The 72089-nt window shown below is 43.7% G+C and overlaps 1 protein-coding gene and 1 long non-coding RNA gene across 2 annotated transcripts; one reads left to right on the top strand and one right to left on the bottom strand.

The window, feature by feature from the left end:
* The first annotated feature begins 29310 nt into the window (after positions 1-29310).
* On the top strand, positions 29311-56224 carry LY86 (lymphocyte antigen 86). Its single transcript, XM_065669290.1, has 5 exons — positions 29311-29593; positions 44105-44191; positions 45648-45776; positions 52533-52585; positions 55484-56224. The coding sequence occupies exons 1-5, from the start codon at positions 29473-29475 to the stop codon at positions 55577-55579; spliced, it is 486 nt and encodes a 161-aa protein (XP_065525362.1). The 5' UTR covers positions 29311-29472; the 3' UTR covers positions 55580-56224.
* Positions 56225-69304: 13080 nt separating this feature from the next.
* On the bottom strand, positions 69305-70930 carry LOC136009257 (uncharacterized). The gene is made up of 3 exons (XR_010610441.1): positions 70886-70930; positions 70546-70622; positions 69305-69460 (listed from the first exon to the last, which is right to left on the bottom strand). It is a non-coding gene; the product is annotated as an uncharacterized LOC136009257 (long non-coding RNA).
* Positions 70931-72089: the final 1159 nt, after the last annotated feature.

Raw genomic sequence — 72089 nt, 5'->3', positions numbered from 1 at the left:
AACTCCCAGTTACATCCCAGGCATGACGTGCTGTGGTATGGAATACTTCTTTGGCTAGTTTGTGTCAGGTGTCCTGTCTCTTGTTTCCTCCCAGCTTCTCCTCCTCCCTGGCAGAGCATGAGGCTCAGAAAGTCCTTGGTCAGACTAAACATTTGAGCAGTAACTAAAAACAATCGGTGTTATCAGCGCTGCTCCCAGGACGAAAGTCAAAAACACAGCACTGCACCAGCTACTGAGAAGGAGAAAAAGTGACTGTTACTGCTGAACCCAGGACAATCATCCAACAGCATGAACTTATCCATACTTAGGGAAAAAAAATCATCACAGTAACAGCTCACAAACAGAGACAGGCAGCCAAAAGTTTCTCCCTGCATACCTGTTTCACGGGTTTATATCATTAATGATCTCTTCCTCTCATGGACCAAACACTGCACAAAGTGCCCACAGTGGCCTTCAGGTATATATTATTTACTGTGATCTCAGGAGGTCCACGCTAAAAACAGCACGGGAAAGCAGACTATATTTTATCCACCACATGACCTAGTTTCAGCAGCTCTGTCAAGCACTTCTGTCACCAGCAACAGGGCTGAATAATGTTCAGTGAAGTAGGTGATGAGTTACGTGAAACTAGCTTCCAGAGGAAATTAATTTCCACAGAGAGCTCTAGCTACTTGAACTTTGTTTTAAAAAGCTGTGTTTTATTGCCGTCAAAGTTAATGAAGAAAGGTAGCTGACAGACTGCTGCACAGTCTGTGTTATCTCACAGCCACCTTCCTTCCAGCAGCAGAAGCAGCAGCGGAATAGGAACATCCACTGAAATGAGCTTCCATGTGCACCGATTTTACTGTTTTTCTTGCAACTGCCACATCTACTGCCCTAATATTGCCATGAGAGATAATCAAACCGACTTTTAATACAATGCTGTGCATATGGCATCTCTGCCAAGACCATTCTCAAGCAGAAGAACAGATTGCAGAAAAGTACTGCATGCTCAGCCTTCTGCCTGGGAATGTAGGTAGGAGGTAACATAAAACTCCTACCACTCCTTATGAGCACACGATCTCCAAAAGAAGCTATTTTTCTGTTTTCATTTTGCCAGACTTACCATAGTGGATCTCCGTCCAGGGTTTCCAACTCTCTGCCCTGAGCTTGACCTAGTCATTGCATGCTGGAAGAAGATTCTGGAGGCCCTTGACCGAGACCTTAGTCCATGTATTAGTATAAAGGTAGTATTAAGTCCATCAGCCTGAAGAAAGTATCCTCCATATTACATCCACACTGCAAGGTTTACCCTAAAATTAAGGACAAACTACTTTGTGGAACCTACGTACGGTTCATTCACACTCAGGTAGGTTACTGCTTCTAGTAGTGCTTACCTCAAACATCTCACAACATCTGTTGTCTCTCATCATGTTCAAAAGTACGACTATCTACATTTCAAAGATACATGGGAAAACGTGGGAAAAATGCAAAAGAATCTTCTTCTGTGGAGCGGCTGCTATTCCACGCTGTTAATCTTAGCACAGAAAATCAGGCAACTTATCTCTGCTCAGGATCCTTTGCATGAATATTGCTGGAAAACACACTTTGATGTGATCAGATGCTTCATAGTAGTTCCTCACTGAGTATATCAGGAAACAGCAAATGGGTTGAAGCAAAGACTTCACAAGATGGTATTTCCTTGTGGTGTTCTCTATCGAGATTTAGAAGAAAAATGATGAAAAACTTGAAGGTTTTTTACTTTACATGTCTTTGAGGCCCCATGTGCTTGCCAAGAATGAGGTAAAAGTATGTGCAAACCGAAAAAAGAACTTTAGAAAGCAATGCTCAACAATACCAGAAACAGCTGTTTAGGCATATATCTTACCTGAGATACAGCCACAGGCAAGAACAAAAGGGATCTCCCATCTACCTTTCAGCTGCCCAGGGAATGCAGATAAAAGACTAACAGCTTCTTGGTCTCTACCTATCTCTACCTTACTCTCTCATGCAGTATTTTACATGTTTGGCTAGACACCATGGAAATATTCCACACACTTTGTTAGCTGAAAAGCTTCTCAATAGCATAGTCGTGGTGTTTCCTACAATGAAACTCAAATGTCCATCTGCTTTCCTTAACATTTCTAGATCTTCTGATCAGTATTAAACTCAGCCACATCTGATTCATAGGGGTATATACCCAGCCTTCTCACCAGTACTCACCAGTCATTAGCATACAAAATGAATGACTCAGTTCCTCATCAGACTGCTTCAGAAATAGAACATTTTTTTAAACAATTATGAATTCGGAGGAGATTTGTCTTCAGATTTTTTATGTTGATCAAACTCTTCTTTGCAATCACCAACATCACAATCTTACTTTTTAAAAATAGAAACATGAAAGTCATAAGAAATAGCATGGCTCCAGAAGTCCATGCTACACAAGCAAAATAAACGCATGAAGCTTGACAGCTTTTTTCCACTTGTTAACTTCACAAGCTTTGTAGACAATCTAGAACAACCTGTCAGGACCAGATATATAGGCAGCCCTTGGATTTCTGGAGGGAAAGGAGGCAGCAGGAAGGTGAGAGATCCCTGCCCTTGAGGGTAGGGAAAGCAGCAGGTAAGAGTGGAAATGCAACTCTTCACATGAGCACCCAGTGGAGGTGCAGAGAAGAAACTGTACTATTTGCAGCTATAGCATGAGGTCAGTAAGCAATACACTTGGTCAATTGCAAAAGCTTCAATTGCAATGAAATCAGAAGCAATAGCTGGAAGTCTCTAAGTTAAGGACAAAATTTTGATTGTTGTCTTTGAGTCTAGGAAGTGGAAATATGCACACAGAGAAGTCTTGATGTCCCACAAAACACACCAGATGCACAGGTAGTAAAACGCTACCACATGAAAACTAACTTCAGATCTTGGGAGACCTCTTGTACTATTCTTCCAAGAACACATTCATGCCAATCAATTTATTCCTGCTGTAAGCCATATTAGCTGCTAAAAAAGCCAGAGGGTAGGGGATACCAAAGCTTGTTTTATATAAGAAAAAAATCTTCTTTTCCACTCCCCTTCTAACTAGGAACATCTGACTAGTGTTGTCAAACTAGACTATATTTACTTCCAAGAAAAAGATCAAGTTGGATCTTCACTGGCAGCATAAATGGTCTCAGAAAAACGTGTGAGTTACAAAACCAAAGTAAAACCTGAAAAGACACAGAGGGTTAAAATCAAAATGTTTGTCACTTCAGCCTTCAAAGTTCTTCCTTTCCTTCTGCAGGTACCTCTCCATTCTCCCAGCATTTTACTACAATTGCTATTAAACTGGGATCTGTCCTTTTACATCTGATATGAGAAGAGGTGATATTCTCCAGGCCTAATGGGGAACACTGTAGTCCTGCTGCCTGCCTTGTTCACTATAGAACTGTGGTGGCAAAACAGCTAACAAGTGACAACGCAATTCCAGCTGGGCACTGTAATTGGGTGGGGTGCTAAGACAAAAATGCTAAAACAGCAGCTCAAAGTGGAGGAGTGAATGAAAACCCTGCTGCTATGCCAGATAGATCAGGGGGTCAGGAAGTGAAAGCCTGGTGCATGCAGGCATGTGCACAGGCACCAGAAATGAACATATGTCCTAAAACCAAATTCCCTCTCATCATTAAACTCGTCAAAAGTACTTGTGTTGTTGAATGATTATTTGCATAATCTTACCTGCACTTCTGTTCTGTGCATCAACTCTGGTCTGCACAGCAGGGGCAGGTTACTTAGATAAAAACCCTGACATTTTCCAACTCTTTTTAAGAGTCTGCATCCACACAGGGACCGTGACAGCTGCTGGACTGACAACCCTGAAGCAGCATGTAACTGCAGCTTGGAGCAGCTGCGGCACAGTGGTCAGTGCTGTGTGTCCCCTTTGGCATCAGCCCGATGCAAAGGGACCACAGCAGGGGGGAGTTGGACTTAGAGCCGGTGCCTTTTTAGCTTCTCTGCTGAAAGGTGACAAGTTTTCAGTGTTGATTAATTGTATGCAGGGTCTCCCCCCCAAGCAGGGGCAGGAGCCACCATCTCATGTCACCAGCTGGTAAGCAGGCACCACAGATTTGTACCAACAGTCAAGAAGTGCAAAGGCATATCCTGCTCTTCGCTGCATGGATAGAGAAGAGATCTGATCCGGAGAGCAGCCTCAGCCTGTCCCTTCAAACTAGGCAGTTCAGAGCCTCTTCTGACAAGACAAATGTTGCATTTGCATTTCGCTTTCCCACATCGGGTACTGGGAACATATCGCTGACAGCAATCATACAGGCTGTACATCACGCAGCGCTTCTGAGGTCTCCTTTTGTGTGTTCACAATAAAAATACCATGAAAATCCATTGGCACAGGTCATCCTTCAAGTCACAGTGTTTGCTAAGTGAAGAGAAACATATGCAAGGCCTAATGTTGTCTCATTCAGGGCAGCTCTGACTGCATGCTGGAAGCTTCCTCAGCACAGTAATTGCTAACACCCCAGGTTTTTTTACAAAGTGTTGAAACTGCAGTTTAAGTGAAACACATCTGCTAGTCAAGATATAAGCCATTTTTGAAAACACAGTGCATGTTACAGAGCCAGAATATACTGCCATTGTACCACTGCCCTTCTTTGTAAGGTGAGTAAAGGAAAGGGTCAGCCTTCGTGACAGAGCAAGTCAGCCATACAGCAAAATCTTCATTTACAATGTACCAGCTCCCTGCTGCTCACTCGGCCTCCCCCAGCCAGGGCCTCATCCTCAAACACCTCAATGTCTGAGAATCTGCATCCGTCCCCAAACCTCTCTGCATCTGAGGGCCTGGAGGATGCCAGCCCTGCCAGAGCTCCTGCCAGAGGTGCTGCCTGTCCCCCTAAAAGCAGGCACAGGAGCCACGCTTTTCTCCCTCACACAGAAGAAAGCTCCTGTGCTGTGCAGAAAAGCTGCCCTTCAATAATTTGCAATCCCCACGAAGCCCATAAGCAGCTTCCTGCTCACCTTTGCACTGGGTGCTATTAAAAATAGGCATGGACCATAATTTCTTTACAAATGCAAAGTCTTGATTCTCTCTGTCTTTTAATTTGCCTGCAACTCAGAAACCATCCCATCACTTTGAAAGCTAACAGAGAAACTGTGAAACAGTACAAATATCATACATCTCCAAATATCACCTGTGAGCAGCTAGTTGGAAAGGAATAGAGCAAATGAGATCTCCTGGGCCTGGGAACTTGTATCTGGAGAGCAAACCAAACAAGCTGCTTCCCAAAGGGCTCTTTGCATGCAAGTTTGAAAGGAAGAGGCTGAAAATCAGCACAGGCAAAGGAATCTTCTTTTTTCAGATTAGTCCTTCAGTTGTGGAAGAGTAAAGATACATTTTCGGAAGTACTGTTGTGGCTTAATCTTCCTAAATACCATTTCACAGGAGGCCAAGCATTTTTAAGAAGACTTCATAGACTGTTTATCTTAATATAATCCCCCACAAACATTTATAGGGAGAGTTTTATTTAATGCAGTCTGTGATCTATATAAACATCATTGGTATTAGGATAACCAGCCTCTGAACTGGACTGGAAGCCGTGTGGGAGCTTTATTTGGGATATTAAAGTAGCACAGTTCAATATATTATTTCATTTGCAGTAGACTGCTGGGAATTAGAGGTTAGTCATATGGGGATTTTAACTGTTGTGTAGTTACAAGAGGCTGACTCAATGGTTTTCCTGTTGTAAAATGTCATCCAACTGTCTTGCTACTTCTAATTAGAAGATTAAGAAGTTAAACACTTAAATCCCCAAAGAAAGGCTTGAATTTCTGTGGGACGGCAAGAGAAAAGCACAGAAGGAGAGCAGAAAGGTATCTGCAATTCACAGTTCCACACTTTTCTCACACGTAACTAGAAAAATTGCACTAGTGCTTCCAAATTTAATTTTCTCTCCATGACCCTCTGTCAGATTCAGTTTACAAGTCGATTTCCTATTATTAATTGTCAACCTTGAAAACTCCACTTGGGATCCACAAATTAAGTTGTGTCTCTTTATGCCTCCTAAATCACTATAATGAAGATTCTGCCCTTTGTAATTTACCTATTGGTGCTTTGGAGATGCAGACCAGCATCCATCTTACTCACCCCTGCAGTGCCTGTGCATGCTGGATCTTTTCTGAAGAAGCGCTGTATTTTCCATGTTGAGGAGACTAAGACAGACATTTCACAAGCAGCCTCACTTTTTTTCTCTGCTCTCTGCAAACAGCCTGTATATGTTGCATGCATAGTGCTGGGATGCTCAGAGAATCATGAAAGATAGGTCTTAAAATATTGGAAAAGATACACACAGTGAAGGATGAGATGTGATTATCCACTGCTTTGCCCTGATCTAAATGTTGACTATTGTAGTAAGCGGAACAGGCAGAGGATGAAAATGAAAGGATGGGGAAAACTTGACCACCACAGAAGCGTTTCAATATACCCTGCATTCACTAGGTTTTACTTCCTGTGCACGCAGGAATCCAGCTTTCTGTGATACCCAAACTCTTTTTCCACCAGTATCAGTAACTACTATTTGTTATTAGCAGAGAGCACTTGTCATATTAGAAGTCCATCTTTCTTAATATTCTAGACTTGGTATTGATTTCGTTTACACAAACATACTGTCTATTTAAGCTTGTACTTTTAGGAAAGTGATAGTGCTTTACTTTAGGAAGTGTCACTTGCTAGATTCACATATGGCAATTGCATGGTGAGTTGAAAAAGAAGCAATCAAGGGCTGTGTGTAGGAGTTCCTGATTTGTGCCTCAGAGTTACTGCTTCTCTGCCAGGTATAAAGGCAGAGACAGAACAAACTCTTCCAGCAAAAATAACACTATTTTTGACTGCTCGCACATAACCAAGATCATGGATCAGATTTCTTATGTCAGTCATGATACCTTATTAGCCAGCTCTAGAGTCTGTACTGAAAATCTGTATTTTACTGCCTGTGGTCCAATTTCTGCTAATCATTCAGATAGGCCGAAATTATCTAACTCCAGAACCTTTGTATTTACTGCCCCAAACACAAAATCAACTGAAAAATCCCTATATCAATCATAAACCTAAAATTTTCTCATACCAATACACAGGATGGAAAATTGCCAAGAAGTTTGTGATTTTCCCTCCATTTGTTCATTAAATTCTTGGGATGGTGAAGCCAGGAAGAAGAAAATCACCATGTAGCCATTAAACAAATGCCAAGGAAAACCACAACCTGTTGAGAAAAATTAGCTATATAAGACTTCAACAAATATTGAATGTGGTCCATTCTCTATGAAACCAAGACTCTCCTTGCACAAACACATTTTTCCTCAGCAGTTGCTTGAAAGACAGCCTTTTACAGGATGTTTAAACAGTTGCAGAACTGAAGCCTCATATATGTAATGAGAGGCCATATCTCATTTTTCTCTTGCCTTTTTTTAAAGGCGTCCAAAATAGCCACTGTAATTCAATAAGCAGAGCAATCCTGATGTAACTTTAATCTCAGGAATTCCCTAAGCTCCTGAATGTGGGATGCAGGGAAGGTATGTCAAGATAGGCATCTATCTCTGACACACCACAGCATTTTCTTACAGTCTTTTCAAACAAGTACAGTTGTGATGCTGCTCTCCCTCTGGGAGACTGAGTGAGCAAATACACCTCACAGCCAGTAGCATTTTGTGTATTTCTCCCTTGCTCTTCAAAGCTTCAGTTTAAGAACTTACCCTGTGTAAAATGGTAGTTTTACTGTCACAGGTAGAAACAGCTTAGTACCTTGAATAATCTAGTGGGTTACCCAGTGATGCCAGCAACTACTCCTAGAAGGACAAAGGATAATAATGTCTTATTCTCCTTTTGAGAGAAATAACCCATCCTTACTTTCCTGATTTCCAAATGCTAAACCCCTAAATCATTGCTGAACTACTGTCAAGGTGATTACCTTCATCCATGCCATCATTTTAACGCCTTTTAAACATTTAGTCTTGCTCACACTTTGTGGCAATGAGTTCCACTGCTTATCAAGCACTGTGGGGAGAGTTCTTCCTTGAAGATCTTTAAACCTGTTTCCCCAGTGAATTTCACCAGGGTTTACTGCATGATGGCAGCCCAGAGCAGTTCATTACTCACTTTCTCCATGCTGTTTACAACTGACCTCTATGGCACCCCTCAAATGGCTCCCCACAGTCACGTTTTTTTCCTTGACTGAAGAATGTGACTTAGTCTCATGATATATAAGCTACAGCATCTATCCTCCTCCTTGCCCTTTTCTGAACATTTTCAAGTCCTACTGCATCCTATTTGAGATGATCGGAACCGCATAGATTTATATAGGGACATAATGATATTATATCACCGTTCCTTTTCTGATCATGTCTAGCCTTCCACCATGAGGTCATGAGAGAACTGAAACAACAGCTGTCATAATGCAGAAGTAGTATCTTCAGTGCTCCAGCTGAAACAGCTTTGGTTACAATCGATCAGGCTGAAATGAATAAGAAGATGTCAACAATAAAAGCAAAAAAAAAAAAAAAAAAAAAAAAAAAAGAAATAAAATGAGGCAGTCAGGTTAGAATTTATTTTAAAAGAGGAGATAGTGAGATAATGAAAAATGTATGCAGGCTTTCCCAGCACAGTGTTTTGGAGGGGTGGAAAAAAAATCATATTTTATTTTCAAGCTGTGGTTTGAAAAAGTGTCACTGAGGAAACCGTACCAGAAATTTAGGATATGTCTATGCTGCACAATGCTAATTTACCCAGCTGAGTTCTGTGCTAATGCAGCTATATTGCTTACAGTACTTACTGCTAACTAGTTTAGAGCTCTCTTTGAAATCTCTTCACCAAATTGCACTGTGCAATGGAGAGATACTTTTTTTAGTCTTCAACACTGCAGGACACCTTGAAAAGGCAGGTATCACACTATCTCCTCTATATGAGCAGAACAGTGGCCGTGGTACCTTTGCAGACATAGAACGTTAAATATACCTCGCAAAAAGACCCCAGCCAGAACAACCTTATGCAGCTTAAATGAGCATAGATGGATATGCCTAGAGGTTTCAACAGAAGTGCTCTCAGGCATAAAATCACATCCAGGCATATGGGTGCTCTGCAGCAGCAGGGCCTAGAATTTGTAAACCCCTCATGCTAGAGAACTAGCTCTTCAGAACCTGTGTGTGATATTATGCTATTGGGTGACAATGCCAAACACAAATGGGTGTTGTACCTTGAACACAGCACTTACCACACACCTGAATGTGTCTTACTGTACACAGGCTTAAAACATAAAAGCTGGACTGTGTCTTGCTAGCTGTGTTAGCTCTGATCTAAGGCGAAAAGTTATTTCTGGCCATAACAACAGGGCAACATCAACCTGTGGACAGAGGGTTGGTGCTCTGTCCTTGGCTCTTGAGGGCCAAGGTCTTCCTCTGGAGAAGGGTCACACATCGTTACAGCCTTGCTGCTGCTTTTACCTAAAGCCTCTAGCTAGAAGAGATCCTGTGGGACATCCCCATCTGCCTTGTGCTGTCTGGTATGAGCCCCATTTGAGAGTACGCAATGACACAGCACTGAGCAGTGCCTGGAGAGGACGGATCTAAACATTTCTGAGTAGCTCTTCACTGAAACAGGCGCAGAATAATCACACTTCCTGGACATGGGGGTAGCTATCTTCACAAGCTGGTCTGGGAGAAACGAGTATTAAATTAACAGCTACCCATGACACACATAACTGACATGATGGCTGGTGTATTTTTGGCCTGATTCCTGTCTGTCAGCTCTCTTTAGTGAATTTTCTCCTTAGCTAATTTTAACCAAATTTGAAAGAAGGGCTGGAGTCTCACAGATAATTATGTTTTTATAAGTTTCAGGGATCTGGCAGCTGGAGAGGGAAGAAAGACCAAAATTAGTGCTTTCCATTAAGGGAAAGTAGGCAAAACTCAGCCACTATATATTTCAGCTAGCCTCAGACAGCCAAACCCATATGTATTCAGTGGCAGACTAGCATCACTGGTGTTTGCTCTTGCCAGAGCTGGTAGTTTCGCACCGGTGTACAGTTTAGGACACAAACTCACAGACATCCAGGTTAACTAGTTCTGCTATTATCATAACAGTTTCTATTATTTTGTTAAATTATTGGTAATAGCAGAGCATCCACTGAAATAAGGATGATCTGTGAAAGAGCGGTCAAAAATATCTATTTTATTGTAGAAAAAAAAGAGTAATGACGACATCTCAGCTGTGACTTTTACTCTCCTTGAGCAGTGTGTTTTTCAACTTTTAATCCCAATGTTATTAGAAAGTAAGATTGGGCAGTGAATTTTGTCATTATTAGAAACAGAATTCAAAGCATCTCAAGCCAATCTTTTGTTATGCGCCAAATTAAGGAAAATTGTGTTTTGCCTTTAAATTAAAAAGAAAAACAATTCTTCAGAAATAAAAATGTCACTGTTCAAGGAAGAGTAATAAAGTGTGAATGCTTCTCCTTCGGCTGACTGTCTTTGTAAATGAGCAAAAACACTGAAGTCAATAAATTGCCATTACCCAAGCTTCATAAATCCTCAGTGGCTGGATCTTACCACATAGTTTAAGTTATAAGACCTGAGAAGAGGCTAAGAAAGATTCATTTAGTGTATTTATAGGCAGAGACCTGGTTTCCAAACTTTATCAATTGTTACTTGCAGTGTCAACACAGAAAAACTTATTGTGGAAATTGCTGCTTCTAAAACACAGCTCTCTGCATGTGAAACCATAAATAAAGGCCTATCGCTACTCAGTAGAATGAAGGTTTTACCTGGTCATTATCAAGTGCAACTTTGCTGGCAGATTATCTGCAAAAGGTAATAAAAAAGGCAATACAAAACTGAGCCAAAAGTAGGGCCAGCATGGATACAAAGAGCAAATATCCCTGAAACTTGGAGCTCAGGGTAAAAAGTGGGAATGTTGTCAGAACAGGAGGAAAATATGACCATGTATGCACTAAGTTGCATGAACCTTACAGGGAGCTATCTGGGGATCAGTGACCGCAGATGGATCTCTCTCATGAGGATTCGGCCCCTGCATGGAACACCATGCAGAACTGTGAAGGATATGTAGCAGCACAGTTTGAAATGGAAAGATCAGAAAATCAGAAAAAATAAAGTCTACATTACAAAATTAAATGACTGCTGAAGAGTACTTTGTGCCTTGTGGAAAACAAGTCTAAGCTTGTCTGCAGTGTCCTGTGACTAGAGCATTGCGGGGGGGACATCTACATTTGAGTACAGCATCCTGGAAAAAATCTGGTAGTCTAGATCTTGTTAACTATCAATGGAATTTGGTACCTAAATTTGGATTTTGTGTCATTTACACACTTCTGATGATTTCTACTCCCTCTGAGTGAAGTAAACTCAGCGGGCTAGGGACTGTATTACATATTTATCTCTTTAGCTGATTCCAAAAAACAAACAATAGCTCTCCATCCATTTCTAGAACAAAAAGAGACCTCTATGGCAATGGACAAATGAAAGAAAGCCACCATGCCTGAGCTCAGATACAGACCAGAAAGGGACAAGGGCTGTAGGAAAGCTGTTAATTCAACTTTGCTTCTGCTATTAATAGGCTGGTGGAGGGCATCATTATCAAAAGGAAACGTGCATCAGTTCAACAAGCTGTTTCTTGTACTTGCCCAGTTAACAAGGAAGCTATTTGAGTACATCAGATTAAGATTACTATTATTTGCTGTCACGGGGAGTCCTTGAAAGCAACCTATGAGCTTAACAAAACATGGTATATGAAAGCATTCAGAGCACAGCTTTTACTGTTCTCATGCCTTTGAACAGCACTTGGTGACCTTGACTATTCTGAGCAGGGACACAGGAGGGCTGCATTAAGAAGGAATTATTAAATTTTTATTTTTTTATTATATTTTGTGGCATTGAATATCAAGATAGACACCAGAAATCCATCTGTCTAGCTGAAGCTGACCCAGAAAGGGTGCTTTATTAAGTTCAGGTCCATAGAAAAGGACGCAGGAAAATGTTTCTTGCTTCTTTATCCATCTTATAAAAAAAAAAAAACAAAACAAAACTAGGTGGTCTTTGTCAGGGTTTGGAGCAGATGCCTCAAAAAAACTTCTATAACTGCTGTTAGCTCAGACAGAGCTAGACACACTGTTCTTCTACACTCCCATCACACATCCATTCACTCATGAAAACTCATGAAAACAGCCCCAACACTGAGACCACAAAAAGTTTGCCAAGGAGAACTTTGCAAGTGCTTATGCAGTGTTCAGGAACTTTGCTGATCTCAAACCTGGCAGTTGTGTGGCTTCCTACAGAGCACAGGCCATAATCTTTCAACCAGAAACTCCTGGGTCAAACTCAGTATCTTGTGGCGGCTTTCTGCTGAACTGGCATATGCTGCAATGTTCCTGACTCACAGCAGCTTCTGAAAGAAGGTGCAAAATTAACATATCACAGGATGAGATCTCAAACAGAAATCTTGCAGTTTGGTACTTTACTGACCGTAACAAGAGAGTGCCCTTCAGCAATTGCTTCTCTCATTCACACCAGATTAACAAAAAACCCTCCATGTTCAGCTCTGGATTTTAAGGCCAGTGTGACTTTGCCCAGAACTACATGTGTTCCAGGGCTGAAGGCAAGGAGGGTGCCAGCACTTGGGATTGCATTGAAGCTCAGCTGCAACTTGAACTAGGGTACAGTCTTTCTGGCACCTCCAGTGCTACCGGATCCACTTTACAAAGGGAAAGCTGGAGGACATTTTAATGACTTCCTCAAGCTGTAGTCAGGTTGCTCACAGTTCTCTGCTGACAAGGCAACGTACTCCTTGGAACTAGGGCTTCATCTTACCGATGGCTTTTTACAGGAAATCTGCAAGAACCGACCTCTTTGAAAGAGTCTTAGCCCAAAGAGGTTGTGCAGTTTTTGCTCTTGGAGGCTTTAAGGATCTAACTAAGTAATCCTGAGTAACCTGGTCTAACCTCACTGCTTATCCTACTTTGAGCAAGAGACGGGACTCCAGATTTCACAAGATTAATTCCAACCTGAATTATCCTATGATCCTGTGAAAATGTGGAAGACTTGTGGATAAACAGTCTTCTATTTTTTTTCTCCGATGGAATAAGAGATGAGATTTTTTTCCAAAACTTAAAGAAAAATTTCTATTTCCCCTGTGTCCTGTTCAGATGCAGTGGTACAGACTAAACAGTATTTGGCCGACCCAAAGCATGGATCTGCATTTCAACCTTGAGACCGCAGCCAAGTTCTCTGTTTCATTTTAAGTGTTGACATAGTGGTTTTGCTCAGTCTGTTAAAGCGTGGTGTCCTGAAACTTTGTGGGGGGGGAGGTGGAAGAAGGGGAGAAAGAAGAGAGAGTTCAATGACATCTATTGGTGAAAAGAGAGAAGAACCCTCACCTCACAGGTCCCTGAGTAAGACTTGCCACAGTAAACAGCTTTCCATGAGAATCTGTTGGGGAGCACAGGAAATACCTGGAAAGCACTGGGCTGAAGTAGGCTTAATTCTCATGTGTATTTTCTACCATTTCAGGCTCTTTGTTAAAGCAGCTGTTTTCAACTGGAAATAGGTCTAATAGCCATTTTCACATACAGGAGAATTCAAATTTCAGGGTAGAGTGGCAGCCTACAAAGTTGTGGCAAAGCTGCACACGGAGCACAGAGATGCTTACTTGGAAGCCTTTCTAGTGCATTACAAAGGCAGTACAGATTGTGTAAGACACTTGCTCGAATTCTTGCACAAAATCATGGAACCACAGAATAATTTTAGGTACAAAAGGACCTCCAGAAGTTATCTGGTTCTATCTGCAAAGTTGAATACCTCCAAAGATGAGATCCCACAGTGTTTCTGGACAGCTTCCTCCAATGTTTGACTACCTTGTTTATAAAGATTTTCTTCCTTATATCTAGCTCAAATTTCTCATGCTGTCACTTTTGTTTGTTGCCTCTTGTCCTTCCTCTGCTTCTTCTTGTATGTCATACGATCCAGCCCCCTAACATGTCTTAGTAAACTCACTACAACTTGACAATATCCTTTATGTGCTAGAGACTCAGAACCGGGCACAGAACACCAGGCATGGCCACACAAGAAGTGCCACATAAAAGAAGATAACCACCTCCCTTGATCTGATGGACGAGATTCTGCTAACACAGCTCAGTCTGCAGCTGGTCTTCAGCATCACCAAACGCAGGGCTACCAGAGATGAAAGTAGCCAAGCAGTCTGTATGAGTTGCGAACAGGAAGAGAATCAGAGGGATTCCCCCCACCGTATTTCTCTGGGATTCTTACTAGCATTCCTGCCTGCCCAACCACTGCCTTGGAAACAGCCAAGAACAGTGGAAGGACTCAAGACAGTTTACACTAAGGTTTGAGATGTATTTTATAGCACTGGTTATTTTATTCTCTCCAGTCTTTCTTAAGAGATGGACAAGCAAACACATCAGCTGGCAGATGGACTGACAGAGCACACAGCATCCATGTCTAGTGAGAAAACTGAGTAATGGAGGACATGGACAGACACAGCATCTACTTTTTAAGTAAAAAAGTAATATCTCCCATATTTACTTTTTTGTGCAATATCTGGACTGACTTAGCTCATGGCTGAAGTACTGTAAAATCATAGTGTGAAAACCGGGAAATGTCAGCTGTGCTGCTGAGAAAACCTACCCTGAATCAAAATTTAGACACTCTGCCTCAAATAGCAATTTCCATTGTAATTGCCCTCCCTACACCAAGTTTCTTTAGCATGATATTACTTCTTTCTTCTCCAAGAGCATAATACAAGTTCATTCCCTTGCTTTCCACTTTGGAAACCAACGAAGTGTTATTAAAAATGACTATATTTATTCCTTCTTCAGGTAGAGTTTCTGTCACTTGTATTTGTAGTAAGTCATGTTTTGCCCTATGACTAGTCCTGTTTATTTCTGGGATGACAGAAGTGGCAAATTTTGGCCCATAATATCTGTGTGTATCAGAAAGAGAGAGTAGAAGAGAGACAGTGAGAAGTGATTAGAGTATCATGTATTCTCAGTAACCACCCACATACGCCTGCACCCCCACAGAAAAGAAGTATCACTCTACAAAAAGTTATTAATTATAAAGATCTACAGGTTTTGTAAGATCTGGCTACAGAATCGGCCCCATTATAAGCAGTCAAATCCAGTTATATTGTTTTTAAAATCTACTAAAAAGCCCAATAAAGGCTATGATGGAGTCCAGGATGCCCTCACATTTTTTTCCACACTGCCTGCTTTTATTTCATTTCATGAATATCGGCATCAAGTTCCCATACACTAACTTCCAGACTATATCCTCCTTTTACAAGCTGGCCAGCCCTTCAGTAGTTTACAGTGAGCACTCTCTACCACAGAGTTCCAGCCCAAAAAACCATGATGACCTGAGTGAGGTTTAAAGAAGAAAAAAACAAAGGACAAACAAAAAACCTTCCACAACCTACTCAGAAGTAGAGATGAAGCACAGAGGCGTTTAAAGCAGTCAGATATTAGTGAAGCAGACATATTAGTGAAGCTTCTGACAAAGATTTTTCCAGTCACAAAAAACTCCATGCCAGCCTAACCCTTCTTCTACAGCAATGTTCATTGTCCTCACTGAGTTTGGGCCCTTTCTGGGGGAAAAGCCAACCCCAGAAACCAAAGGACAGCTATGACATTGCACTTAGGATAACCAGACCTCTCCTGGTTGCTTTCCAAAACTACATCAAAACATGCAATAGGAGAAAACATAACATGTATATATATGTACACACACACACCCCCCAAGGCACAAACAGACTTGAGTATCACAGTGGTGGACCGTCTATACTATAGAGACTTGGCAGAAATTTACAAACAAAACAAAAAATGCCTCAGAGTAAAAACCCCACGGATCATTAAGATTAAAACTCATTCCAGGTAGTTTGGTGCTGAGGGCCAGCGCAGGTACGACGATTTCACAACAGACCCTCTTGAACAGCATAACTAGATTGTCAGCAGCACAGAACTCCTGCTTGGTCCCAAAACTCCTGCAGACTGGGGATCACTATGCAGAGTCCACATCTGCCCAGTTTCCAGATCCTGCCTCTGTTCTGCATGGTGCATGGCACGAGTTTCATTCAAAGCAGGGCACCCAACCAGGTTTGCAGGACCTTACCTAGAGCACAGCATGGGATGGCCTGTTGCATAAGCACATGCCATGCCAGACAAACTGCAGTATCAAGAGCTGTGTGAATCATGTAATACAGCCCAAGCTGAGATGGAAAAGTGAAAAGAAGAGGAGCCTATCTCATCTTCTCCTTCAGAAGAGTTGTGGAGCCTACTTCCAAACTGCTAACTTTTCTGCTCTGCATATCAAGATGACCCTCCTACACAGCTACCCAACTTGATACATTCACAGCTTCTCTCCTTTGCTCTCATCCTGAAGCACCAGACCACCTGCCAGCAGTGAATGGACAACAGTCACATTTTGCAGCCCATCACTCTGGTCGGAGCAGCAGACAGAAGCTTCTGAGCATGCAAGGAAACAGGTAACTTTCAGGTATGTGGCTTTCCTTCCCTTTTCTCTGTCTGACACAGATACAATAACATTTGCTACTGGCAGACCCCAAGAGCTTGACTCCAGCACTACCAAGGGAGAGGGCTGAAGAAAGTTACAGGACCTCTTTGGTTGGATTACTTTCCCACTAGTGAAACACAGTGTGCCCTAACGCTCTCAATAGCACTAGTTATCAGAGTGAGATGACGTTCACCATGAAAGCTGCACAGCCCAGAAAATCCAATGCAAACTGGTTTACAGGGGCACAAACACCACCCTAACAGGATAACACCTTCCCACTGGCTTTTCCCCTGTCAGCAGGTGAAGTGGGAGCCACTGCCATCAACACACCTGTGCCATCAGCTGGAACTTTCTGCTGCCACATCATTGCCATGGTACAGCAACATCCTCCCTCTCAGCTGGCAGCTCCTGGGTAAACTTCCTTTACAAACCCAGGCTGCCCGCCACAGTACTCTGTCCCAGCCTCTCTCTTGAATAATAAAATACCTAATGATGCTGATGCCTGAATTATCATTGGAATACAAGACAAACTTCTTGGGTCTCCCTCTGCAGAACTATTGCTCCAGGCTCTTTGGAGTCTCAAGGAGACATTAACACCAGCACACATCCCCTGCACACTGTGCCCTGCTTACACCAGGATGCTCTGCATCAAGATAAATCGGTCTCACCACCTACTCTGCTGCAAGTACTCACTCTCCCTGGCACTTAAGAGGGAGTCGCTGAGTCCAGCAGAGCCTCCCTCCAGGAGGTGTGGCACTGCAGGAAGGAAAGCGAGCCTGGCTATTGCTCTTAGAATGAATGAGGAAAGATGGCTGCTCTTGCTATTTATTTCATAGAAAGAGCCTCTCCCCCGAGCAGCGCTGATTCCAGGGATATCTAAGTAGAATCAAAGTGAATTAAATAGTATTACTGAATCAACACATATACGCATTCCTCTCCCTTTCACCAACTTAACCTCCTGAATGTCAGAAATTAGCACGTCTAATGAGAGATGCAGCAAGGAAACAATTTCAAGTTGAGTGCTCATGTACTGACTCACTGCCATGAAGCTCTACACTTGAACAGAATTCCTGGTGAATGATGATGAAATATTCATCAGCTCATATTTGTAAATGGCCCAGCAACATACTGAGTAAATGACCTCTGACGAAGTGCCTTGCATTAAAATGGAACAGCAGCCAGCAGAAGTGAGGGAGCTAGAAACTACGCATGTTTTGTCAGCACAGACAAGCAGCAAACACAAACAGAAAGATATCTAGCTGGACTCATCATCCTGACAGTGAGAAGTAAATGAGGAGCCAGCCTGTTCACTTCAGGGGGACCCACTGGCTGTGCTGCCTGTGATGGGAGCGAGTGGGGCAGCCTGGGCTGTTTTACTCACTGCCTTCTGTCACAATCAGAAAATGACCCAGGCAAGGCAGGAGGGTGAGCTGTTTTGCTCTCCCCACGTTGGCTCTGGTTGTTCTCACTAGTCACCCCCATCCCCTGCACCTATGCTGCAAAGCACCACACCACTTGCCCTTAACTGAGGGGCTTGGTCCCTGAGGTGGCAAACACAAGTCTGTGCCTTCCAGAGCAAATGGGGAGCCCTGCCCTCCCAACAGGCATCTGATGCTGGGTGGGCGCATCCCCACAGTGTGCATCTCTTGCCTTGCCTGCATGTTTTGATGTGAGCCCCTGCAGAGAGGGAGCCAGGTTTGCAAGGGGGACAGGCTGTGGGGATGGGTATAACCAAGCGCTGCTCTGTTTGCGGTGGTGTTACCCAGCGCTGCTGTAGAGAGCAGAAGGGTGTTTTCTGTCCTCCTTTCAGCTCTCATCATTATTCAGGACGTGTGATTTCCAGAGAGGTTGCCAGCACTGCACTGCACCGCTTGTGATGGTTAATCCTCGTACGGGAAAGCTCCACAATGGAAACTGTGAGGAGAATACGAAACAAATGAGGAAAACCTAGCAAGCTGTAGTCAGCCTCCACAAAGCGCACAGGAACCCGGGCCTGGCCTCCCCCAGACCTTTTCCAAGGCGCTTCCTTGAAATCGAGCTTAACACACCCACCTCTTGCTGCTCCGGGGCCTCACAGAGAGGTGAGCTCCCACCGCCAGAGCCAGGTGGGCGATGCAGACCTGCTTTTATCATTTATTGATTACTCAAACGCCCTGCGATACGGCACATCCACGGGCAGGTCCGCAGCTCTGCAGGCTAGCAGAGCCCACCGCGGCCAGGAACTTGAGCAAACAGCACCATCAGGTGGCTCGCCTGGAAATGAACGTGCGGAGCCACCCAGGACACCTCCAGCCGGACCCGGCCATCCCTCTGCTCTCCTCTTCCAACCTTACAAGCAGGGTGGGCCCGCAGCCGCTCCTGCGAAAATCCGAGTCCAAAACAGTAAAAGAAATCCTCAGTGGCAGCGAGGCACACCCAGGAAAAGCCTAAAGGGAAAGCTCCCGATGTGCTTCTTCCCCGCTGCTACGCAAGTCTTCAGTGTCTTGTCCGTGTATGTATCAGCTTTAACCAGGTAGTTTAACTGACTTACTAACAGGCTGCCTGCTCTGGCATCCAGAGAGCCTGTCTAAGCAGAGCACAAGTCTTCATTCCCTCCCTCAGCACCTTCAAATTTCGGGGGCACTGGCAAATTGATATTTTCGCCTTGAAAACTATTCTCCGTGTACAAACCCCCTTTCAGCCATTGCTGGCATCCATCTCTTCCTGCCTGTATAAAGAGGAGGGTGCCTTGTTCAGCTCAAGCAGGTGATATTTCACCAATGACTGCCTTTGAAATAACTTGGCTCCTTCAGCATCTTTGCTGCCTTCTTTTGCTGCTCGCATATTTGGTTAGTGCAAACTAGGAGCAGAAGTATTCCCATTAATGAGCCAGAGCCCCTTCCACTCCCTGAGAGTCACGTAGCACATACAGTCCCAACACACAAAGATAACAGACGAGAACTCAGCTCCCAGACTCCAGACCTCAGGTGTGTCACAACCTCTACGCTCATATTCCTGCCTGTCACCCTTACCTATCCTCATAAAGACAGGAAAGGACTGGATGAGACAATCAGAAGGAAAATAAAATACAGTTTCACCCACAGTGCTGCAGTGTCTACTATACCCATACTATTGGCATGACTACCAAGGGAGGGACCCATGGCAGCAGTCTCAATTACTTTTCTCTCGTTATAAAATCCTCATACCTGGATTTTAGAATACTTCCCTTAAGGGTGTTCTCCACTCCAGTGAATAATTAGGTATTTCTAACAGTCTCCTAGCAGACCATTTAAATAGAAATGCATACAAATAATTGTTTAGCTGCATGTTTATGTATATTTATTTGTTTATACACATATTTTTACTTACAGAAGTTGAATATTTATATGTCTGATATTTATGTAAGATACAGAAACAAATATGCAAATAAACACATATACAGTCATGTTCCCAAATTTAAAGGAAAACTATTCAAATGCGTGGTTACTCAGTTCCTTTAGGAAACACCACAACTCAGAGTTTCTGCCCACAGATCTGAGAGCAGCAACCCCAAAAATCAGGACCTTCCACAGTTATGTCTGTGCTTCTGCATATAGAAGGGTTGATTTACACATCTGATTTCAGGCCCCTCATTTTCAAAACTTTGTGGCCCAAACAAAGTCCTGTGTTTCCAGTTATACCACCCCAAGGGGCACTTCTGTACAAGGGGCATAATCCAGTCACCTTGAAGGGATGTTATAGCATTACAAGCTGTTGACAGCCCATCTCAAAAATCTCTGCCTTCTGCAATAAAGTGACCTCCCAATTCCCAGATATGCTCAATGCAATAACATTTCTGAACATCCCGCATAAAGATGATAACAGAGCGCCTAACACAAAACTAAAAAAGAAGAGGAAATGAGGTTATATTTCCCATCATGGCATCTGCATTAAGCTCAATAGCTGCTTGTTTCTACTATAATTATGCCAAAGTCATTTTGACTTTCTTTCTTTTTTTTTTTTATGCACCTTGCTCTGAAGCAGAGATATTTGGGGAAAAACAATGCACAAAACGGCACTTAAATGCACACGGCAACATCTCACCAGTTGCTACTAATGATGTCAGAGGAGGTCAGGTGGGCACAGAAGTATGAATTGTCACTACATTTGTACATTTCTGGGGCAAATAAACAGCACCCAGGAGAACTGAAGTCTTCCTAGGACAGAAGGAATACAGAAAACTAAGAAGAAGTAATGTCTTTTTTACTGCCACCTTCATTCTCCTTGATTTCAAGCCCTTCCTCAGCCCTTGCCTTTTATTCTTCTGTAAAAGAAGAACACAGTGCTAAGGAAAGTCAGCTTGCAGCAGCATTGGTTCATGGGAAAGCCTGCAGAAGACACCTCCAGGCACTTCTGTAAGTACATTTTTTCTACCCTGGGCTGTCAGTTGTGCTGCTCTATTCTAAGCATAGAGCCATGGAGAAAGATGCTTGGGGTGGATTTGTTGGCAGATCGGTAGGGACTCATGATATTCCTGCCAAATTCATTTTCTCATGTGACCTGAGCTTGACTTGGAACATGGATTTCCTACAGAGACAAGTTTGAGCAGTGCCAGGAATTTGAAGACCAGGTGGTCTGCAAAGCTTCTCCCCAGGCTCTGCGATCCTATTTCCTCACGTCATTCTTTCCAGCCAGCATGGAGCTCAGGCTGGGGTGCTCACAGCAAACTGAGTCCTCAAAACCAATGCGATTGCTCCTTCCCACCACCACCAATCCTCTGGAAGAGACTGCAGCAGAACTGGGAGGAAACATGAGCACGTTTCTGCTAGGAAGCAGATTCAGACAGGCTTTGACCAAGACTGCAAGTGAAACGTTTCTCTGCCAGAGGAAACTCAAAAAAAAAATCCCATTTTTTCATCTCAGCGACATCCAAATTGGGCTTAGCTAGTCCAAACTGTCACATCTTTGCTAACTCAGCCTGTATTTGCCTACCTGGAAGGGAAAGCTATCATGCAAAACCAGATATATCTGGCTTTTCTGAAGAGAGCTATTGATAGCCACATTGGTCTCTTGGGACAAGAAGGTCCATACATTAATTTTAGATCTCTGGCAATCTGCATATTAGAAGTACCTTGTGGCTCTGATCCATACTGACTTCTATTAAAGAAACAGAAGCTAGAATGAGCTGGAAGCTCTCCCAGATGATGCTCTCTGAATATCCATTGAGAAAAAGCAGCCTACCCTAGTATATCACTTGCCCCATCCCTAGAAATATGGACTATTACAGAAAGCAAGTTTGGCTTCCTGAAGAGGCACAATAGCATTGTTACCATTGTAATGTGATATCAGGCCAGGACCTGGACCAGTGATGATGCTTTTCTCTCTGTTTTGTCTCAGCAGCAACCAGGGGTATTGCACACATTACGTTTGTTTGCTTCTGGACATCTTCATCTTCTTGTGCCACTAAGGAAGAGTCCCTGCTGTCCCACCCTGGACACAGAGCAGGGAATAGCAGTCTCATCCTAAAATGGCTCCTGTCATTCTCTCTAGAAATGTTAGAGAAGTGGAAATGGCCCTCCACACATATAATCCCATATCTATAATTGCTGCCTTGTTGGCAAATTCCCATCACAGATTGCACTCAGCTCTATCCCACCCTCACATCAGATGCAATCCACACCAACCTGTGCCTGCTGGATTGCCTGGCTGATGAAGCAGGGTGGAGAACAGCTCACTGCACTGGCTGCCCTCAGGAGACTGAGCAGAGAACTCTGATTTCAGCAAGTCTGAGCCCCACACACCTCGACTGAAGCCCTCCCTCTAGCAGCTCTGTCCCCTGAGGAAAGCAGAGATGTAGCAGGTCCTTTCCCCCACCTAGAAAGGAGAAGCCTGTACCAAGCTCTACTCCCTCCTGTCAGGTTTGCTTCAGTTGTAGCAGCCAAGCTCTTCCCTGCACAATTACAAGAACACTCAACACGGAGGAAGCTATACCTTCCATCAAAGCAGCATTTCAAGCAACAGCACAAGCCACCAAGACACTGACCCTTCTGTGTTCTCATTGCTGGCATTGTGCTGATGACAAGGGGACTCCCAGAAACCCTGTGTGTCTACAGTCTAAAAGCAGTGGGATAAACTCAGGAATAGCTTCACTAGGAGCAACTGCAAACTCCCTTAGCAGATATGCTTCTGCTGGAAGAATGTAGCTGAGAGAACGTCAGTAGCAGTTATGAAATTCATTTGCATCAGACAACTTTCTAGCAGTAGGCTGACCAGTCTGAAATTCACTCCTAAAATCCATCAGAAACCAATTTAGTCCTCCTTCAGCTGTAGTTCCTTCACCTCCTTTTTCCCTTGCATCCAAACAAATCCAACCTCACCACCCAGTAGTCAGAAAGAAGTGGGCAAATACAGGTTAGGGAATGTTCAGGTACCAAAAGGGAGCAAACAGCAAAGACAGTTGATTAAATCCAAAATTCTTGTCTAATTTAAGCCCTACTTTCCTGCATGGAAGGGCCAAGCTGCTTGTTCACAATGTCTGCTGCTGGTAAGAGGCCTCTGCTTGGAGCTGCTCTCCCTTCTACAGCGTTCTCAGTTAACAGACACTTCTTTACATACCTGCCAGCATATGATAGTTATAACATTTTTAAAGATTTCATGTGTGGAAATCAACTGGATCATTTCAGGAGAGAAAGACTATCAGTGCTAGGTGATCCAATAGAACAAGGGCAGCTATTTCTGATGTTTTTTCCTGCTTGTGGGTTATTATTCAATCCAAAACCCTGCTAAATTGCCAAGTTTCCTAAAACAATACTTACACAACTATGAAATTTCACATCATTCCACTGTGTACATTTGGCTATAGATACTCTATATCAATTCCTGCCCTGTTGAGTCACCTGTAAATAGAATTTGTCTGTAGGGCCAGAAACTCTGTTCCTTACATCAAACATTAACTTCTTATTAAAGTCCTTTGCCGAGTCTGCTCCATGACAAGGTCCCAGGGGGTATTATGAAAAGGGAGCCAACACACCACTGAGCATTTCCCAGGCAGCAAACTGAGTTTATTCTACAGAGTCACTTCCTCATGAACGGACAGAAAACTCCGTTAGCTAGGATGGAGAAACACCCATTTTCACCAGTTACAAAAGCCAACACCATGCCTCAGTTTAACTGTCCTGATGTGCTGCTCCTTACTGCCTACCCAACACCAATCTGCATTGATCCAAAACTGCACACCCGCACTGCGATGTTGGCAAACAAATTCAGTCCATCCAGTAGGGAGACAGGGTTTTAATAGAGGCCATTGATCCACCGTGATCCTGATTTAAGACCGATTTAAACATATTGCCTGGTCAAAGAGCTGCTCACAAGCGCAGCCATGAAGTAACCCACGAGAGATTGATTCCTAATATAATGAAACCTGCCAAGTTCATGCTAAGCCAGAGGCTGTTTCCTTAGCTAATTAAAGGTTGCTTATCAAAGCAGTTCCTCACCGTACTGCTGCTGCTGCCATGCACTGAGAGGCCATCCACTGAAGGGACAGCACAGCAGCATGAAACACCCTTTCTCACCCCTTTGAAGCTTGAGGTTTCAAAGCTTCTCCCATTCTGAGCTTCATCTGAACAAAAGGAGGCAACCTCCATGGCACCTCAGTGGCTGTTAGCCCAGAAGTCAAGTCCCTGCTTTGAATTCCAGCCTCCCAAGAAGTAAAGAAGTCCCTCAACCTATCCAGGCTACTCTGGAAAGGGAACTTTCTGCTAGCTGCAGACCTTGCTCCTGGGGCTTGGAAAACTCCCCTGCTGGCATGCACATTCCCACCATGTTGTACCAGCACTTCCAAAGAAGCTTTGGACTCTGTGAAGTGGTATTTTCTGAGAAGAAGAGTGTTCACTAGAAAATTCCCACCCACCTCAAAACCTGTCTGCCACAGTAATAACTCTGCACAGATACTGAGATCAGTTGGTGAAACAGAGGAGGGGAAACGCAGAAGCAGAGGAATGCTTTTCTCTTTGAACCAAAGCTCAGTTTGTCACTTCCACCCCTACTATGATTTGAGAGACCACATGATTCTAAGGCCAGAAATTCTTTTCAGCCTTAGGCTCACATACATTTGCATCAAACATGCAATGCAGACCACAAATAAATGTGCACATGTATCATTTCCTCTGCTCTAAGTGGTGCTAAGTCTGCTTTCCTCCTTCCCATTCCCTTATTCAAAGGTGCACACTGCGGATCAGTCGACAAACGCAGCAACGCTTGTCCAAGAATAACATTCCAAACTCTCAGTCACTCACCCTGTACATGGACATATGTACATCACATCACAAGTACAGCTATCCTCTTTAGAGAGCATCAGAACAAACTTGTCCCACATTTTCTTCTTTCCACTCACTACTCCCTTTTCCTGAAATCTTTTATTTTAAAAAGAGCAATTCAAATTAGCAAGGTATCTAACATAGTAGTCTGCTACTATTTAAGGTGTCAGATTAAAACCTGACCTGTATTGGACCACGTAGGCTCATGCTACAAACAAACAGCACCAATGTTCCACAAGGAGCAGATTCTCCTGAGCAACAGTTCAACCCGACAGCTGCAAAGGGCTTGTGCTGAGACCATGCCTGGGCTCAGGAAAGCTCAGCTTTACAGGACTCGGAGAAAGCATGAAATAGCAAGTCCTGTTTGCACTAAATTTTGTCACTTTGCAGCAGCCTCAGCCTCAGCTCTTGGTTTGGTCCTGGAGTATTTGCAGGAACGAAGGTGAGTGCAGGAACTGGGTGCATTGGCAGCCAACTGGGCTGGTAGGTCCCAGAAACCTTCCACCCCATGGAAGAGAGAAGCCTCAGGGGCTCATAGCCCCCTGGTCTCTGCTCCTGCTTACACAGTACATGAGCCCCTCAAGCACGCTGCTGACAGCACAGCACTCCAAAACCCCCAAGCACCACGGAAATCTCATAAAACAAAACTCGTCTTCTCTCAGATGTGCTGGAAAGGGGTGGTGCCAACACATAAGCTTGCATTGCATTTCTAGGCCTTGTTGGTTTTAACTGAAATATTAAAAACACTATTAAAAGCACAGTAGGAAAAGTTGACTTTTCTGGAGAGTGAAGGTATCTCCTTTGAAAAGTCTCTCATCTGTCTGCTAAGAAATTTCCACTTACTGTCTTTCACTAGCAGGAGACCCTGTTGAGAAATATGAAGCAGAAAGCTTTTGTTCAGAGAGAATTGCACGAAAAAGGAAGAGAAATCAGTGAAGCTTTTAATGTGAAGCTTTCCCTGTGGAAACATTTCATTGTACGATACAGGTGTACCCAAAGACACCAAAGTCAAGAAAAAGAAGGTTTTGGCTTGAAAAAAGGAACTTGAACTTTGATTAGGACTCACCTTAAAATGGACTTGTGCAAAAGAGGGAAAAAAAAAACAACCCAACCCAAACCTTTAAATAAAAGAAACTTCTAAGAGAAACCCCATTGCTGAGATGAGATAAAGCACTATCCAGGTCTATGTTTGAAAAAGTTTTGCAAGACACAAGTACTTGGCTAGAAGCATTGGAAAAACAACATACCCTTAACTATTTTGGCAAAAATCATAGTGTAGGTGCAGTGGTATGAATTCAAGCGAGAGGCCCTGCTGGAACACTGAGCCTTGTGACTAGCTAAACCTCTGCAGGGAACCCAGGGAGTAATTAAAACAGTTCAAGAGCAGGGATGCTGTGAGCACAAAACATCTACTTGGGGATGGGGTGGTGGGTGTGTGTTATTTGCTGATACAGTTATTTCAGCAATCTTGTATCAGCCAACCCAAGATGTTACAGATATTGATGTACGATTTATCTCCTTACTAGTCTGCTATTTTCAATATTTCTTTCCAATTATATTACAGATATAATAATCTTCTTGATAAGGAACAAGAGGCTTTTCACTCTAATACTACAGAAGCATCCAAATTAAGGGAAGAATGCTCTGGATATACAAAGCCACTGCCCTTCCTTAAGTAAATAGCTTTTTACATAGGCATTTTTCAGCTGCTTATCTCCATGGTCAAAGCCTTCAATAAGACAGATAAAGAAACACTCTTGTTGGCCAGCTAAGCAACCTGCCAAAACAGAATTCCCACTGCCAGCACTGATACCACTTCGTTTAGATGTGGTTTCTCAGCCCACAGGCTTCGGCTGTTTGAAGGGAAAGCAGTACTCAGAACAGATGGAGTTGGTAATAAAGCTCTTTCTAGGAGATACAAGGATTACACAGGGAATGAAATGGTGAAACAGTGTCTGGAGTACATGTTGTAAACTTGAACCACTCAAAGTAAAATTCCCTTCCCACTGAGAACAACATGGTGCGACAAAGCGGAAGAGACAGCATGGCTTTCCAAAACATTAGCTGTCATGGCTGTTTCCCCTCAGAACACTGGCTACCTAAAAACTACTTGAGACACACGTTCCAGCCTCGCACTCACAAAAAAAATCTTATGACTTGTCATTTTGAATCAGTATCAGGAGCACTGCCAAAAAAACGGATAAAGTAGCTGTCTCAAAAGAGCAAGAGAATCTATGCACCAGAAGGGGAAACAGTGCAGGCACTTGCCTGTGTATAGCAGAGTTCCTGAGCTCATCATCTACAAAGTCATATTTGGTTTCCACTAGATCTACCCCAGCCATCCTGCTTCCAGTGAAGCAGGAGGTCTTGTGTTCCAGAAATCCAGAGCTGTTCCACTTTCCTAGGCTACTTGTGCTTAGACTGAAATCTCTGCAAGGCAAGGCCCAGACTACTGGATATCTGCAGAGCAGCTACCACAGAGCTTCTGCAAAGATGAAAACCAGCCTTGAGTCAGCACTTTGAAATCCATGAGCATCAGCTAACACTGTTCCAACAGGATGGGTAGGCAAAGGGAAGGGGAGGTAAAGAATAAGCCCAGGTAAACCTGGGTTTACCAGGTGTCCAGGTAAACCATTCCAGTCCAGACTAAGGCCTCATTTAACCCAGTAACCTGTTCCCAGCAGTGTGGACATGCAGAGAAGAGAAAGAGCAGGGCAAGCATGTTTGGTATTTCTCCCACTTGTTTTCCCAGCTTCCAATAATCTTCATCTCAGGAGAGCTCCTGAGTCTGATTTGACTTGTTTATTTAGTGATCCCCAGTGAGTGTCTCTTTGAAGTATTTGCGCTATCATTTTATTTACTTTGTTCATTGTTATTGAGCATTAAGCTGACGTTTTAAATGAAAGACCATGGTGATGTCATTCCTGAAAAAATCTGGAGGTTATGTTCCCACAGTCCTGATCTGAAGTACTTTGTATTTTGTAGTAAATTGCTTCATCAAATTTTCACTGTCTTTGTAGATCTTAGCAGGAAGGGACTTTCACTTTACATGATTACAGTTTCAATGCATTAAAGTAAAACTAGACTTGTCTCTCCTTATAATTGCCTTTGCAATTGTGCTTGTTTTCATCAACTATCATAGAATCATGGGTACAACCAAAGTCCAGTCAAATCAGATAGATCTGTAACCCAAATCTCTTCACCTGACTTGTACATGTTCCATGCCTAAGGACAGTTATATGCATTCTCACCCAGGCCCTGGACATATAATTTACTATTACGATAGTATCCAAACCACAAAGCAGGCCTGGGCCTCATTATTCTAAGTAAGGTCTCCTGAACTGCATTGAATTGGCTTTTAAATTTAATACATCATGGCTGAAAACTTGGCCCCTTCTTTACTCTATGGGAGTACCTTCATTCAGGCCAGGATTTTGCCTGAGGAACAGCTCTGCTGTTTAGCATTATTTTGTAACTGTCTTGTTGGGTGCTTTTCTGCTTGCTAAAGTATTTAAAGGCTTTCCTCTTTTCAGCTTTACTCAGTGGCAGAGGAAGTGATACTCACACCGTTCAGGTCAAGAAAGGCTGTGATGGCCAAAATGATCTTTTATCCAAATCTGTCATTGGCTCTGTTGGAGCCAATTTCTCCTTGCCTCCAACTCAGAGAAAACTATTGCAGATATTTGCTTTAGGGCTGAATTTAGCTTAAAGCTTTTTTCCACTTGGTGCTATGTCCAGAAAAGACCTTTTTGGCAACTGCAGTTTGAAATTCTGTTCCAACCCTGGGTCTTAAACTGAACTGAAGAAGTTTACTGGAGGTGAAGCAACCTTTCTTCCTTTCCTTACTGATCATCCCCTGCCATCTGCAATAGCCACTCACTGCTGCACAAAGCACAGCTTTGAAAAAGCTAGTGGAAATAAATGTACAGTGTCAATAGTGGGCAGTTAAATAACCAGGAAGACCGAAGGGAAAAAATTAAGTCCAGGTTTACATGATTGTACTGTTAAACAGAAATAACTGAACTAGATGAAAGCAAATGTGTTATTTAGCATAGTCAAGCAGAAAGGATTCATTCCTGAAAGTTTCAAGACTTGCTTTTTTTGGCGTCAGCTTTATCAGACACACCTCCATTCCCTCTAGTAGACACATTTGTTACTGAGAAGAGCATAGAAACTGAAGTGTCCATCTTGCAAAATTTGGTCTGACTTTGTGTGATTAAGATGGGGTGATTTGGATCGCAGTGTTTTGCAGCCAGAAGGGCAAATTAAGCCTGTCTGAAGCCTTGACCCAGACGCTTTGACTTCAAGAGAAGAACCTGGCAGCAAGAGAAAAACTAAACATTTTGCTGCATTGTTCCAGCAGGCACTGAGCAACGGCTATGCTGTGCAGTAAGTAGGTATGATTAGCTCATTTGTCATTAGTTTAAACTAACATGGAGCCGAAAGCGGAAGTCTAAGCACATGGAAATAGCACCTCCCAATTCTGATTAGCCTCTTGTTTATACCACGCTGTAGTACGGCTGCATTGACTCACTTAACCCTTCCACAGGCACGAATGTTGTAACTCCGGTCTCTCCTGGAGAAAGGAAGGAACACCTCCCTCCACAGAGGGTTAGCAAGAGACAGACAAGTAATCCTGCAAACTACCACCACCACCATGAAGATATCAAATGTTCTTGTTCTCATCTTAGTCCTGCTTTACATCAGTGCCAGCACAGAATGGCCTACGCACACAGTCTGCAAAGAGGACAACTTGGAAGTATATTACAAAAGCTGTGGTGAGATTTTTAAAATTTCCATTTTCCTTTTATCTGGGCAACAAAGTTGTTCTTATGCAGTGAGAGAGGCTTGTAATCCAGGCAGTGAATGGAAGGGTTGTGCTCCCAAATGAGCACTGGGTTTCACAGCTAGAATATTTTTAATCTTTCAAATACAGCTGGTTTGGTTGACACACACCCAAATCTAACTGCATTTATATAGGAGATAATAAAGAGAAAATAATGTAAACTAATTCAGAATAATAAACAGCTGTCAAAAATCCAGTTTGTGTGAAAGAGATGACTAGGATTTTGATCTCAAAGTTAGGTTAAATAAAAAGAGGAAGACCCTGGATCTTTTTCTTTTTGCCCCGGGATTAAACAGATTCTTCAATGCATTGATCTATTGATTTCCTAATGTGCAGCAAGGCTGTGCTCATATGCTTTCTGTCCTCCTACTTGGAGTGACAAGGGACCCAGCGTGACAGTGGGAGAGATTCATGTTCTCCACCATTGCCACCGTGCTTAGTGAGACTTCAGCAGCAGCACTTAACAGAGGCATTTCCCAGGGACCATAGGGTTTTGTTTGTTCTTTGAATCTGTAGAGAAGAAAAGGAGCAAGCAGCACTGGAATGACTGAAAATAAATTCACTGAATGGTGCTTGCTTTCCACCTCTTGCTTTGCTGGCCTTGTGCCTTTCCTATTGTGCTGATCTGCTTTACAACTGGGACAAAGGGAATTAGATTCACAGACGACTCATTCATTTTCTGCACGTGATCTGAAAAGCGATTCATAGCAATTGAGCACCCTAGAGTTTGTTTTTCCAATTCATCCTGATACAAAGGATTTCCCAGGGGGCTTTTTCTCGCTGGTAGATTTCATGCGGTTTTGCACACCCATTCAAATAAAGCCAGTGAGGGACAAGAGAAGCAAATAAATATTTGTAATGCTTTTCTTTACCGGCCTGCTCCCAGGAGACTAAAGTCAGGCTTCACGTATTATAAATAGGTATATTGCATTAGGAAATATTTAATTAGATATTGAATACAAGCTTCATTATTACCTTGATTTTAGTAAGAATTCATTGTATAAGTTAATTCTGTTCCCTCAACAGAAGGTCTCAGTTAACATGGGATGCCTTGACACAGGGGCACAAGCTACAGCTTGAGTCAATTCAAATGATGATGAAATTTATCTGCTGGGCACGTGTCAGTCAGCATTGCTTCTCACCATGCACACCAGTGATCTAGCTAACAAAATGCATTTGTTTAGAGCTTGTGTGTCACTTATTCTGGTTTGCCACATGCAGAAAGGTAAGAGGTACATTAGTTCAGGAGGAATTCACAGCTTGAGAAGCACAAGCCAGAGATTGTGCAGGTGAGGACCCAACAATGAAAGAAGATTTCTCTTCTCCCAGACATAGCTATGGGAGATAAGATTACACAGACATGGAAATAATGCAAGAATTAAATCCGATTCCTCACTCCCTTACAGCTCTGGCAGATTCAGTTGTGTTAACACTCCCAGCTGCTGTTAGTGTTCTTTCCTGCCTTTTTCTAGAGGCTACCACACCTGTAGCATCAGTCCAGGACGTACCATCTGCATCTCTGCTGATGCAGCTCATAGTCCGGTAGCTTCCAGAAAGCAGAAAAATACAAGGTGTTTTGGGCTGAGCCCAAAAACTCTACAGGTTGGAAGGACAAATCTGCATGCACTACCCTCATTCCCTTCAGAGAAGGCATTGCTCTTGTTGAGCCTCCTGGCAAGCTCACAATAGTGCCAAAGGTGCAGATCACCTTTTCAGGAGTGGGGAAGCTTTGTCCCCACTTCATTTCACTGTAAGCCACAAGTAGATGGGTAGAACATAGCTTCATTCTTCAGCTATGGGTAGGTGGTGTCCCACCTATTGTTCTTAATCCAGGAGAGGACAGACAGGCTAATGTCTAGGTTTAACAAGACCCAACAAACCTTCTCATGACAATTTTGCAATGTCAGCAAGCACAGAGTCAATGCCAGGCAACTGCCCATACTCTCTAGCTATTTCGGGGAAGACGGCTCCCCATTTGCCTCCAGGCTCAGAAATCCCCATGGTATTTCCTACTCACTGAAGATGCCAGAGGATGACATATTTTTTGGAGTACAAGTGGCCACAGTGAGGTATCTAGGATGCAATCTTGGGTAAAGGATTTCCTGTTGGATCCAAGAGGGTCAGGATTTCATCTCTGATAGGCTCTATAGTAACTCTATAGAGAGTTACTATAAACTGGTATCAGTGAACCAGGGTTGAATCAAGTAAAATTTAAGGAAGTTGAGAGAATTTTTGCCAAGTACTTGACAACTTTATTTCTGGAGCTGAATGCCCCCTATCAACAGATTAATAGATCAGTCTGAGCACTTAAAAAGGAGCTAAGTGTTCATTTTTACTTTGCAGTTTATCAGATCCTCTCCTATAATGCAGTAAAAATCTGACTAAAGCCAAAAATATGAGCCAATATAACTGTGATAAATGTACCAGAGAAGCTCAGGTGGATAACCGAAGAGAGACAGATAAAGCATATCAGGTACCTACCCAGCAGCAAGTCCCAATTCCCTGTTACAAGCACTTGCTCTAGCTGCATCCTGCCCCTATAGTGCGTAAGATACAGGCATGCATCAAGCCCCCAGCCTCAGTCCATGTTCTGGATCCTATAGATCCATCCCACCAAGACACGTCAGTCTAAGCATTCAGTAACTAGGACCCCAAAATATGCATCAAAAGAAAGGACTAAACAAGATGCTAGTAATCAATATAATGCACTTGTAAAAACCCCAAAGTAATCTGAAAGAAATCAGACAAAAATTCTCAGCAGCAAATCCATGGGGAGAAACTCAGGCTGAAAGAAGTTTGGTCTAAAAGTAAAGTAAATAGACACTATGCTGCCTCCTTTATACAACCACAGGAGACATAACACCGAGACAGTCCATAAATAGCAAGACATTTCCCATCAGCACCACTCTTCCTCCAAGGAAGAAGTGACAAAAATGAAGGAAGATCTCAAATGACCATAAATCACTTTAGAAACCTGGGCAGGGATCCCAAGATAAAAGCAACACAGGTTAACATCTCTGACTGAGAAGAGAGAACCGTAATTGGCAAGTCTATGCAGAGACATGAAAAGAACCTGCTACACAAATGACTGATTCCTATACCTTTTAATTTCACAGTGATTTTTTACAGTAATAACACTTTTGATCTTTCCAGCTACATTTTAAAAGGCAATTGTCTGAGAAGGGAAAGGCGGAAAGGCAGAGGCAGCAAAATGCCCCGAGCAGATTCCACTGTTATTTGAGTGTCAGGCATTCACCTCAAAGTGCAAAGTGCAATGCAGTCAGAGACTACAGATTATAACTCCTCTGTGTGTTTACCAGCACCTGCTTCTATTATTCTATCTGCTATTCACGTAAGCCTAATTGTCTTAATTAGCCATGAAAACATTCTTCCAATATAGTGTTCAAATAGGACCCTCTTCATAGGCTAAAGGAGGTGATTGCTGCTGCAGGCACATGGAAACTGTTTTCCAACTATTTTTACAGCTCTTTCTTGAAATGTTAGTTGGGCCTACATAAAATCAGCATTTCAGAATGTCTGTTTTTGTTTTGACCAGCAAACCCAAACCAGTATGCTTAGTGATTAATAAAGCTCTACTTTTAGGACCCCAGATTTCAGAGCTACCTGGTACCTGAAACTGTAGGTTTCTTGACAGTGCAGAAAAGGTTCCTGATACAGCAGAAGGTTCTTAAAAAGGGTCTGGAGAGCAGCGACCATTAAGGACTTTGTTTTCTGTGTATGAGAGTAAATAACAAGGAATTTTGGGGAGATCCTCAGAAGAATCAAAGTAGTAGTATTTGAAGATGACATCTTGAGAAATACTCATTGGGCTTTATAAAACACTGTTCAGACATTGGATTTTTTGCTATCAGACAAACATTTCGCAGTTCGTATCTGACTTTGATTGCTTTTTCTTCTTATTTCATCTGAAGCAAGGTTAACAGCCATTAGGTGAACTTTCAATCAATCTGTACAAATTTTAAACTCCAGAACCTAAATATGTAAACAGTGCAACCAGTTTCAAGTTTTGTATCTGCATAGCCACAGATTAAATGAAATAATAAAACAAGTTTCGGGATACGGGTAACCATTTGCTTTATTTAACATCTTCTGCTAGACAAAGAAGCAGGGCCCTCTGGTCATCTAGAGAATTATTTTTACTTGCCAATGTCTCCTCCTAAGCAGAGCAAAGAAAGACTGGTGGATAGGAGGATGACCATGAGCCAGCAATGTGCTCTTGTGGCCAAGAAGGCAAATGGCATCTTAGGGTGCATTAGAAAGGGAGTGGTTAGTGGGTCAAGAGAGGTTCTCCTTCCCCTCTACTCAGCCTTGGTGAGGCCGCATCTGGAATATTGCGTCCAGTTCTGGGCCCCTCTGTTCAAGAAGGACAGGGAATTGCTTGAAGGAGTCCAGCGCAGAGCCACAAAGATGATTAAGGGAGTGGAACATCTCCCTTATGAGGAGAGGCTGAGGGAGCTGGGTCTCTTTAGCTTGGAGAAGAGGAGACTGAGGGGTGACCTCATCAATGTTTACAAATATGTAAAGGGTAGGTGTCAGGATGATGGAGCTAGGCTTTTTTCAGTGATATCCAGTGATAGGACAAGGGGCAATGGGTGTAAACTGGAACATAGGAAGTTCCACGTTAACATCAGGAAGAACTTCTTTGCTGTAAGAGTGACAGAGCACTGGAACAGGTTGCCCAGGGGGGTTGTGGAGTCTCCTACACTGGAGATATTCAAGGCCCGCCTGGACAAGTTCCTGTGTGATGTACTGTAGGTTACCCTGCTCTTGCAGGGGGGTTGGACTAGATGATCTTTTTAGGTCCCTTCCAACCCTTGGGATTCTGTGATTCTGTGATTCTGTGACTGAACTTACATCCACTGGGCTCCATGGCTGCTTGCATAGCTCTATGTCACACTTCCAGCAGGGTAATTTCCTTAAAGCTCTTTTCTGCCCTGCATTGGAACAGTAGGAGAGCAGCACTGCCCACTTCAGTATCAGCTTGCACTGGATTGCATTTACAGATAGAGAAACTCTCATTTGTATGGCTTTTCTTTAAACTTGTGAGCATGGGTTTGGTTCTCCATTAAAATGGCACCTTAAAGTCAGCAGCGTTATTGTGGTACAGAACTTATTCTGGTCAGATACCACAGTATAGACACCTTCCTTTTAAACATTGCTTTGAGGGAACTGCTTGTGCTTGAAAAATGAAAGAAGAAAAAAGTAGAAACAGGTTAGATTGCAATTTTCTGATGATCTGTCTGTCCATGCTGAATAGCTGCAGTCTTACTGCCCCCCACACACACACTCAGCCCATCATATCCTTCTTCCTACATACTGAGAGATCAAATATTCTACTTATATCAAAATCCTCTTGCTCCTTTTCTAAAAAATAGACCTATAACACCCATCCCTGCTCAATCAGCAATACTAACTTGTAAACAGTCCCACTAAACTGGTATCATTGCAGCACGAATTTTACAGCAGATCACTTTGTTTTCTATGTCAACCAATATTATTAGGCCTTTTTCTCCCTCGCCACACGCTTATATCCTTTATTTAAAGGTTACAAGTAATCTAATAGCTTCAGCTGGCAAAGAAGAGTCTGCACAGAAAATCTCACCTCATGCTTCTTCAAGACAAATGTTCTTTAGACACTTGGTAAAAGAAGGTTCTTTTTCCATTATTCTTTGTGTTTTTGGCAGAAAGATTGAGCCAGATGCTTCTCTTGAACTTATTTATTTCCCTCAAGCAGTCTGTAGCAATTGCTTCTGCTTCTAAATTATTTAAAGCCACACGACATCAACTGCCATCTGATCTTTTGTTGCATAGATCACTAATGGGCAAACAATCAAAGAGCTTAAGAATTCCACTTGAAAACATTTTTTATGTTGTTTGCTTGCTCTGTCCAAGCCATCTTAGTGCCATAGCCTTGATGCAGTATTCATCTGCTATATCTCACTTACTCCAGGGGGAAGGCCAGATGTTGACATGCATATTTCTAGCACCAGATCCTAACAAACAGCAGCTATCATCAGAATGAAGGTAGCATAGATCTGAGTGCACATGCAAATCTTCTTCTAAAATTTTGGTCCCTCCATGAATTAAAACTACCTCATCTATTTCACTCTCTGATTCACTAGAGAGGATTAAAACCTTTTTTTTCCTATGTGACCTCCTATTGATGGTTCTGATTTTATTTTACCTCTTCTTTTAGAGAGGGAAGAGTATTTATTAAGCTTTAAAATGTAAATGGTAAGGAGGAGAAGGAGACAATTTCATACCTCCAAGGTAATCTGGCAAAAACATTAGGTTCAGCATCTACACTTTGAACCATTTAGCAAAATCAATATTAATGCTTTCACTGAGACTAGTGGTAGAGAGAATTAACCTCGGCTGAACTTTTCCCACCACGTTTTAAATTTTCCCATATAATTTACTTCTCAGAGGTTTTCTCATAGTGCCAATTTCTTCACCAAATCAATGAAGGTCCTGCATTGTGGACTGCAAAACGGGGTTGTTTATGTGTGGCAGCCCCTCCTGCTTATCTCCAGATGCTAAATCTAAACTAGAAGGCACATTTTCCACCCATGACTTCTGCCACATCTTCGGTTGTTGTGGCTACTAAGTCACCAAGGTATTACAAGCAGGAGGAGTAATGGCCCCTGCTTCTTCCCTCTACAAACAAATAGGAGAGGCACACCCAGAAAACTGTATATTGCATTACAGTCCAGAAGTACCGTGGGCAAGGCAGAACTGTCATTTGCTGCTGCATGCTGAATTTGAGTCTTTATGGAGGGAGCAGTCTAATATATATGAAACAGGTGAGTCATAGCTGTATTAACAGTTCGGTAAAAACTTGAGATTAGCTCCTGTATCTCATAACGTAGAAATTATCAAAAGGCACATTCATTGCATAAAGTCAGGAGCAAGAAAAAAACCACAATTGCCTGTAAGTATTCCAATGTAAAGCTTTCTGAGTAATCATATGAAACATTGCTAGATTTCCTTGACAATGCCACATCATATCATCTAGAGCTGTCATCAAGGCTTCAAAAATGGAACATACAATGCTTACATTTTACCAAAGAAAAGAGGCCTGTGTCATGTTTTCGCAGCAATATAACTTCCATCAGCAAAAATATCCCAAATAATTTAAGAATAATTAACATACCTCAGAAAAACGCAAGAACTACTTTAAAATTACTGTGTGTTGGTGTCACTGCACCGACTTCAAGGAGGCTTAGGCAGCCTAAAACTAGGGAGGAACAATGACCGTCAGGGACAAGACATTCAAATGCATGGTACAGAACCACCACATACCAAATCCAAAGCCTTTGATCTGTCCCAGATGCTACTTTTAGACTCAGGAGAACTTCGAGCTGCGAAAAGCCAGAACCTTGAAAGCTACCACAAATTAATCCAATGCACCAGGTTCCTCTTCAGCTGAAGATGGATGGCTCCTGTCAGATAATCCAGCTGTGATCGGGCAGACAGGAACCCAGCTAGTTTCCTGCGCAGAGCAAGCATGCCATTCCAACGACAGCACACTGCCATGCTCCTGCAGTGGATTTCAACCCATCCTGGGAAAATGGGAACATTTAGCCCATTTATATGCTGCTGCTGCTGTTCTGTATAATCAGTGGTAAAGCCTGCTATCCCAGAGCATGGCATGTGTCTAACAGCAGGGCAGTTTCTAGTAATGTTTGGTTCTATTTCTGACACAAGTGTACAAGTCTGTTATGAATCCCCAGTCATACTGGCAAGCACTGATATCCAAAATATCTATCTCAAGTAGAGCACTATAAAGAATTATTTTATTTTTTTTTTTTAACAAAAGGCAACAAAATCCCCACAACACATGGAGAGAAGAGACAGATCTGATTAAGAATACAGGCAGTTACTATATGCATCTTACTCATGTAGGGCATGGTGTTTACTTACCCACAGAACAGAAGAACAAAGACTTTCTATCTCTAATACGTTCCCTGCTGGGCCCAAATTAATGCAGGATTTTCTTGTTACACTGCTGTAGCTGAAGCCTGCCCTGCCTGCCTTTCTCTCTCAACCTAACTAGGACAAATCAGGATTATCAAATACAAATAGAGATCTGTATGTGCTATCTCTCAAAGCTGGCATCTTTCAGTTTTGTCTTCTCAAGCAGGCTCAGACAAAGATTTGTCATACCACACAAAGCACAGAAACCCCCCTTCCCAAATACCGCCACTGGCAAAAGCAATGAACCTTCAGACACTGGGCCTCCCCTTGAGCCCTAGCAAACAGCTCTAACAAGCCTGCTGCCAAGAAAGGTGGTTCATGCAGGAAAAGATAGGGGGACTGAGGTCAAGCCTTCTGCAAGGCTGCTTTGTGCATGCTGGTGGCACCCTCATCCCCAAACACAGCCCTCCACCTGCACAGACCCCCTCAGACCCACTGTCTTTACAGGGGCTTCCTCCAGCTCATCACAATGCACAGCTCCTTGTCCAGCCACCAGCAGCTCCAGGAAAATCTCTTCCTCTCTTCTCCATCTGCCACACCTCATGTCCTTTGCTCACAGGCTGAGCCCTCCATCACACATCTGCTCCTCACACACCTCACACGCTGTACTTACTACTGCAGCCAGTGCCCCAGCAACATGTTTGGAGAAGCTATCGGCCTTCTGAGCTAGTGAATATTTGCAAATTTGGCCACTGGTTATACTCAGCAATGACTTTTATTTGAAATAGCAAGAAGCAAAGTCTTCATCCTTTCTTTAAACTAATTCTGTAAGATGTTGGAATCTCCCTGCTCCAAAACTAGGGCCATAAAGACCAGCCAGCAATGCCCATGCCCTAGTCTGACCAAGCAGCATATAATTGCCCTTTGCATTACCAGTGTTCAGTATTCTTGAGAGTAGAGTAGAAATAATTTAAATATTGCACAAATACTTTTTTAAACCCTATTTTAAGTTTATTCTGATAGTGTTCTGGGTTTCTTTTAGCTTAGAGATGATACCGAGACCAAATTTTCAGGCTTCCCTCTACAGCCGTGTAAGTTTTATCAGAAAGGAAGCAGAGTTATTCACTCAATTGGACATCTCCAAAAGCTTCAGGTTTAAGCAGACCTCAGAGACCATAAGTTGATAGTACTGTTTTCAAAGGCGAATTCTCACAGTCTGTACCCCCAGGACATTAAGGATATGTGAACTCTAATCTTCCTATTCATCCACCTCCACACTGCCTAATCAAGCCAGAAAGGTACAGGAGATAAAAGATGTCATGACCCCTGCAAGGGAGGTCAGAGTGTCTGTCTAAACTAGGCAAAAGCCTGGAGCTGATCACATCTGAGGTGAGCATCCTAAGATAAAGCATCCTCATGATAAGCTAGAAACAGCCAACATGAGTCTTAAAATTTATTCTGCTTCCTTCTGAACAGAGGGTCACTCTGCTCTTCCCGGAGTGGCACATAGTGAATGCAGGCCCAAAGGGAAGTTCATTAAACTGAAGGTACTCAGTGAAATTTAGATGCACGACTGAAAACTGCTAATTCACCTGATGCTTCTTCCTCAGTGCCTTATAAGTAGATTCCAGTGTCAAATATAACCTTGAGCATTCAGGTTAATTTATTTAAACAGACATTAAAGGAAATTGTTAAGTGAATGCATAAAGTCTGAGATACCAAACAGTTCCTCATTCTTTCCCTCTCCTTTCATCACCTTGAATGTTATAAGGACTAATGATTTAATTTTATTAAGAGCTTTGAAGGTGAGAAGTGTTGGGTAATTACTAAATATGCTTCTTCCTTGTTCTAATTTCCAGCTTCTCTAGCACCAGTCTGTCCTTGTTTGACCCTAGCCAAGTGCAGCTATGTCATTACCTTCAATTCTATGGCTTATTTGCTCCCAAAAGTGTTATCTTGAAACACCCGAAGCTTACCAGTTTGGAGAGTCTTCTCACACTGCAGGACTAACAGATATGGACTCTTACAGGCAAAGCTTCCTTGCTTATTGCTCCTTTAACTCATACCACTGATTTTCATGCTCATATGGAAACAATGTGACTTTCAAGCAGATTCAGATGAGAGTAAAGCCAGTAGAGGATAGTTAACAAGGTGTGGGGAGGAAGGAAGAAGAATAAGAGATGGAGGCTGTTGTACACCAGACCAGCAAAATTCCTGTAACAGATGCTTCCCATCTGGCCGTGTAACGCCGTTTCTGTAATGCCCAGTTAGTCATGTAGCAGCTCAGGCTCTGAGGGACATATTCCCTGTGGGTTATCACGCTATCACTTCCAGCTACCTGCTTCATCTTCCTGCTGGACGTCACCTCCCAGAGCACAGAAGGCTGTGGGGTGTGAAAGCAGCCCCAGTTCACAGTCATGTGGCTTGGTGCACATCCATGTTCAGCAGGAGCATGAGCTGGTGCACCCATAACTGCAGTAACTGAGGCATCAATGTGTGTTCCCATCTGTTGTTCCTGTTACCAGGGTAATAATCTCCATCAAAGGTACAAGGCTTGAAGCCAGGAGGGTCACTTAGATACACCACTGTAAATGTGTTTGAGCTAAGATACCTATGAACCTTCTGCCAAGAGAAGGAAAAGAAACTCTAGGAAGAAATGTTCAGGAACTCGTTGGAGCTTTCAGGATGTACTACACACATCTGCTCAGTCTTCTAGAAAAGCCCAGCCAAATTCATTGCTGTGAGCACTCTGCAATAGTAAGCCAGGCTGAAGCCTTGTGCTATGGTGCAGCTACAGGTCATGTGCAAGGAAAACCACATACCAAGCCAACATAGCCATAAATCTTCATTAGGGTACTTGTGTAAGGTTGAAATGGGAGGTGGGATGCATGGGGTCAGCAGGCACTATGCCATGTAAGAGGTGATCAGTGGCAAGATACCAGGCATTGTCCCAGACTTATATCTCACAAAGCAGGTCTCTACTACAGAAGCCAGTCTTCAGTGGGAGCTGTACATTCAGTGCTAGACACAGTTGAAAGCTCGGCATCAGCCACAGCACCAAGTTCAAATAACAGGTCTAAGAGATCTGAAAGTTCACTGATGATTTACAAAAGCCTCTTTCTCAGAGCAGTTACCTGAAAGATTTAGAACCGGCTAGAGACAAACTTCAGACAAAATGCTGGTCCCAGGCACCTTCATGCTAGTTCCAACGCATGTTGCAGCCCCAGCCCTTCTCACTAGAAACACAAGGACAAAAAAAATGCCCTTTCTCCCCTCCCCCCAACCCCAATAAGCAGATTTTTCACTGATAAACCTCAGCGTGTTTGCAAAATTTCCAGCAACATTGTGAGTGTTGGTAATATATCAAAGCCGAACTGGAAAAGCAGAACTCTGCAACCAGTTGAAGAGTTTCTAGCTTTAATTATGGAAGAGGGAGCAGATTGAAGGGAGTGGGTGGAGGGAAGTCTGGGAACATACAGTACTGTGCACTATGAAACATTGCAGGGAAGTGGAAGGCTGAAGGGCAGCCCCACGTATTTTAGAGATTTAGCAGTAAATGTTATTGCTCTGCACATGTGAAAGACATAACATGTATTTTTTTTCCAGTCTAACCAGCTCAATTCAGATTGAGGCAAACAAAAAAGATAAGTATTAAACCTCCATAAGAGACACACAATGACTCACAGTTGTGTATCTGAGATGAAACAAAAATGGCAGTTGCCTCGAGTTGCCTTTGCCACATGAGGGACTCCTCAGCATTTAAAGCAAAAGATGGGTATGGCATACTACCTTAGTCCATGGCGCACAGCTGAATATACAGACACCTTCAATTATCAAATGGTTAAAAGAAAATCACTATTTTATTTAATTTCCTTTTAGCAGAAACCTTTCTGCCTACATTGCTCAGAATCCAGACCCCCTGGCACCATTGCTTTAGCAACACTGCCATCCTTTCAATTGATTTCAGCAGGAGGCCCCCACACACATCACAATATCTAAGATGTTGGATTGCAAAATCATAGCCTGAATTTCCACAGGGAGATGGTCAGAAAATTAACTGGTGTTCCTTTTGCCAGTGGAAAAGTTTACATTTCTCAGCAACAGAATTACAACACAAAATCCAAGTGCTCTAATTCACAAATTCTGCTGTAATTCCTCATGTGTGTGTTGCCTTGCTCTCTTCCTCTCTGGGGAAGAGACAACACTTCTCTGGACACACCAAAGTCCTATGCTGCATCACTAGCAGTAGAAAACACCCATGGCTACAATGCACCGTGAAATATGTCATCTGATAAAAGAGCTCAATCCATAGAAAAGAAACCCAAAACATATCATACACAAAAAACCCCAAACGCAACAGACAGGAGACATCCAAACTAAAACAACCCCGAGGTCAGGTTCATTGTAAGAAGCCCATGCTTTCCAGAGAAACTTGGTTTCATGAGCATCCCCTTTCCATCCAAACAGATATTGATGAGAATGAACTAAAAATTGAACTTCTAGCCCTAATACCATGATTTAATTTGTTGACTAAAGCACAGCCTAGTCTCTTCGAAAAGAGAAAAGCATTGTATATGATGCAGTGCCATTTGTGACCATAGCTCTCTTCGGAAATCACAGACCTGACCAGTTATTGACAACCAGCACTGTTTGTAGGCATCAAAGCCTAAATTGCTTAGAATCTGAGCGACTGCTTCCTGGAACTTATCATCATACCACACACAAAACAGAAACAAGAGGGGCTCTTGCAGAAGTCCAGAGGAAAGCAGAAACCAAGCCCTGCAAGGTGGTAGACACCAGAGGGGAAGCAGGCGTAACTGTCCGGGAGAAAAGAGAAGTTTGACATGCTTTCCATCTGGAGCAGGAAACTGCTCTCCTACCCGATTGCAACAGCTTCTGAAGCTGCAATAACAAAACGAGAACTGACAAGAATATGGAAATGGAGGAAAGACAACCCTCTGACTCTTGTCACACTTGAGCAGATAAACAACTGCAGGCACTAACTTTTTGTCCCAAACAGATCATGCAGATGCAGAGACTAGTGGTGTGAGGGTCAAAATCCATCAAGGGACACAGCTGTGGAAAACACAAGTGCTTTTTATCTCCCTCCTTTAAACAGTTATTTTAATTTAACAGACCTTAAGAGTCAGGAGATCCTTTTGGACCACACTGATAATCCATGTGCCTGCAGAGCCTGGCTTAAAGCCTCAGCTTCTCCCAGCACTTCCATTCATTTCATGCTCCCCTCTAAGTCACCCAGGATTGCTCTCTGCTAGCTGCTACAGCTGTGGGGCACTGCTGCAAAAACAGGATCAGACTACAGAGATGCTAGCTCAGCCCCAGTGTCACAGAGACACTCGTGACAAGTTTCACCACAGCAAAGAAAAATTCTCCCAACCTATTATTTTCTATTCAGTGAGAAGATTACCTCAAGCAACAATAACTTAAAACCAGAATTCGATTCCCAAGTCTGTGCAAACGGGGGAGACTACAGCTATTTCTGCACATGCCACAGTCTCTTCTCTGGTTTCCACAGAGAAGAAAGTTGGATGCACAGGCTGGCTGGAAAGCCACCACGAGGGACAAACCTATGCCTAATTTAAGCCGTAAGGCTCAGGATGATGTTTCCAAACTGGCAAAATCCTTCTCCTCCAACCATGGTTCTGGAACACTTTCACATGCCTTTGGTTGTGGGAGCAGAACTGTCAGTTGTCACTGCTGCCTGTCACCAGACAGTGACACCTTAGCAAGCCTCCAGGCATAGCATAGAGTCTCATGAAGGCTAGCAAGGAAAAAAGGTGGAAGCGAGGGGAAAGCAATTTTGTTTGTACAAGAGTTTTGGAAGTTGATGTGGATAAATGGATAGTGTAGGAATTAGTAAGAGCCACATTCATATCAGGCATGGGCTGCAGGGCTTCCCTTTGACTACAGTCTCTCAGAAAGGGAGAAGAAATGTAGACTATTTCCCGTGTTATAAATATCACATGATGGTGGACCCAGCATGAAAACTGCAGGATCTCAGTTACACATTTTATTTTCATCTTTGGACTTCACATCCCACTTCAGGATCCAGTTTTGCAATCAGCCTCACCAAGCCATCTTGTGATACTAATGAATTAAAAAACATCATCATGACCAACTGCTCATCAGTGCTGTGGAAGGAAGAGTGATCCACAGATCCCAGGAAGAGCAGCTGTGCGAAGACTTCACTGCTGAATGAGTACTAACTATCCACCACTGTGGAGAACTTGCTTTCCCTGAACTTGGCTCTTTTTCACCATGCAGTAGGTTTTAGCCATATATAGGCTATCATCTGAACATGCTTCAGATTGAAGTGGCAGGAAGGACAGAAGTAGTTATTAAGCAGAGGGTATGGGAGCTTTGAGCACATCTTGGAGATTTTTAAGGAATATGTAATCTGGTATTTACAACACTTCCATATTTTATTGCTGTCTTCTATACAGTCAGTATCTCATTAAAAATGCAACTTTCTGTCTCCAAACAGATCCCAACCAAGATTTTGCTTTCAGCATTGACCGTTGTTCTGATATCTCAACCCACACCTTTAACATCAGAGCTGCAATCTTGCTAAGTAAGTAAACTGGTATTTTCTTACACCATAAACATGTAGTCCATATGTGAGTGCTGGTATTAAGCAAGCAAGGGTGACAGCCTCCTATGAAATAGGAAAGGGCTTCATGTCTGAGAAACTTCAAAACCTGTGCAGGGGTACAGAAATGTCAGTTCTGGTATCAGCTTGGCCTCAGACTATGTATGTCACCCTAAGCAAGTCATATTAGCCCTCAGCCTGTGTTCCTCTCCTACCCTTTATTAGAACACATGGACACCCAAGGTGGGGGGTCTTCTAAAGCTTGTCTTCACAGCTAAATCTTCTGGGGAGAATCTTGCTGAATGAGACAGCTACAGCAGCCACAGTCTCATGTCAGCACCAGCAGGGCTCACTGAATTGTCAGGGCTGACCCTTGCAGGCAGGGACTGAAGGGACTCCCACAGAGCAAGGTGGAGACATCTCTGTGTCCCTCCTGGGCATGCAGAGAAGCATGCTAGGGGAGCGCTGGGGAAGCATTAGCCTGAGGCAACACAGTCATGCCATCAGCTCGGCACCTGTGCTAGCTGAAATTATACCCTTCAGCACTTGACTGATCAGCAGTAAAAGGTCAAAAGCAGAACTGCATTTGAGCTAATGGGCTGGGTGTGCAAGTTAATATTAGCCATAGCTTGCTCTGTGACCCTTGCACAGGAAAGCCACCTTTTTGCAACCCTTGGCCCCACCAAGAACCTCTACTACCAGAGCATAAATATGAGAGCACTGCTGTATGCTCCTAGTGCTGAAAGTAAGTTTACATGCCAAGTGTCTTTTAACACTTGGGAATGCTTCCTTGCATGCAAAAGATCTCCCTCCTATGAGACATGCTGCCCTTTTGCCTAGGAGCATCAGTTTTCAGGTGGCTGCAAAGTTAAGCAAGCCTGCAAAATCACATTACAGGCATTTGCAAATACTTTACCAACTCAGAGTACAGAATCTTCCTCTAAATCCAGTACCCTCACTGGCTGTATCTATGTTAGGAAGCCAGGCACAAGCAGGAGACCTCCCATCACTGCCAGGCTGCTATGCTGGTCCCTGACACAGGTTTGCCTCAAACACAGGTTTGAGCTATTTTCCCAGGCAGCAGGTACAGGCCACAGGCTGCTCTCAGGGGCCCATTGGACATGGTCCCTCTGCTGATTCGAGTAAGAAGTTTAGATGTGAAGACACTAGATTTATGATGCAAATTGGCCTCAAAGTTAGAGAAAAGTCATGGGTGTATTTATTTAACAATAAAGATATATGCTATTATGTCCCCTCATATACCTTAAGGGACTTACGGACCTGTTCCTGAAGCATGGATTTCTATGTATTAGGAGTTCTTAGTGAAGACATTGAATGGCTTAAACAGCAGGGGAAAATAATAGAATCTTTAAAAATAAAGTAATAAACTTGTTTACCCTTGCACTTTCTCCAAGCTCTCCTTCTGCTTTGTGTATAGGACACAGCATCAAGGAACTGTATGTCAAGCTTAACCTCATCATAAATGGGAAGACCGTCTTAACCTACTCCGAGACGCTTTGTGAGCCGGGTCTTTCCAAGCTTATTTTCTGTGGAAAGAAGAAAGGAGGTAATTTAGGTAGCACTAAGTGTTGGATGGCTACTGAATACTCCAAGCAGGATGCACCCGCTGTGCTGTTGAGCTCACCAATACATCGTAATGTTCTGTTTACTTCAACAGCATGTTAATGGATGACAGAAACACAGTAGGACAGAGACATTTTAATTTCAGAGCCTGTTTTTTTTTCCCTAACCTGCTTGCTTTTCTTTTAATCACAGAATATTGCGTGCACATGGGATTTCAAGTCCATAAAAAATAACTGTGGTAATGTGGCCCCATCCAACAGCACAGAGGTTCATAAGCCCTATTTATAGCCACATGGTTGTCATGTGAGCAAGAAGTATGACAAAAATAAAAGTCAGTTCTAGAAAATAAATGGCTGAGCAAACAAACAAGCCATTCTCAACATGTTCTTTACTATTAAGCAAGTAACACTTCCTGTCCTTAAAGGCAGTTCTTAACTCACTTTAGGAGAAATTATGCTTGAATAAGGATATTGGGATCAATATACTATTTTATACCATCTACGGTTTGCATCTTGTTTCTGCTCAACACATGCCTATGCAGCAGTCAGATGATTTCAGTTCATGCCAGTAAAACTGCCAACTGATGCAGACTTGCACTAGTTGGTTTACAGTGGCATTAGCTGCCCCCAGAAAGCAGGCATCTTTGGTCCCATGTGAGCCTGGGCACCTCAAGGTCCTGTCTGCCATGACACAGGTAGTGAAAAGGTAGTTATGGTATGTCTGGAAAAGCTATAGTCATCCCTCTGGACTGTAATATCCACGTATCTTAAATGGTTATTTTGAATTCCCTCTTACATCATGATCATCTCTTTAGGCTGATTTTAAAATAAAGAGGTAGAGCTTCCGGGAAGTTTCAGAGTTGTTAGAGCACCAGTTAGCTTCAGAAGCTCTGCTTTCCTTTCACTGACTTGCATCTCCGTCCTGATAATGCTGCAATAATTCATGTGCAAGGGCTACGAGTTTAAAGACCATGCACAGAACTGCTGCTAAGACAGCCCCTGGAAAATTACTAAGAAATTTCACAGAGCATAGAAATATCACAGAGAATAATAGAGAAATGCTGCATGAGCAACCAATTATGTAAATCCTGTAAGCCAGATAGACAAAAAATTAAATTCAGAGATTTCTTCAATTGTGTATTGAGTTACAAGAGGGAAAAAACCACCCACAGGCCTACTGAAAAACTGCCTTATTCTGGTGAAGTACTAAATAACATCCTTTAGAGAATACATTAAGGAGAAGTAGAGTCAGTCCTGAGCTGAGCACAAACTGATATTCACACATTAAGCCACAAAGCCAAAGCCTCCTGGGGTTTCCAAGTCCCTTAATCTTAAATTGACAAGTGATTGTTTCTACTAATTGAGGTACATTATGATATAAAGCCATAGTTGGTGGTTTAAATAATACTATATATCTTCATTTAGAAGCATGCCTCAGTGACTGCAAGGACCTCTGCCACACACTTTAATACATGACCTTTTGTTCAGTAGCTGTTTTTATTTAGCAATTAAGCCACAGCAGGAAAGAACTAAACTTTCTCAGACTAAGGTTCAAACTCAAAATGTGGTATTTTTTAGTTACATGACATTTGGTTCTAACCCATGTTTTCGGACACAGAAATCAGCTGAAGGCCAATATGAGGCAGTTCAGCACAGCCACACTTGATCATATTGGCACAGGTCTAAATATGACCTAATAGTTGTGCAGAAAGGACAATATTGTAAATGGCCAAGTATGCAGCATAGCAAAGCTACAGAGGAGCAGATAGCCTTTTCAACTGAAGCTTTTCATGCCGAGCCCCTTTTACCCTGTAATACAGGCAACATTTCCAACATCTGGTCAGACCTAACCCGAGTTTAAACATAGTTCCACACAGAATTTGCTTGCCTTCCACAAGGAGGCCACGTATTTCCTGTTCCTCCCCTTCCCAAAGTGAGACAGAACATAGCTCTGCTACAGGCTTTATTGGTGCACTCAGTTATGTGGACAAGCAGAGCAGAAGCTGGAAGGAAAAGAGACTTCTAAGAGCTGGATGTAAGAGTCTTTGGTGTTTGGGGTTGTTTTATTTTTCTTTGCTCTCCTATAGTCCTACACTTTTGCCATGACTGGAAATACTTCAGGAGACTTGAAATATCTGGAATTTTAACGTTCATCATAATCATGTAGTATTTACTATTTATGTTACACAAAATTCACATCTGGCACTCCTAAATAAGATTCCAAGATCTTTGAGCTATATGCCTGTTGTAAAGTTGTTAGCTCAAAGGTTGCAAGGAAATGGGCTGCTGCCCATTTTAGAGCAACAACAACAAAACTGCTAAGTTCTGAGGCATAACATGAACTCAGGTCTTTCTCTTTTTTTAATAGAAAGTTCTGGTTAATCCTCATTTCCTCCAAAGGAAAAGGTTACATAAGATTTAACAGATTTCCCAACACAATCACCGAAATCAGAGGAAAAAGACCTGGCAGGGTAATATTTAGCAATGTGCCAACCATAACTTGCAGGCTTATACAAAGCTTCCTGACAAAAAGATAGCTGCATCCTTTGCAAGTCTGCAAGTTTTCTCTCAGGCTCCACTGATAAAGGCACCACCAGAGCACTTGCACAATTCCTTGTGCACACTCCCAAACCATAGAGAAACACCCCCTGTGCTTGCCAACTCCATTCTTTGCATTATTGCCTCTTTTGGCAAGTACTACAGTGAGCAGGTTTCTAAACTAGCAGTTGTGAATAGAAGTAAAGAACATAACATGAATTACAGAACTGGGTATCACATTGAGAGTTTAGATACATATTTCTATGTGTACCGCCGCTACACCACAAAACCAGGTCTTTGGGCTGACATGCAATCCCTTTCATCTTGTTTTTTCCTCCTCAGTAAAAAGAGAGAGGATGTTTCACACCTGGCTATGTATTTATGCACATTTTTCTCACTCATCTATACAGATATAGCTGGCAGTTACTCGGATCATTCCTATATCCCTAAAACTCAAGAGAAGTTGTGTCAGTTGCATGGGTGCAAGATCGTGTCCTAGAACAACTCCAACATGGAGCATTTAAGTTCTAAAAAGATTTAAAACAGAAAAAGGAAGAGGTGGGTGCAGATGTACAGGGCCTTTATATAGTACAAGAGTGTGAGAACGTATAAAAATTTGCAGTGCAGGAAAGATTTGAGAAAGAGGAGTGAGAATTTCATTATAGGTGTTTTGTCAGGAATGAGAGGCATCTTCACGATAAATGATAACCAGTAACTTGAAGTAATCCTCAGGAAGTTTTTTTACACATTTGAAAGCTCTGCTTGAGACTGGAAACTACTAGAGGCCTGCTCACTGGCAAGGAAAGGGACTGAAGTTATTTTCGGTAGAAACAACAGGGAAAAGCTGTTACAATAAATACAACATCATCACCTTGAAACAGTGGTACACTAGAAATATTTTCCAGCGTGCTCTACAGAAATCAGCTTCAGTTAAGTCTCTAATAAAAAGGTCTGAAAATAGAAGGTGGATTGAAAGCCTATCACTGATGACAGCTTGCTTGACAGATATCATAACTTACCAACAGACTAATAAAGACATAGGAGAATTTTTAATTGGAAAAATGCACTCATGTTTTATGCCGTTCCCAATGTCTGTACATATTTTTGCAGCTACATCTGGGTTTGCTCTAAAAAGAAACCACAGAATTCTTTCAATGAGCTTGGCTCAGTGTTTGTGACAGTTACACTTACTGCAGCAGATGTGTTCATCCTCTTTCAATGGAGGATTATAAAAATGTATGACTATATGGAGAAAAATGTATATGAAAGATGCTGTGATAAACTACAGTCCTTAAAGCCTTGGAGGATGTTTACACTTCTGGAATTATAGCAGAAATCCTCATGTGAGAGGAACATTGAACAGGCTTTGAAAAGCCTGATGCAGCCAGCATAGGTACTGAGGAGGTCGCCATGGTCTGAAGTGAACATGAATAAGATTCAGCAGATCTATGCATCCATGTTGTTTCCTGGCAAGTCTCAAGTAGCTGAAAATGAAAACTGCCCTTGGTTTCCTCTCAGGACATACTTTCAAAACAGCATAGTCCTTCCCCTGCCCCCTTCATTGTTGAGGCAAGGTTGGAAAGTCTCTCTGAAGGTCATTTAGTCCAGCTCCCACCTACATCACCCAGGACCACCTACAGCTGGTTGCCCAGGACCATGTCCAGGTGGGGTTTTTGAATACATCCAAGGATGGACACTCCACATCATCTCTGAGCAACCTGTGCCAGAGCTCAGTTACTCTTACAGTAGGGTGAAACCTACTGAGCTTCAATTTGTGCCTACTCCTTCTTGTCCTGTCACTGGGCACCACTGGGAAGAGCCTGGCTCTGTCCTCTTTACATCCTCTCGTCAGGTGTTTGTACATACTGATGGGCTTTCCCTAATGCTTCTGTTCTTTATGCTAAGCAGTCCCAGCTCCCTCAGATTTTTCTCCTTGAAGAGATGTTGCAGTCACTAAAAGATAGTACAGCCCATGAGAGCAATTCCATTGATTAGTGAGCAAAGGCATAGCTACCACACATCAGGGAAATTATGGAAGACTTCTCAGAGAGGGCTGAAGCAGAGCCCCAAGACTGCATCTATCTAGCTCTGATGTAATTGTTATTTTGTCACAGCAAAGTAGGGGGGAAAAATAGCTTCTACCTACACTCAAGGAGAGAGATTAGCATTGCCATCATTTCAGAAGCAAATTTATGGCCTGACGACTCCTACTTCATTTTAAAATATAGGCTTTGCAGAGCTTGAATGCTGCATCTGTATGTTTCGATTCTGGATGGCTTTCTGACAGTGTAGGTGAGTCTAATGAGCCGCATGATCCAAGAGGAGTTTTCCCCACATCCCTGTGGAGAAGGACTTCATGGAAGGGTGACAGTTCACAGCCCAGGGTCCTCTCCACTCTCCTCTGCTGCCATGCAGGATTTGCTAGGCTTAGAGTTGATTGAAGGAGAAATAGTCAAAGAAGGCTCTCTACTGAAAGAGAGGATGCACTGCATGGTCCACATCACCCTGAGGAGGCAGCTCACAGTATGGCTTAGCACACATCAACACATACAGCTCAAGTCCCACGGAGGACACTCATCACACAGATCATGCAGTCTGCAATGCCTTTAACTCCCATTTAGACTCTATTAAAGTTGTGAGCTGAGAAGTGGGCTGCTCTGTGTTTTCAAAATTCTTGAGTCACTGCTCTCTGCAGTGAAGATGTGTCAGACTCCAGGGCTCTGCTTCATGCACAGAAGCAAGCAGCAATGGTGACTGCTCTTTGAAAAGACTTCTTGGCGGACAGGTGAAATAGCCAGGGACGCAGAGAGACATGAGTACTGCAGCAGAGCTGATCAGTTTGAGAGTTACAAACCAAAACATTCTATTCTCCATTTTGGCATTAGGTTTTTCAGGGCAACACTGAGAGAAGCTCTGCAACTTCTCCACCTCCCAGAATCATCAGAGTATTAAGTTTAATAAACTCACCATTAATGCAAAGGTGTAGAACGTTGGTGATGTCTCAGGCTTCTCCTGTTCTTTTCCTGCTTCTTTCTTACAGTTATGATTCTTTCATACAAGTTTGCTACAAGGCACTAACATTTCATAGCATGTGTAAGGAAGGCTTTCTGTGGACTCTGTTCCAAGTCAAATACCAACTGCATGGTGGGATGGACCACATGACACAAAAATGCTGTTACAAACCTTTTATCCAATCTTTCATATGAAACAATTTAAACCAGCACAGCGAGACTGGACTAAAACAACTCTCTAGAAGCGACAAGCATCAGTACGCCAGCACATAGTCATATAGACATGAAACACTCCTCTGTCACTGTCAAAGTAAAGACTGTTCCATGACACCTACAAAAGAGAATCCTTAAACAGTTCTTAGACTTTTCCACAACTTGGGGAGGCCAAGTTGTGCAAGAAGTTCTGAAATACTGTAACATCTACCAATTTTATTTTCTGTCAAGTCTGCAGAGTTTAGCCCAGTAAGCTATGAAAAAAGTAGGAGGAACTGCAGAACAGCTTGCTAATTCTGTCCATTAATGCCAAAGTTGCCCTTTCTTCCACAGCAAAGAGGAAGCATGCCTTGCTGTTAGGGAGATGAGGATTGGAAGCTGGAGCTCCTGGGATCTATTCCAGTCACCAACACAACTTGTGATGGCTTTAGCACATCATGTAACTTATCGGTGAAAAGCTCCCTCAGCAGCGAGACAGACGTGTTTTTATTACTTCATGGTCACGTTCAGCAAGCAGTCAGAAGTCCACACCTACAGAAACACTCAGCTCAAATTGTTTTTGATGAAAGTTACCAAAACAGTACCATCCAATTATTGCAGATGCAGGCTGTTAATAGATCATGCTAAAGCACTTATTTCCTGCAATTCCCCCTCCCCTTTCATTTCCTCGTTTGCAGGATTCATGCTGACAGAGGAACACCCACCTGGTTGTGCAAAGCTATGCTCCCTGCTCCACTCAGACAGGGGCTGCAGGCTCTCCTTGAGCCCAGGCTCTGCCCTGCTTTCCCTGTAAGGCAGCACACATCCTGATGTTTCCTCAGGAGGGCTGTTATAAGACTCTATAGAGCACTTTGCAGTTCCATAACACTTGTCACTGAAGCACTTTGAAGAACTATTACAAAAAAGCATCTATGATCAGCTGCTTGTTTCCCTCACGTGCTGCATGTCTAACCACCTACCACCATCTCTGCTTTTCAGAGCACCTCTACTATGAGGGACCAGTCACACTGGGTATCAAAGAAATCCCACAGGTAAGTTTTCCCAAGCAGAGGGGCTTTCTGGATGAGGTATAATCAGAGGACTGCCAGCAATCACATCAGCATATTCCAGGCTCCCCCAGATTGCACACTGGATCTGATAGTGTTTACATGACTAATCCTTTTTAATATGAAATTAAGTTGGCTTTGCTTAAAGCATTATGGAGAGATAGACAGGTTTTCTTAGGATAGCAGGTCCCCTCTGCCAGCACTAAGTCATGCAGCCATACTGTTCTTTAGTAGGCTCCCCCTCTATTTCTCTTAAAATAGCAAGAAAAGCAGCAGCTCCAGGAGACTCCTCAGAGACCAAGGCTGCAATTCAGCTCACTCCTTAGTGGGCTGAACAATTTGGAGAAGCTCATTCATCCTCACTAGCTATGAAGGTAATTTATTCAACTGTTGTAATTGTATGAGTTCCACTGAGCCTATATGGTGTTAGATACAGGTACAGAGGTCTTCTAGGTTGCAACTGGAAGTACAAGTTAATTAGGCCAAGAACACTTTCTCTAGACTTACAGAGTCTTAAAATAATAAGATAATTTCTTACAAAGGTAAGAAAACGGGCAGTATTCTAGGCACTGCTCTGAATTTCCTGGCCACCCGTTACAGAAGGTCTTTACAACCAGCCTTCTCCATGCTGAATTAAGTCTCCTTCTAGAAGGTCAACCAAATCACATTGCAAAGCAAGATAAGTCTCAAACATTTCATGCACCAGAATCTCTTAACTGGGCACAACATGAAGCCATATTTGACCAGTAAATAAGAAAGAATTTTTAGCCACATGCCTGAAGAGACTAGACTGAAGGGGAAAAGGCAAGATCTGGATCATCAAGGTATCTGTTTGAGAACATGGTGAAGAAAGCATCACAGTCACTACTGCAAATGCACACACTTCAGGTGGTCAGTCACACACTCCTTAGATTTACTCCCACAAGAGAAGCACAGCTTGAGCTCTCAGTTCAGCAGCAGACATAAAACCTAGCAGTCAGAACCTCAGACATGAGGTCTGGGGCCTGCTCTGCACTGGGTTGGTTCAGATGCAGGAAAAGACAACAGGATCAGAACAGGGATGTAGAACAAGGACATGAGTCCCAGAGAGCCTGGCTTGCCAAGGCTGGCAGAGGTGATAACAAGGATATCTGGCTTCTGGGTGGATGGAGCCTTCCATAACAGCTACTTTCTCATATGTCTCAGTCTTCCCTTGGTGATACTAGCAACCACAACCTTCACTTTCCAAGAGTTTCACACAGGCAGCTGGGCCCCCTCATGCAGGCTGTTATCCTACCCTTACCAGCCTGCTTCCCTAAAGGCTACGCCTAAAGATGCTGTGTTGAGCAAAACCTTTTGATCTCTCACACCAGAGTGCCCAAGCTCATACCAGTCAGCATCATGGCCCAGGAGCATCTTTACTAACATACCAAGGCTCTAGACAAAAAAAGGCATAGGTCTTTAGACCAAGAGAAAGCCCTAGAAACATCCACAGCGACCAATAAAACTCCAGTTCTGGGTAAATTAGCTGAGCTTGGAGCCAGGAATTCTAAGACTGTTCACAATCCTCTTTTAATCACAATTTTTACCCATGAGCAAAAAATTATTCTGGAGGAGAAAAAAAAAATCTAAATCACTAATGAGCAATGGAAATGAGTTATTATAAACTCCCTTCCGTGAATAGAACTAGAAGCTTTTGGGGAATTAACATATTTGTGAGAAAGGAAGTAGGAAACCTTTTTTGTTAATTAATCAGTCAGGCAAACAACACCATCCTTCCATGCCAGCAATAAGGAGTTATCCCAAGCATTAATCGTCTTCTGCTCATTGTGAAAAGCAGCTTCAGCTGAGCAGCCTGATGGGCATTTGCACAGTTTGCACAGCAATCACAAGGCTGTATTCTCATGAGCATGTTGCTATTGGGCCTCTCTTTAAATTTGGATGTTACACTTGAGCCTCTCTGTCGGGACACAGACCATTTCTTGCTTTAGAAATCCCAAATGCCAAAAAACCTGACTCATTCTGTGTCTCTTTCCACTCCGCAGCCAGAAGAGTTCTGAGCAGGGCAAGAGCTTTCTGTGGTTCAAAGCCAGAAGGCCACTGCTGCCAAGCTCTTCTCCCCCAGGTTTTGCTCCCCCCCATACTCCAGAAAAAAACAGAAAGAAATGCTGCAGTACCAGTAATCTAGATGGAATGAAATCTAGTTCAGCTCTTCTCCAGGAGTTAAATAAGCTTTGTTACGTTCTCTGCCTAGTGCTGCTACTTCTCCAAGTGTCTGGAAAGAGCAGTTTTGACCAATACAGAAAAGCCATAGTTCCAAGATGAGACTTTTTGCACTGCAACAATAAAACGTTCTCCCCAAAGCCAGAATTCTTAGTAATTTTAACTACACAATTTGAAATTAATCTACCTCTTGTTTTATGATATAGGAATTCATTACAGATTGAGTCATCTATACACACATATCCCTCAAGCGCATAAATGTTATATGGATAACAGTGTACACACTGAAGAAAAAGATCCAAGGAAGAGAAGTGCCAGACAGAGCACTTCTTCCCCTTCCAGTTACTAAACAGCACAGGCCATGTTGTGCTTGATCATAGGAAACACGAAAAGTTACACAGATCTGAAATGAATTTTCATGCATCAAAACATTTTGTTCCCCTTGCACTGTTTTAATTTTGAACTTGTGCTGTCAGCACTGACATCCCTGATGAGATTATTTTGGCACAAAATATGGACAAGTCCTTTACCAGTTCTGAAACATTTGGACAGGAAATGTTTTGGGGAAACTGGATAGGGAAAGTGTTATTCTGTTTCTAGGAAGAGGGCTCCCTCACAGAAACAGAAGCAGTCATAAACTATTGATGGGCTAATCTCTTGCTTTGTGTCTGTCTCATACAGGGGGATTACACTATTTCAGCAGAGCTGACTAATGAAGACCAAGACACTGTCGCTTGTGCCTATGTTACCGTGAAAAATTATTTAGATTATTATTAGCAACAAGATTTCATGAAAGCTACCAAAGCTATTCAAGCCAAGTGAGCTGCTTGCATGCCACAATGATTCTGAAGGAAATAATCCCCACGTGGTGGTTCTGATGCTATTCCTCTTCATAATTCACTATTTTCAAGATGTGACTAGACCCCCCTAGTGGTAATTTTCCTCTCTATATGCACAGTGTAGCCTACTTTTTCCTTCCAATATATACAGCTGCAAGTAGAAAGTGTCTGATATCAACATTCCCATCTTGGGATGAAAATAGCATGAGGAAGAACAGGCAACAGCCTAAACTTCTCTTTTTTTCCCCAGTAAATTATGGAGATATCATTTCTAACAGGCTGAAGATGGCTTTCATTTTTATCACTTATCATGCAGTTACAGCACTCAACATTTTCAATCTTCTCCGGAGCCTGTCTGGAGCTTCCACTAGTATAGATTTTGTTATACCACAGAACAAAGACCACATAGTATGAACATGGATTTTTCCCAGTGATCCATGCCCTGTTACCAGATTCACATCACTCAAGTCTTCTGGGGTCTACCCAGAATTTCACTCTTTAATGTCTTTTCAGTGATACATGAATCATTCTGCTATGTGTTATGTGCTCTTCTTGCTTCTCAATAAATTCATAATGAAATTTTCTTATTTTTCCTCATGGTTCTAGATCTATCCAAAGCTTAGAGTAGCAAAAAAAAGGAAGGCAGAAAAGATTGGGGGAAACAAGTTACATGAGCAGCTCAATATGAAATATCAGACATGTTGACAAACATTTTATGCTAGCAGAGGACAAAGCATTCCTTGCTTTGAGCACAAAACCCCAGGAGAAGTAAACACTAACTACACTCCCAAGTGCAGCACATCACCAAACCCTCTCATTCCAGGAGCCTTTGCAGCTGGCATAACTGATGGGTAGGTGGATAACCAAGCACAGGGCAGGACACAGGAACAGGATTTTGGCCTGAAAAGTATGGACACCTGTTTGGGAGACTTGTAGTGTAGGGGGAGGATCAGGAGTAGGGTTGAGTTCTAATCTGGAAACGTATGGGCAGGAATCAGAGCCGCAGGAGCGTTCTGTAGCTGAGCACAGGCTTGTGAAGGATGGTAGTGAGCACTGGGCTGCATGCCTCATCTGGGAGAGGTTCAACATGTACAGCTAGGGCAGCTGTGGCTCGCAGCTGGCCACACAGGAGCTCTGACACATGGCCTCCATCCTGCACACCCACATGCTGCACTTCAAACAAATTCCTGAGCAGCAAGAGCATCTCTGCTGCACAGATGACCAAACCGCAGAGCAGCCAACAGCTTGGGGCAAGGCACTGGCCCTCGTTTCCCTCCTATGCAGCAAGATTCTCACCTGCCATCCCAGCAAAGGCAAGCAAGTCTCTGAGGCCCTGACTCACATGAGGGAGGCTTACCACTGTTGAACACGGACCAGCAAGTGCCACAAAACTGGATGCAGCACATCTAACATACTGCTGTTTCAGCCCATTTCCATTACACCCTGTTTTGGAGGCAGTTCATCCAAGTCACCACCATTGCTGTGTTTTAGGTCTTCATAAAGCATGAGAGCATCACAAAACATAAGCAAGCTCAGTTTTTCTCCTTAGGTCAGTAGCTCTTCAGATTCACCTCTCCCCATGGTGTATCAGAAAAGCCATACCTTGAGAAGAAGCAAACAAAACTGCATTCAACAGCAGCACACACACAAGTGTCCACTTGCTCAGCTCTGCTCCACCGCAACCACACAACAAAAGCATGACTAAAATCCAGATTCCTGCCACCAAGCTTCTTGGTCTGTTATCTGATGAAACACTCGCCAGATGAAAAACAAACCCATGCTAGTTTAAGCACTTCTACTTTAAATCAATCCCATAATAGCCAAGATCCACTCAGCCATATTTTCCAGGCTCCTTATACCCTGGAGAACAGCCCAATGAGCCCCTAGGCCCACCACAGCAAACAAGCCAGCCTTCTCCTCCACATGGTGCAAGGGCACCCCTAGAGCATCTGTAGCAGAAACTGCTTCAGGAGATCTCAGCTGCCCAGAAAATATGAATTTAATCTCTAAAGCACCAGACTTCTGGCCCTCAAGATCTTCCACCATTGACTCTTCACTGCCCAGCTCACACACAGACATTGCAGAGCTTCACCCACCATCAGCTGAACATTTGGCTTCCTATCACAAAAATCACTTGCCCTTTTTGTCTTGGAATTAAGCTGAAGAACTAAGACTAAATCTTAAACCCATCTTAATCCAAGCCTTAAACTGGAGATAGCAGGAGAAAAGGTATGTTTGCCATACTACAGAGCCACAGAGCTTCGTTGTCCAAAAATCACTCAGGTTTTAGTTGCTCTCTAAATTATAAAGGGCTCTGCCCCTTCAGCCTAAGAAATGTCTCAGTTTCTTCCTTGAATTCCTCTTTCTAATCAGACGCCTTTGTGCGTGGTCAAGCAATAAAAACAGGGCTCATCTTCATTGATCCCAGCACAACTAATGAATCCCTTGCTGTCCCAGAAGGTCTGCGGTGTATTCATACTATTACACCAGAATCCAAATCTATTTTGCAGATGTCTTTCTGAAGTAGCCTAAAAATGCTTAGTAAAGGCACTGTAGCAACATCCAGGCTCTGAACATAGCTCAACTGTGCAAGGGCAAGAGCAACATCCTCCAGGGATTTGCAGCCTGAGCAAGGAGACAGTTGTGTTTTGCCAAACCAAGGTTCCACACATTTCCAGCCAGCCTTCCTTGAAGTCAGGGGGATGAGGCGTAAGTGAACCCCATGGCCAGATTTTGGGCTTTCAGCCCCTATTGGCAAGATCACCTGAACTGGAAGTGTCTTTATGCTGCTACTTCTGTTATGTTGAAAGATGCTACTTTTGTCCCATAAAGATTCATCAGTTATATTTCTCATACAGCATCCCCTGCACTCTCCAGTGTAGCCCTAAAATAATCACAGGGTGGCTCCCTTTTATCCTTTTCAGTGGTGCTCTACAGCATGAGAAACAGGAGCAAGGGGTACATCTAAAGGGTGTTATTCCAACAGAAATCAAGTTTTTGACCCGGATGACACTGGGAAGGTAAAGATTTAAGCCATCTCTATCCTCAGCTCTTATGCAATGGTCTACGATGAGGAACCTGCCTAGAATATAGACCCCAGTCTTTTCAGTGCATTATTCTGAACTAACCTTCCCAGGACTAACAAATGCTTGAGCGAGACAGATGGGATTGGGAGTCTGCTCCCCAAGAGCTCTCATAGAGCTCAAGCAAACACAACGATCAGCGTGCTACAAATGCACTCACTAATCAGCTAAAGCTGAGATAAAACAGCTACTACAATGTTTCTACCAAGTCACGCACAACCTAGTCAGAGACTTCTGTATCTCAGCAAAGTCCAAGACCGCCAGACACTAACAGATGTCCCACCACTCTGTTACACCAGCACACCTCTAGATCAGCGTGAAGGTCCACCCACAAACATAGCTCACACACACCCAGCTTCATTATGTGGCTGTACACTGCTGAGACCCATACTTCTGTGCAGCAGTAGGAAGGGGCTCCCCCAGAGGGCAGCTTCCAGACTAACGTGGCCCCTGCCATGGCCTTGAATAGGAAAGCCTTGCTGGACCTCATGTGATGGATGCAGTATTTTCCTCACACCGCACAGAGGAGCTGGCTGTGGCAAATATGAGGACAGAAAAGTCACACATGGTCCCCTGAGATAGCAAGGGGAAAGTCTTGATTGGATTGCTCTGCCAGCCTTCCAGCTTCCTCTCAATACCCACACCTCCAGGGAGGCCCCCATGAACAAGTAGTCTAGCCTAGCTCTGGCTATGTAATGTGGAGCCATTTAAAAGTAAGAATTGTAAAAAGGTGTTATGAAGCAATACTCTGCAGACCAGCACCCAGAGGATTCACTTCCTACTGTCTGATCTCTTCTCCTGCTGCTCAGCCTGGCCTCTCCTTCAAGGCAAGGACATTCTGTGGTTCTTCAGCACTGCCCTGACCTAGCAAGGAGAGCCACAGTATAGCAGGTACATTTAAGCCTAGTTCCCCACTTGCCTCTCTAATATAAACACATTAGGAGCTAGTCTTGAACTGAATACCAACTCAAGCAATCACCCCACAGAGTATGGAAGAGAACAATACAGCAGGAACAAAAATGGCGAGAATAAAACATGAAAAGTAAAAAATAAACCTGCCTTTGTTCTGTTCTTAATATATACAGCAAGACACAAGATGTTTGCACAGAACATCCCATTCCTGAGGCCTTAAATCTTTCTCCTCTCTCTGCCTCTTTCCATGACGCTCATGTGTTCCTCGCCCACGTAACCTCCTCCCAGAAGCTCTTTAAGTATTTCCCCGGTGAGACTGAGCAAGAGCACCACATTCACCAAGTGAGCCCACCCCACCATACACCAACCATGGAGCCCGCAAGGATCAAAGAGGAGCAATTCATTTCAGCCAGGAGACTAATTGGCAAGAAGGATTCAAGCATCTCTAGCTGGGGGAGAAGGGCAATCCTGAACAAAGGGAGAGAAGAGGCTCCTGAAGGGCCAAGCCTGAGGCTCAAGCTGATTTCTGCCAGTGGGGTATTTTGTTGATAAGGGCTGCAGAGCTACTCAGCCTGCTAGACGTGAGCCTGCAAGATGGTAAAGCATTCCCTGTTGGCCCTGGGATAATGCCTGTACTATCTAGTTATACAATAAGCCTTAGGTTGTTTTCCTAAACCAGGCAGCAGCTGGCAAAGCTAAAATAAGCTACTGTTGTCTCGCACTGCAGTAAAGCAGCCTCGCACATACTTTCCTTCTCTCTACTGATACTTTTCTTCTTCCACTCAGCTGCACAGAGGATACTGATGCCATCAGCGCAAGGGAACAACTTAAAAGAGGTTCAAACTCCAACCACTTTGATCAGGAGAGTGGCTCCGCCAGAGCCAAAATAAATGTTTGCCGATAATCTCGTGCCCTCTGTTTGCCTGTGTGGCTCCCATTTTATTAGCTTTCCTATGGTAAATTTTACAGCTGGGGTTAGCAGTGTGATAAAAGGCACAGATTATTCCTCCTTGTTGCCAATTTGCTTCTCCCCAGTTTAATGCAGCTTTACCTTGAAAAACCAAATACTTTGATCCAGGATGCTCTCTTGCCCCTTGCAAAACTTCACCTCCTTCTACTACTTGACAAACATCAGCTTGAAAAACAACCGGCTGTTCCAGGAGCAAATCATAATCAAGTTTCCCCATTGAATGCTCTTTACTAGAGCACCCAAATCAGAGATCTCCTCAACCTTTGCACCGCTGTGCTGACAGTGGTTAACACCCTCTCCCTCCCAGCAGTGCTCTGCCTGGCCTCCTACAGGGCCCCTCAGATGCTGAAACACAAACAGCTTACAGGACCGGTACCACAGAAAGCTGCTGGCATCCTACGATTTGATTTCTCACCCCATCATCACCAAAGCAGAAACTTCAGTGACTTAATAGCCTTTAATTCAGCCCAGAACACAATGCCATAATTTTCATCTGTTGTTTCTCCTTGATTTATTCAAGTTATGCACCGACTATTTCCCATTCTGACAGCCAAGAAAGAAGCCAACAGAAGGAGGGGAACTTTATTTTGCCTTTATTGTTTCAAGTTCAAACTGCTCACACTGGAAACCACACAAATCTGCACCACTTAGCTGGAGACACCTTTGTTGTACCTGGATAAAAAAAAAATCAAAGCTGAACCAATGTATTAACTGTGTCACAGCAAAAGCTGAAGAAGCTGTCAGTAGCTTTCTAGTCCTAACATGGAGTTTCTATTGCTTTGCGCAGGCTAAGAAGTTACTACTCAGTCTTCACTGCTGAATTTTATGAATGGAAAACAGTTTTGCCCCAGAGCTTGTATGTATTATTCATAGCTTGGTTTGTTCCCTAAGAAACAGGAAAGTAACACGAATTTCAAGGTCTCCCTGGATGTTAGGGAACTGCAGATCCAGATCAGGAATACACAATGCTTTTCCATTCCTAATTCTTTCATCAACATCTCCAAGGGTAAACACGGAACAAGAGATATGAGAGTTCAAAAATGCATCAGTACCTTGTGGATGATGAGTACAAATAAACAAACAGGCCTAGAGCCACTACTACAACGAACTGTGCTACAATTGCAGAAGGTGGCAAGCAAACAACACTGCAGGATTTTTGCACCTCTAAATCACTGCTGCTTGCTCACACGGTTCTCCCTTACTGTAGTGTCTACAGTAACAAACTGCTCTCACTGGCCAGCAAAAGAGCTGTGTGGACACAACCCCCAAGTACAGCCAGCGTAGGAAACTTGGATTCAAGTAAATTCTTGGCTATCTTTGGCTTAACCACACCAGAGTATTCTGTAGCAAAAACCAGTCTAGTGCACCTGTAACAATGATTTGTGGAATTTTTTCTGTGTTGGCTTGACTGAAATAATCCCTGTGCAGACCTTCACAGAACTGGTATCACCGCCAGTACCGAGAAGGATTTTCTGTGCAAATTTTCTCTGTATTTTTCTTTCCACTTAGGATGAAGCCCCGAACACACGTGAGACAAAGCTAACAGACAAATAGTGAAGTCCGAAGATTGCTCGGTGGCAGGGTATGCAGGCAGACAAAGCAAAGCACTTTATCTGTAAAAGGTGGTGTCTATAGGATGGATTAAATGGAGAAGCCTTCCAGGCATAGACTGGGGTCACAGAGCAGAAAGGCCTGGTAGCAAGAATGCTCATCACGAGCTATTTGGAAGAACGTCCAAAACTACTAAGCTGTACCTTGATGATACGGGGGTTTCAGCAGCAAAAATTGGCTGAATCAATTCCTGGTTGTTTCACCACACTGGACTTGCAGTGTAGCTTTATTCACTTACTTAAGGTCAGACAGTTCTCCAGTCTGGTTCGTACCACAAATCCTTCTGCCCAGCTGAAGTGTCGATGTCCCAGGACACAGCACTCCTCACATCAAAAGCATTGCTGAGGTTTCTGCATTGCCCCACCACAGGCTGACATGCTATGCAGGAGGCACTACCACACTACCAGGTTTTTCCATCACAACCATTTCGAGATGTTCCTGCCACTCCCTGCTTCCTCAGTAGTAACTACACCCACAGGGAACACCGTAGGATGAGATGAAAGTGAGGAGAACGGGGAACACCATGAGATACAGATATAAATCCCCAGAGGTACAACAGAGGGAAGATTATAAAGCTGGTTGCATAAGTGACTGTATTTTTACCATCTAGAGCTGGAAAAAAATAAAACACTCCATGCTGTTACTGGAACCTCTACAAAGACAAATTGTTCCCTTAGAGAGGGTAAATGCTGCCTGTAATGTCCTGAGCATCTGCAAGTGCTCTTGAGAGTACACTGAAGCAGCTGATGTGCCTTAAGAAGTACACCCTGCTGCTGAAGGCCTGCCACAGCTGCAGGGCAAAGCAAAGCACTGAGGCCACTAGAGCTGTGCCTGTGCTCATGCCACCTCAGCTGTGCATTCCCATCCCCTCCCTCGCACCCACACTACCTTCACCCTGCTCTGCTGCACTCATGTTCACTGAGCCACCCCAGCTGAAAACTGCTCACCTCTGCCTTGTGCTTTCTGTGGGTTTAGCTTCTTGAACTGGCCGTGCTGGGGTCACAGGAGTGCCATAGCCAAGAGTGGGGTAAACAAGGTAGGAGGTTAAGAGCTGCCTGAGCTGCTGTGGGACTGACACCCACGTGCAAGGCAATCCTGGATCCTGCTCAGCTTCACGGAAACTTCAGTGCAGCAGTGACGATAATGCTGCAAACCCAAGCCTTTGGGGAAATCCTTTCCTCCAAAGCTGACGCCCTATTCTGCTGCCCTCCCTAGGGGCAGCCTTCTGCATAGTACCCTAAGCTCCAGCTCCTCTATCCCAGGCAAGTCTTTGCTCTCCAGCTCAAGGAGGAACACAGCTACCCTGCCATCACACCATCCTGGCTCAGGAGGCATTTGCATCAGCACCCATTGCTGCCTGGCTAGACCCGTGCTGCCCTGTGCAGTGACCCATGTCCTGCTCTAATTGGTGTTAATAGATCTGGGGCAATGGATACCCATGCACACCAGGAAATCCCATCCCGTTCCTAAGGAGAGACCTTTAAACCGGTGCTATAAAAAGAGACTTTTAATTTCAAAGTACCTTTTTAACTGTTGCCTTTAATTAACATATTATGAAATTTAAATATCAGCATTTGGACAATTGATCTGCCCCTCTATAGATTAAAAGAGCTTCACGTTCTGAGCCCCCCATCCCTGGTAGAGGAGGTGAGATCAGGACTTGTTTTCATCCCATGCAGATGAAATATACCGAAGACTTGCGGTGTCTGCATGAAGTGGAAAAACGTTGCCTGGGCCAGCCTTTGCACACCGAAGACTGCTCCTGGCTGCTGCACTAAAGGGCTATAAGCTGCAGCTGATTTTCCCCTTTGCAGCCCCGCACCGTACAGGGCCTGGCGAGAAGTCCGCGTCTGGGGCTGCGCGGCGGCTGCTGCTGCTGCTGGTAACTAGCGAGTGCTGGACACGTCAGTGCGAGCTGGGGCATCCGTGCCGCTCACGGCCATCCAGGAGGTGGCACTGTTAAACTACTGAGCCTTGCCACCAGCCTCCTTTTCCCCCTCCTACCTCCTCCCAGTAAGCTTTTTTTCCCCTGCCTTGAGGGTGACGATACATCATTGCAAGAACTAGGCTGGAGATAAATAAAAGCTCCTTAAACAGACGATGCTCTGATTGCACGAGTGTTTCTCTCTCTCGTCGATTTTAAAAGGCTAGCTAGATAAGATGGGGATGTTTACCCGGTGTAAGGCGATGTTACACAGCTTTCTCCCTTCAGCAACTGCTGGAACTGCTCTGATTTAACCCTCTGGCACCTGGACCCAGCCCATTCAAAGTCCCTTATTTAATTTCTTTTACAGCCTACACCCTGAACGCACGGCGCCAATGCAAAACACCTACCTAGCTCTGACCCAGCACGCAAACAGTAGCTCTTTATCACGAGGGACACGTTACTGGCCCAACTCCTGCTCCCTGAGCAAATAGCAGCAGTGGCCAGGGACAGCAGCACCCCAGTACCTGGACTGTCAGACACAGCAACAGCACAGCCCTCCCCTCCTCAGCAGTTTGCACCAAGATTTGCTGACGCGAGGGGACGTAGGCTTTCCTGCTGGGTCCCAGTGCATCCCTAATCCCCAGGGAGGAGGCAGCAATGCTGTGGGGTTTCCCAGAACTCATCTGTCGGCACTTTCATGTCCCAGCAAGGCCCCACAGCAGCACGGCTTGCTCACTGAAGGGAGGTGACCGAACAAGCTGCTGCAGTTCACAGCAGTGCTTTGACTGAGCGCGAGTTTGGAATAAAATTCAAAGTAGGAAAAACATTGCCAAAACATCCTGAAATTACCTCCAGTCACACTCTCACAAATGCAGACACCAGCTTTCTTCACAAACACTCCCCCACTTGCAACACGTGAGTTGCAGTGCAAAGCCCCATCATCCAGGAACTGCTGATACTCCTGTAACCATGTCATTGTTTGTTTTCTGCAGGAGGAAGATGACGATGAGAACTTATTTGCTGGATTTTTACTTCTCAGACTTGTTCAGCAGCACTGGAAGCCACAGGTGGTAAGAAACTGGCCAGCCATGGCCTGCTAGCTCTCCCTAAGCCACATCTGTCCATGGCTGGAAGGAAATCAGTGGTCAGAGGCTCAGCATGGGAACTGCTCACCTACACCAATTCTGCTTTCAGGGCTTCAGCAAGTTCACAAATGAATGCTGCTCCCTTGAGCAAGGAGGTCCACAACTGCTCAGCCTGCCTCCTTCAACTAACAGCCCAGATGAGTCAGAACAAAGATTGCAGTGTCCATGCCTTTTTTAGTGATTTAGAAGTTCTCATAACCACTTTTTCCTCCTTGTGGCCCTTCTCTGCCACAATTGCAGAAACTACCAGCAAATGAAGCGTTGCAAGCTACATACTCTGGGACACTGGCACCCAAGTTTCCAGCTAGAGACAGGCCACAAATTCCTCCCACCACATAAGTACCACACACCTAGTCTCTTGTGAACATCACATCACACAGGTGGCAGAGCTGACTTGTGTATATGCACTCAGCTCAACACCTCTCAGAAACATTGCCTTTGCTGCAGACATTCACTCAAACCTGTACCACCCTGCTTCCCACCAACACCATCAGGAGGATGGTCCTGTGCTAGTGATAACAGTGCACCTCATTTTCCAAAAGCTCCTGGGATTCATTAGAGGAGCTACCCACAAGCACCACTTTTTCTGGAAACTAACCCAATTACCAGCTTTCCCCAGGACCTGGTGGCCCCTTCTCTCCCACAGAGAGCTCACACCTGGCTTCCTATTGCAGGAAAGACTATCATGAAACACAGATGGGGCTGCAGTGCTCAGCTGCTTACCTCTGCCATCACCTGCAGTGCAAGAGTGGCCTGCTGCCTGCTTTGAAGGACCCTCCAGACAGGCAACAAGGACCAAGCTGCAAGCCTTACGAATTGCCCCACTGGGCCCCTTGTTGGGGAAGTCTAGCGTTGTACACCAGCACAGTGCAAGTGCTTTGAAAACAGAAGGTCCAATCAAGCAATCATCTTGATTTTTATCGAAGCCACTTTCTTAGGACTTTACTATGCTAGATATTTATCACTGAAGTGTTAATGGCTTAAATATCATCCATGTCCACAGTAAGGTATTATTTTAGCCTATGTTAACTAGGCAGAACTTCCTTGTCATTAACCACAGCAACACTAACCCCAGCACAGTGCTACTGTTATCCCTTCTGACCCCAGCAGCCAGCCAAAAATGTAGGGAGTGGTATATTTCCGTTACAAGTGGATTTGGTCGCTGAATGTGTTGTTCCCTCCATCCCTTGCAAAGAATGCACAAATTCCTTTCTTTTTCCCTCCCCACCCCATGAACACAGCAGAGATCAAACAATGTGAAGCAATGTATTTGCTCCCATTCTCATGTCACCTACTGAAATCCATACTCTGTTTGAAAAAACCTCTTCAAACCTCAACAGCAGCATGGCTATTCTTGCTACAGGACTTACGGGCACTACCAGCTGCGGCCACCAACCCCTTCTCTGCCGGAGATGATTACAGAGGGGACAGCCAAGCATGTGTACCTGCTCCCAAGTCACCTCCAGGAAGAGGCTGGTGCACTAGCAGACCTGTCAACACCAAGCATTAATATAGCTTCCCATCCCCTGCTGCAGATCCACAGCTAGGTCATTAACAGCTTCAGCTGCCAACACAAGACTCAGCAGGTTTTTATTCCTTTTCTCCCGAGAATTGCCCTCAGATCACTGCCTGTTCCCTCCTCACAACACCCATCTGCAGCTGTGCTTCTCTCTGAGGCCAGCACATCCATCCCTGCCATCCCACAGCAAGCTGGTCTTACTGAGAAAATAAATAAACAAAAATCACTGCAGGGAAGGTGCTGGGTCTGTTTGTGTCTTCCCAGCTTGGGAGCCAGAAAGGGGAGAGATGGATGGTGTGTTCAGCAGCTGGTAGGCATTAGGACAGCCTTACTCTATCATTAAAAGGACACCATCACTTTTCCTTGCTCTTCTCAATCCTTTCATATTTTCTTCTCAGTTCTTTTGTATTCAGCTGGCTGAAGCCTCTGCTGCTGTTGCGAGTCTGTTTGAGGCAGGGGCTCCAGTATTTCCACCTTTCAAATACCCTTGGGAACCTTACCTGTTTCCTACTCCTGCCATAAACAGGGGTGAAGGCCAGAGATTCTCTCTCCACCAACAGTTTCAGCAAGGTTTAGTCTGTCTGTGATTTCAGTCTATTAGTGTCTACAGCAGCCCTTACTGAAATCAATAGGAAAGAGCTCATTTTAATCATTAAGGTGGGAATTAAACTCCTTCTCTTCCCAAGCAGCCTTGAAGTACTGCTTTCTGCTCTTCAACACTGCTGCATCCTGCCAGGAGGGGCTGAAATGGCCCTTTCTGCTTCTGCTCGGTTTCACAGAAGTGAAACTGGGGGACCATGAGTCTGATCTGAAAACTGTACTCTAACCTGTGTTTCCCCACGTAAGGTCAAAATAATGTTTGAGAGGTTTAATTCTGTCTTCTCTTGCTGAGATTTCAAGGCTGCATGCAAAAACATCATTACTAAATTGATGTTCTGGTCTTTTTCAGGGAGTTTCTTGTGGCTTGATGAATACTTGACCTTCTCCCATTGGGGAAGGTGGGAGGGATTAAGCATGCTTCCTTTCAGGTTTGGAGGGAGGGATTTTCGCCTCCTTCCTCCAGCGTTAGGAATATGAAGAAAACTAAACATGGCCTTCCCTGGTTTTGCAGACATAAGATGCTTTTACAGCTGAGTACCAACCATTCTCAGGACTTTTGTGAAAGAGAACTGAATACTTAGGAAAACATCCCTCCTAAACACTTGGGCACCAAAAAGCACTTACTGCATTACTTTCCCCATTGCCAGGATGGTTTCTGGGCTGGTCAAAACCTCTGTGTCAAGATTTAATAGCAATGAGGGCCCATTTAGCACATCCTAACACAAAAGGGAATGCCCTCTTCTTTCCCCATGACTGTGGTACAAAAGCTTTTAAAAAAATAAATCTTAATCAAGCAAACTACACGACAAAGAGCCTACATGTGGGATCCCTATATCCCAGCTTATTTCCATTCAAGTAAGTGCCAGTGTGGCTAATAGAAACACAAAACAAGTGATAGTCCATGAATGCTCCCTTAAGTAATGTTCAATATTCCAGAGCTTGAATTTCATAATACGGTAGTTATTAGCCCCATCTTCCTTCCAGGGGAAGCTGAGGCCAGTAGCACAGCTGGGAGTCTCCTACACTTCCAGGTTGCCAGACCAGCATCCCCACCGGGAACTCGCTGTTCCTTTCCCGTTTCTAACATACCTCTGGATCATCAAGCAAGAAGTTGCCCCAAGAGCAAGCAAGGAGCCAGCCTGTGACTCACCTGCCCCCAGCCTAGTTTCATCCATCTCCCTCCTCCATCGGGGAAGGAGAGGGGCTGTGCCAGCTCCCCACCTGCACACGCTGGGGCAACACGAGATGTCAAAGCTGTGCGAGCTCACAGGCCTGCGTGCAGCTGGAGCCCCAGTGAGCCGCAGGCACACTGTCACAGGGATATGCCAGCAAACACCGATGTCTTTCCCAATCATTGCCAGAGCAGACAGCACCAGGTGTGCTGCTCAACCAGCCCGGGTGCGGCCCTTACCCATTACAGCCAGCCCGAGATACTTCACCTTGAGTCAGCCACTGGCAGGGCTCCCAGGGAGGCAGTCTGCTTTGCATCATCCATAAGAGGCAGCCCTAGCAGCTTGGAGAGGATGGGCACGCAGTGGTACACCTCTGTTCTGGGACAGCATTACGTCTCCTTTGTGCTTTTATAGGAGGAAATAAACAGTGTCTAGAAGCAGTTGAATCAAAACAGGGTTTGAACTGTTTGGCTAAACAGGCACAAACCCATATGAATGCACTCAAGAGAGCTGACAACCGGTTTTTATCTGGTTAGCGCTCATCAATTAATTACAGACCAGCATGTCCACGCCACGGTTTCTCTGTGATTTAGCCAAGTCAATTTTCCAAAGTATTTTAACTAGCCAGTCACAACTGACGGTGCAGAAACATTTTTCGTGATCTGGGACAGCAGAGTACAGTCAGGACTCCCAGGCAGCCCCAGCAAGCTTCTGCAGTGGGTTTGAAAGTGCTGCATTTACAATATCCAGGCCCAACTCATCCCTCTTGCTGTGCTTTCCCAGTACGTGCCTGGGTTTCATTCTTCTGGCTGCTTCAGGTTAGAAGCCAGTACCTTAAGCCTAAGCTGCCAAGGGAGAGGGCTTGTGCTCAGACCACAGCCTGCAAAGGGAAGGTAACAAACAGCTGAAGAGCAGTAGCATCTTAAACAGCTGCAGCTGTTTCCCCAGTGAATGTGATTCAGAGCCCAGTGTCCAAGAGCTGAAGCTCAGAACATAGCAACAATTCTTGCAAAATATTTTGCTTCTTGTCTTTTTTTCTCCCCCTCCTCCTTCTCCCCCACACAGCTTTTTAACCTCTTGGTGCCTATGCAGAGTTCCTCCCTAAAATAGGTTTCAGGGTGGAACATACTTGCCACTTGATCTGTGACTTGCTAAATTTAGCCAAACGCAGGCTGCCTGTATAAGATGGTTCTCTTGAAATGTCAGTAGCCACACATAAAGTTGCCAATGTCATCCAGGAAGTGGGACACCACGGCAGTTGTATTTTTTACTTAAAATAATAATAAAAAAAACCCTTAGATACTCTGTGGAGAGGCAACCATAAATTTGATTCCAAAAAATAAGAGAAAAGAAAGGACAGGCTTCAGCAAAGCAGCACTTGAGCCAGAAGAGAACCTTTGTATTTAACATATGTAGAAGAGATTAACTCTTTGAACTGGACCAATCACTGAAAGCTGAAAAAAGAACAAGTTTCAAGCAGAGTTAAAGTACAAAACATACTGGTAGTCCAGAGGGAGAGAAGACAGAGGAAAAAATAGAATACACCAACATAACCCACAATTCCATCTTCTGAAGTTACCAAATACTTGATGTCAGCATCTGACTTTGTAAGTACATGACTTCTGAAGAAGTATCAAATACCCAACAGCTCCTCCATCCAACAAGGCACTGCCATCCATGGAAACAGCTTTCCCAGGATCTTTGCAGGAGGGACACTACTGACTGGTAAAGAGCCTTTCCTTCATAGCTCATAAACAGCTGTTTCTCCCTGTGCTCCTTGCAGTAGCATCACTGAGAGCCAAATTCTGATAGTCAGCATCTACCTAGGTCTAAGTAGTCCCAAAGTAACTTTTTCTTTTTTTAAGTAAAGGCAATTAAAAGGACAACTATCTATGATCTTAAGCCCATATTTAGAGAGTTCAAAACAAACAATACACTTATTTAAAAACTGCCTCATAACAGTACCTTCAGAATCAGAGGAGGTCCTGTAGATGGAGGGAATATCAGGTCAGCCTATCTCTTCATGAAGGAGGAAACAGAACCTGTATTAGAAGCAGTGTTTACAGACACCTCAACTTCCACCTCCATCTTTCCTAAACTAAAAATTAAAGCTGACTGTAAAACCAAGTCCAAACTCTCATGATTTCTGGAGGGCCAGATATAAAGCTGATTAAAATAGTGGGTTGCACCAGCAACTGCTTCATCACTTGAGTAAAAGCAGGCAAGCATCTTAGAGAAAAGGGAGTGCTGAATTAACCCTCTTAGCTCCATTTTATAACTCCCCACACCTCCGCTTCAGACAAACCTGTCTAGGCTCTGTTGGGCCTTTTAGCTTAGAAATGGTCCCAGCTGTAAATAAGCTCCTCTCTGTCAGCATGTGAGACTGGTCACCTGCTATACATTCAGGCAGGTGATGAAACTTATGCTGTGAGCTCAGCTAAGCTAACCAGAGGAGGCATCTCAATGCAAGTGCAATTAAGGGCTTGTTAGTATGCAAAATCATCCTGGTTCTCACCCAAAGCCTACAGCAAAGCTAAGCAGAAGCAGAGTTAGGCTGGCTCAGGGCTGCTGAGTTTCTTACCCCATCATGTACAAAGCAATGTGTCTCCTGCAAATCAAGGTGGGGGTGGGAGGTGTTAAAGAAACATCTTTGGTTGTGAGGTTCTGAGGCAAAGCTGGGCTACAGATACCCCTGAGCTGGAGAACTGGCTCACTGTGCTGTGTCAGCAGAGGCAGTGTCTTGTGTCTGACCGGTACTTCTGTCAGTAAAATGTGGTATTGTGCCCTTCTGGTAAACACAGTCCCTAGCCTGAATGATGCTTCTGTGGAATAACCTGTTGCATCTCACATTTAGCTAACTGTCTGGCAACACAAAGCTATTCTCAAGGCTAAAATGCCTGAACTTTTCCTCCCAGAGACTGAGGCAAAGGAATGAGAGATTAACTGTGAAAAATGTATGCATATGGAGAAACAGAGCTGTTATTCTATATCATGCAACGTCTTCCCATTTGAAGAGCTGCCTGACTCTTCAGATAGATAAGCTTTTGGCTGTGATGGGATGGCTGTGGAAAGGGATAATGCAGAGGTTTGGACAGCAGTGGGACAAGAAAGCGTTTGCTATGTAACCAGTGGTACAAGATGCTGCAGTGTTTTGTCATCAGTATTTTGCAGAACTCTCCATAAACTAAACTGTTGACCTCCTTTCCCAAAGTCATGGGTAATTATCTTCATATCCAATATGAATTAGCAAGATGTGGGTGTCACTGATACTGGGACAGCATAACTTGCATAATTTCTGGCATTCAGTGACCTGTAAAAGAATTCTTACCACACGCAGAGAATGACTACAGCAGGAAAAAGGAGAAGGTTCATCATTAAAACAGGGAGGTGGAGTCACCAGCATCAAAATTGTGCTGATTCATCTTCCCCGTATTTTACATTTTAAACTTAAGCTCTTTTCCTTCCCCCGCTAGATATCCCTAGGGTCAACTGAAGATTCAGCAGGTGTA

The sequence above is a fragment of the Lathamus discolor genome, chromosome 2 (assembly GCF_037157495.1).
Source record: "Lathamus discolor isolate bLatDis1 chromosome 2, bLatDis1.hap1, whole genome shotgun sequence".
In the NCBI taxonomy this organism is placed as follows: Eukaryota; Metazoa; Chordata; class Aves; order Psittaciformes; family Psittacidae; genus Lathamus; species Lathamus discolor.
This window is presented reverse-complemented; position numbering and strand designations above follow the sequence as displayed.

Excerpts from the sequence above, each read along its gene's own strand:
- LY86 (XM_065669290.1), top strand. The coding sequence starts at position 29,473 with ATGAAGATATCAAATGTTCTTGTTCTCATCTTAGTCCTGCTTTACATC. Across the intron at positions 44,192-45,647 it reads CAGAGCTGCAATCTTGCTAA|GACACAGCATCAAGGAACTG; the intron begins GTAAGTAAACTG and ends CTTTGTGTATAG. Across the intron at positions 52,586-55,483 it reads GTATCAAAGAAATCCCACAG|GGGGATTACACTATTTCAGC; the intron begins GTAAGTTTTCCC and ends TGTCTCATACAG.